We start from the raw sequence: 70,996 nt of genomic DNA on the forward strand, positions 1-70,996 counted from the left end.
AAGCTCCCTCAAGCAGGACCATTTATTTGTGCAATTAAACCTGGGGTTCATGGATTCAGACTATTTCAGGCACTCTACCTAGGTCCTCTAGGAAGAAGAGCATTTGTGAAGGGTGACAGGGGTGTGAACCCTGCCATGAGCACGGAGTTTGGTAAATCTGAGTTTCTGACATTGTTCCATCCTGGGTAAGGTTAGGATGGTAACAGTACAGAACATTAGCTCTCAGCAGACTCCACACCTCAAGCTAACCCCTGTGTGTTGTGGCCAATCAGATCTTAAGGAATTGGAGAAACCGATGGACCTCTTTCTCATCAGTTCCTGGGTATACCAGGGGTGGACGTTCCCCCGCATTTCTTGTGATTGCCTTTCATGTAAGTGTGACAATCCAGGCATAAGCGATAGCCACTTCATTGCCATGTGTTTTGCCATTCATTTGTCCATTTGTGTATGTGTATGTGTGTATCTGCCTCATCTGTGTGTGCAGCACACAGACAGCACACAAGAGGTCAGAGACTGAACTCAGATCGTTACGCTTGGCAGCAAGCACTTACCACTTACCCATCTCCACCAGCAGACTGTTCTTCTCTCTGCATTAGAGTAACAAAAACTTGGTTCCTTGTCCAAAATATCAATGAAACAAAAACCTAGACACCGAGGGAAGTCCGAAAGAGAAATGGGCAGGTAGCTTTCTAAGGCCTTCACTAATCCCTGGGTCCTTGGTCTTCTTCTGACAGGCCACACCCTTTCTTATCAAGCAAGTGGTAGATAATAGTCCACTCCCGTGGTATCTTTGTGTTTCCCATGTGATCCCTGACACCATCATGAGCATACCTGAGCTCGTTACTTAGGCTGGGTCCTAGGAAATGAGCATCATAGCCTCAAGCCCGCAGCCACTTAACAAGGTCAGGAGATAGTGTCCCTGCAGAAAAGGTGGCTTTTCCAGAAGAAGCACCATGATAGCTTGAATTGCTAAGGTTGTTTGCCTTGCAAGCATGAGACCTGAGTTCTAGCCTCAGAACCCAGGGGAAAGAGGCAGGCATGAATAGAACAGGCAAGTGTTCACTTGTAACCCCAGCACTGGGGAAATGGAGATAGGCTCTGTGGGGCTCACTGACCAGCCAGACTAGTCACTTGGTGAGTCCTAAGCCCAGTGAGAGACGTTGTCTCAAAAAGACAAGGTGGCAGGCCATGGGGAGGGGGCAGGTAGAGGTCTGAGGTCTAACCTAGCATTCAAGAGGCCCTAATTTAGTCCCTGAAACCAGGAAGAAACAAAATAGAACAACATCAACCAAAAACACCCCCATAAAAAGACACTGAACAAAATAAAGTTTTATTTGAATTTTTCTATAAATCATTCTGATAGGTTCTATCAGTAACCTGGAAACCTAGGCCATTCCCTAAAGGGCACAGTAACTGTAGTCAGCCAAGGAAATCCGTCTCATGGCTCTTTACCGCTGACTGTAACAAAGGACTATTAATATTTGTGCATACTACAACCACTCCACCTCCCGGGAGTATCAGAATATTTACCCCATTACCCAAGAAGTCAGGACAGACAGTAGGTGTGCAGTAACTAAGGAACACCCACAGAGCTGAGTTCTGTGGACCAGCCAGAACCATCTTCCCCTGCCCCCAGGGGCCCTGCTCACAGAGCTGCCACCCCTTCAAGCCCTCCCATGCTTAGCCACAACCAAGCTACAGAATACGCTTTCCAGACTTCACGGTTTGTGTCACTCACCAGTGTCCAGAGGACTTAAGGCACATCGAGAGAGAACTCGCTCAAGAGCACCAAGTGTCGTCATTGGACCACAGTGGCTTTTGTTGCCCCAATCACAAGAGAAAGGGCAGGCAGGGTCTTCAAGAGCCCCGATGGGACCAGAGCCTTCGTAAGACACCTGAGTTTTCACCGGCTGCCATGAACAACCGCACGTTTGAAGCAATATGACCTCCTAGGAGGTCATATTCCCCGGGGAAAGAAGCTCCTTCCAGATCACAGCTTAGAGAAGCGAACCCAAACGATTTCACAAGTAAAGGAGAGGACATTCACTCCGTCTCTTGGGGATTAGAGGTGCTGGTGTGTAGCTCAGAGGTAGAGCGCTTGCCTAGTGTGCAGGAGGCCCTGAGTGCAATCCCTAAGGTGCGAAACGTAAATATAAGAATTGTCCAGTCTGTTCTATCACAAAATAAACCAAGTGAACCAAATATGAAATAGACACAGGAGGTGGATAGGGCGACTTGGATTAGTAGGATCGGGACAGTTATGTGGCAGAGGCACAAACATCTCTGGTTTGAATTTCAAGCACACTGAATGATAATTTTTTTAAAAAAGCACATTCTGTTATCCTCATCCCTGGGGAGGCAAGAATATTTTCCCACAGTGTGTGTGTGTGTGTGTGTGTGTGTGTGTGTGTGTGTGTGTGTGTGTACCCACGCGCACATGCAAAACTAAATGTTCACATTATACCCAAATGTTCTGTTACTCTCCCCAAATAGAAAAAGTACAAAAAAATAAAATATTCTGTGTTTAGTATCTAGACACATCTGGAGAAAACATGACAGTTCTGGAGCTAAGACCTCTGGTTACCCCGTGCTGGTTTAGTTCCAATTATGACTTAATTCTGGAAACCAGAAGTAGGACAAAGGCCTCCCCTTCCAGAGGCAGCGCTCGAGGCCCCAGGAGAAAGAAAGAGGGGCTTCAGCTGCAAATAGGGCAGTACATGGGTCGTGTGTTCAGATGAAACAAGCCAGCTTTGAAGCTCCTTTCCCTGAGGGTGACCAGGGGTCCTGTGCGGCTTTGTCTGGGCAACACAGAGGTGCACCTCTTAGTTGGTGGCAGCCCGCTGCTCTTCGTACTCTCTAAAGGCACTCATGATCTCCGTGATGACACTGGGGTCCTCCAGGGTAGTGGTGTCCCCTAGATCCTGCCCCCTGCTGGTGATGATCTTCCTCAGCAGCCTTCTCATCACCTTCCCTGATCTGGTTTTGGGGAGACGCTTCACCACCTGGCAAAGATGAAGAGCGTTAGGATCCGGAGAGCACCCTCTGACTTGTGTCTGCACTGAGAGTCCTGTGGAGGCAGACACTCCCCACAGAGGACTACAAAGCAACTCTGCCCGATATAGGAACCAAGCAAGGTGGTAATCCCCCTGCAAACTGACCCTGAAGCTGAAATCAACCCAAAGGGCAGGATCTAACCTGTGACCAAGCTTTGTTGACCGATGGGCCTGTTTTGTCTATCACAATACTTAAGTGGTTTCCTTCTCAGTCCAAGCCGGGGACTTAGTTGGGTAAAAGGAGAAAATTTTGTTGTACAGTCTGATACTTTAAGAGCTATGTTTGGAAGGGGTGTGTGTGGGGGAGGGCGGTCATGGGGAGATGACAATACTTGCTGGATATTGAAGCCCTCTCTGGAGATAGTTAATGTTACAAGCTCAGCTGGTAGGCCAGCACTGTGAGCAATATGAAGGGGTGAAGGACCCTTCCTGCCTCAGAGGATTCCAAACCCAGAAATCATTGTGGAGAGGTATCAGCAAAGAAGAAAATAATCTGAAGAGACTCAAGAGTGGCCCATGCCTTCCCACAGAAAATGACTCCTTGCAGGAAATGGGTAACATGTTCAAAAACCACATGAGCCTGGAGAACTCCGTGTCTCTCAAATCTTTAAAGTCTGTAGTTTGGCTGAGGCACAGCTTAGTAGTAGAGTTCAAACTCAGCATTCAGAAGCCTGGGCTCAACTCTGTTATGATCTGAATCTTAGATACTCTCCCAAGACTATGATAAGGGAATGGTCACCAGTCTGCGGTGCTGTTGGGAGACAGTGGAACTTTTAGGAGGTTGGGTCTGATCAAAGCAAGAAAGGTCATTCGGGGCTGGCCCTTGAAGGACACATTAGGATCCCTGGTCCTCCCTCCTCCTGGGCTACCGTGATTTAAGCAGCTTTGTTTGCTACATGCTTGCCACCAAGATAAACAGTGTTGCTAACGGGCCAAAAATACAGCCCAGCTCACCAACCAAAAACTGTAACCATGAACCAAAATAAAGCCTTCCCATCATTTAAGTTAACGTCTCAAGCACTTTGCCTCCAAGATAGAAAGCAAACACATACCTAACATCACAAAAAGAAAATATAAAATTTCTATTCTCCTTACCATTCAGTCTTATACCAGCAGTCATCCTTCAAGGGTCTAGCCTTGCCTAGGACTGTGTCCTACACAGGGGTCTGCTGCAAACTTCAAATGCACAGACCTTCCCTGTCTCAGGAAAACCCAAACCACTAAGGACAGTTTTGATGTTGGCATAAAAGGAACCCCTTACTTGTAAAAGTTCAACATTGCTTGACATTCGTGGACAGCAGAGACTTAAAAGATAGTGACGCTCTCCCCCTGAGGTGGAGTTGACTCACCAGGATCTGGTCAGGCACAGCATACTTGGCGATCTTGGTGGCCACTGCCAACTTGAGCTCATTTACCACCACGTTTGCATCACGGACGTCATCTTTCAGCACAATGAAGGCAAATGCAGCTGAAAGGAGAACAAAGACTGGGGAGTGCTAGGTCCTGAGTCTGTCTTGAATCCCCTACCTCCAGCTGCTGTAAACCCAGAGGGTTTCTAAATCCTGAGATGGTTACATAGTAGCCACTGGTTTCAGCTACTGCAACCCTGAAAGAGCATGTCCTACACAGGAAACGAAAGCAAAGCCAACAGCCATTCTGCCAGTGTCCCGCATGGGTGGTCATGCGTGGTTGAGAGCATGACACAGCTGCAGTGCTGATGGCTGTGTGTGACCTGGGACATGTGACTTAACGTTCTGTTCCCTCAGCTGTGAAAGAATGCATGACATGGGCTGCCTGGAAATAGACACAAGATTGTGTATCAGCATACTAGTGAATACATGGCTTTTTTTTTTCCTTAAAAATGCTGTCCCCTGAAGCTGGGGAGATAGCTTAATCAGTAAAGAAGGGGCCACATAAGGACAATAACCTGAATTCAGATCCCTTGCACTTGGGTTAAAAAGCAGGCATGCGTGGTGATACATGCCTGTAATCCTAGCACTGGGGAGGTAGGAATAGGAGGGCTCCTGGAGCTGGCTGGCTGGACAGCCTAGCCAATCAGTGAGCTTCAGGTTCAGTGAGAGCCCATGTCATAAAAATTCAGTGGAGGATAACTGAGCAAGACATTTGATTTTGACCTCTGGTTTTCACACGGATAGGCACTATACAATCATTCTCTCTCTCTCTCTCTCTCTCTCTCTCTCTCTCTCTCTCTCTCTCTCTCTCTCCCTCTCTCTCTCTGTCTCTCTGTCTCTGTCACTCTCCTCTGTCTCTCTCTGTCTCTCTGTCTCTGTCTCTGTCTCTCTCTGTCTCTGTCTCCCACATTACATGGCCATATGTCAACTGCTGGTTAAGTGTGCTGGGGGCAATGTGTTCAACAGTATCAAACTTCAACCTTGAAAGCTCCACCATGGAAGAAAGTTCTGCCAGGCTGCAAGGTGAGTGCATAGATCAGTGCAAACGCTAGGTGACATTTTCCAGTATCCTGGCAAGGTCCAGAAAGGACCACAGCCCCTGCTACCACACAAAAAATCTAATCATACTGTTTGTCTGTTCCTGTCTTCCAAACTTAGCCTTCTCCTGAGCTTCTGGAATCCACCACACTGTGTAGCATCCTCACGGACCATGTTCACTGTCTGTCTCTCCTTTCTGTTCCCTGAACGTCCCATCCAGTGACTCCATGATGGCTTCACCTACTTTACAATCCTTGGCCTGTCTCCAGCACCTAAAACCATGCCCTGAGTATGGGAGGTGCTTGTTAAATGTGTTGACAAATGATTTCCTGCCCGAGGTACAATCTGTATGTAGTGAACTAAGCTGCTACTAGACAGGCTTCCCCATGGTCACCTGACAAACTCCATTCATCCCTCAAAGGCAAGCTTGGTTAGCACATGCTCTTCGACAATTTCTCTTACTCTGTCCGTACGTTATAATATTTGGTCTACAGAACGGTTCACCACCCCGTCAGGTTGTGAGATCTTCAGAGGAAAGAACTACATTGTTTCACCTTGGCAGCTGACGTGACTGTGAAGACAAACCTGGATTACTGATTCCAGAGGCAGGGATGAAGGGCGGTGGAGGAGCAAGTTAAGAGCCCGAGAAGTGCAAGGTCCAAATGGTCACAAACCAGCAGGACTAAAAGCTAGCCAAAGCCCACAGTATTCAGGTCCTAGTCAAACTAGACCCACCAGGGCTCAGAGGAAGTGGGGACAAACTCCAAAAGCGACAGTAACCAAGAACTGTGACTGGGTTATTCACGAGTCACAGATCTGCTAGAAGCCAGTAGCATCTCGCTGTATGTAAATTTCCCTCCCAGTCCTGCAGGCACTGAAGGGTTGGGAATATCTGATGCTGAGAGCTTCCTCTGGAGTACCAAGAGGCCAGGGGACCCAGAGAGAATGCCAAGCGTCAGGCACCACAGTGGGAACCCACATGGCGGCTGAACAGCTGAGGCAGAGCACAACCTAACATACAGCCTACACCCTCTAAAGCTACCCCGCTGCAGGGCAGATCTTCGACCTTGCTCCTATTTATCTAGGGTTCATCTAAGGACTGATAACCCCCAAGGACAAGTCAGAAGGTGCCCGACGTCACAGGCCTTGTTCAGCAATTCCTTGCCCTCTCGGGTTTAGGACTGAAGTGTTGGCACTGTCTTGAAACTTAGGCACACTGAACCTTCACAGTTTCCAGATTCTAAGAGCACACCAGAGCACTGCAGATACTTAGATCACGGAGATACCAAATGCAGGGACCCAAAAAGGGAGTCCAGGTCCCTACCCAAATGAGGGATCTTCACATTTACCCATAAGGAACTGTTCCTACTGCTACCCACCTCCTGTCCTGATGATATCTAGACATTACTTCTGATGGAGGGTGTCCCAAACAGCTCTCCCACATGCCTTTGTCCCAAGAGCAAAGCCACTGCCACATCAACACATTGGATCTATGGTAACGACGGATGTTGTTTTAAAAGCACTTAATTGATGTTTAAATTTTGCAACAAGTCAGTTCAAAGATAGTATCTGATGGGGCTGGAGAGATGGCTTGTCAGTTAAGAACACTGGCTACTCTTCCAGAGGACAGAGGTCTTATTCCCAGTACTTACATGGCAGCTAATTACCATCCATAAATTCAGTCCCAGGAGATCCAGTGCCCCCATCTGTGCACATGTGGTGCACAGATATACATGCAGGCAAAACATCCACAGACATTAAATAAAAATATGAAAAGGAAAGAAAAGGCAGTCTCTAAGGGGTGTGGTGGAGCTCAGTAGCAGACCGCATGCTTAGCATGTTTGAGGACTTGCTTTCTAGCTGGTATATGAAAAAGGTTAAATTTTTGATGAAGTACGAGAATAGCAGCACATACGTGTGGACAAGAGTCAGGCGACACTTGGAGCAAGCTGTAACACAGAATGTCCCTAAGAGGAGAGAGAAGGCTCAATCCCAGGCAACTTCACAGGGCATACAGAAATACATTTTTGTGCAGAAATGACCTCACACATGTTTAGAATATGGCCATGTCACACCAGGCCACAGGGTCTGCCACTGCAACACTCAAGTGTCCTTTCTAGACACAGCCACTTGGGAATCAGCCAGCTCCAGGGGAAAAATTTTTTTTGAAAGATATCATTGATTTAAGAGCATTCTGATAATTTACCCTGCTGTCCCTTACCATGTCAATATGCTGTGGAATGTCAAGTTTCCCCAGCAACTCAGGGCAACACACAACCTGCTCCAGAGCATATATCCCAGTACACAGGCTTAGCAGCTACAGAGCTGGCCTGCGTGCTGAAACAAAGCGGGTGGGTGGGCAAGAGGATGTGTGTGTGTGTGTGTGTGTGTGTGTGTGAGAGAGAGAGAGAGAGAGAGAGAGAGAGAGAGAGAGAGAGAGAACCCCAGTCAGAGACCCTGAAACAGAGACTTCCCAGGCTCAGCCAGTAGCCGAATATATCATGACTTCCTATGACTGAATAGCCTTAAAGGTCAACGAATCTGGGCATTTCATAGCTTAGACTTAATATTTACCTAGATCGGTGCTCTCACCTGGAAGGCAATAGAATACCCCATAAGGCCCCATCGCTGTATCCTGATGTCTTTCTATTGGGGCACCCTGTTGGGCATGAACCTCCACTATAAAGAAAAGAGGAGACACTCACCTTCTCCTTTGATGTCATGAGGGTACCCAATGACAGCAGTTTCTGGGACAGCGGGATGGTCAGCCTGTGCAGAACAGAGGACAAAAGGACCTGAGATGACTTGGGGTGTACGTTCGCATCCTGACTCTGAGATCAACAGAGGCATTGTTTGAGTACCGGGCAAAGTAAAAGCAGGCTGGGCTTACCATTGCGTCCTCAATCTCTGCAGTCCCCAGGCGATGACCACTGATGTTGATGACATCATCCATGCGCCCTGTGATCTGGTAATAGCCACCCTCTGTCCGGTGAGCTCCATCTCCAGTGAAGTAGTAGCCTACACCATAGCGGGGCATCAGGGCCAGGGACTCTGAGCCAGGCCCCTTCGCAGGCTGAGTTCCTGACCTGTTATCTCCCTCCAGCAACTAACGCATAAACACCTCGCTAGGGGGTCCCAGGCTGTGTTCTAGTGAGAGGGCAAGTGACACTGAGACTACGTCCTAGGAATGATGTCGAGACTGTCCGGAAAGCAGAAAACAGACAGTAGCACAGCGGGGATGCTCATAAAGATGGAAGGCAGCTGAAACCTTGAGACCGGACTTTGCTACTTCCAGTACAGCAGAGATGTTGGCAGTCACACAAACTTCCAACCCATGACCCAAAAGAAACGTGAGAAGAATGGGATCATTAACCGTGAGAACACCCAGCCTCTGTGACAGCTTCCCGAGCAGGTCTCACCACTCGTTTTTCCCCGGTATCTACCACAATGCCCACCCCAGGCCGGAGCCAAGGATATACTCATGTTCATCCAGGTCCCTACAAAGGCTCGGCATGCCAGCCCGATCTCCCAGCCAAGATAAGGAAGGCCTGGGAAGTAAAGGGAGGGTGCAGAGCCACTCACTTTCACAGAGCCATGACATCATACTCAGCTGCCATGAATTTAGCCAGGTCCCCTATCTACAGAAACAATGATTCCAGGAATCCACGGAGAATCTCCCCGAGCTGCTCACCTGGGTATGTTCTGAAGTAGGCATCTACGAACCTCTGGTGGTCACCATAGATGGTCCTTGCCATGCCTGGCCAAGCTTGGGAAATACACAGGGCCCCAGAGACATCACCACCCTCCACAACATTGCCCTACAGATGGAGGGAGACATTCATGAGAGACCTGGCCAGCTCTGGGAGGAAGGCAACGAGTTGACTATCAGCTTGACCTGAGGCAAAAATATGAAGCACTGAATAGAATTGTCCAGAGGTTTCCTCCTGACAAAGTCTGAAGAGGGCCATGACTTGCAGCAGTCATTAGCAGTGTTATTTAAGAAAGGGCTGCAGGGCATGTGTGAGGACCTGGCCTTTACTCCAAGGACTAGACCCTGCATCTTAGCAAGGGACAGAAATCAGGGGAGTGGAAGGCTTGCCAGATGCAGAGCAAGGCATTATGTGCAGGGGACAACCTTTGCAAGACCCCTCATACCTTCTCATCCAAGAGTACAGGGACAATGCCAAAAAACGGCCTCATGGCCATGCCTGGGAGGATCTCTGCCCCATCTTCTGAGGGCCGCGGTGCAATGCAGATGCCTCCAGTTTCTGCAGGAAGAATGAAGAGACACCAATTGACCTGGGAGCTCGGGACAGATATATTCAACAATGTGCCCATCTAGTCTTGGCCTGTTGTCTCCTCCACTGTGGACACAAGCAGAGCCCTGAGTTCTGCATTTGGCAGATGGGTATGGGTCCTACCCTCTGTCCAATAGGCCCTCCCTGGGTTGGGCCTATGTTTGAAGTAGGGAAAGGTGAAAAGCCTCCTACTTGCACAGGAAGATGGAAGAAATAGACTTCCGGCAGCTGAGACCAATGAATAGTGAAGCTGGTGTGGTCATTTCTCTGGCACTGAACCAATCAGCATGTGTGGCAGTGTTTCACGAGGCACACTGTGTCTTCCAGCACGGACCAGAGATGTTACTTGAACCTGTGTCATGCTGGCCACTTGCAACATAAGGCTGTCAACAGTGGTGGCCTCTTTCCCTGAACATCCCAAGGAGTCAGATATATTTTTTAAAATAAGGACAAACCAAAACAAAAATGCCACAGGGGGGTAAAAAAACTTCCTTCTCCTGCAAACGGACATGTCCTCCTCAGAAGTGTCTGTGTCCAGAAAGGGGTGGTGTTGAGGTGGAAAACTATTGAGCGTGTATGAGGCTCTGGGCTGAGTCCCAGCACTGCACCAAAATTAAAAGGGAAGCAAACAAGCAAGGAAAGGGCTTCTGCCTGTAAATGAGAATGAGCCCTGGGGACTTGTCAGGCCACTGGCCCTAGTTTGTCACCTCATTTCCTCCTCACTCTGGAGCTCACACAGAGGCTGTAAGACACACATGAAACTGAGGCTCAGGAGGGTGTTATTCGTCCCCCTACAGCAGCCAGGCTGTACTCTGGAACCTTCTATGCAACTGCATTTCGAAGGGACATGGGCCTCGTGAGCATCACCACAGTCCCTTTGGAGAGCACAAACCCTGGTGCTAGGGATGCACAAGCCCCTCCAGTCCCAGGTTAGTCCTCAGGCCTGTGACAACTCCCCATCAGGGACACTCACCCGTCTGCCACCAAGTGTCCACCAGTGTACATCTACCATCACCCACCACTTTGTGGAGCCACTCCCAGGCCTCATGGTTGATGGGCTCTCCCACTGAAACCACAAAGAAGCAAAAGGGAAATGAACAGGCTTCAAAGAAACAAAAAGGAATAAACTATTAGGGAGGAACAGTTCAGCGATCTTCCCAAAGGCTACACCAGAGGACCTGGAAAAGGTCTGTGTTCCCATGTCCCAGTCAAAGTAATGCACATTATGATGACTGCATGCAGTCCGACAGCTCAAAAGAAAAAAAGAAAAGGTCAAAACCATGGGGAAACAGGAGACGACCACCCATAGTGCAGGACGGAAATCTGGCACCAGGTTTCTGAGGAGCAAGTGTGGTGCCTTTGCTGTAGTATTCAAGAGAGCAAGCATTTCATACAACTATTTCGGACAGTTGTCAGGGGCAGAACCTGTTAAAGCTAAATGACTGTGAGTAGACCTGACAGAGAATGGACACAGTCATTTGCACATGTACACAGATGAGCCCATGCCAGGTTGCTCATCACTGCCAGAAAGAGACTGCCTTTAAGGGCAGAATGGGTACACTGTGGCATATCTATGCAGTGGAATACTATACAGCTATGAAAATAAGCAAGCCACTGCTACCCACAACAACAGATTTTATGGCCCCACCTACATGAAGCTCAGAACATAACGACCCACACTGAGAGAACTCCCACAGTGAGTGAGACAGGGCTGGCTGGAGAGAGTCTTCTATATCCTACTCTGCTTTCTACTCCATATTCTTCCATAGTTGATATAGGCAATGGTCACCTGTGTTGTGTATGAAAGAAAGCCTTTATCAACATGGCTCCTTGGCATCTGTATGCTTCACTGGCTCTTAAGCCTCTGAAAGAGGTGCTCTGCCCTAGCATTCTGTGGCCTGACTTCACGGTGTCTGTCAGGAAAGCCCCCAGAGCTGGCACACAGCCCTTGCTCATCAGTTTCGAGCAAATACTGTTGAAACAGTGGAGTGCCCCCGCCCCGCCCTGTTTAGTATAACTATGCAGTTTAGCACTGCCTAACAGAACCCCAGGGCCATGCTAAGCTGCACAGCACTGCGCTCACCTGACCCCAGTGTGCGCAGGGAGGAGCGGTCATACTTTTTCACCCAGGCATCCCCGTACTTCAGCAGCAGTCGGACAGCTGTCGGGGCACCATAGAACTGGTTGATCTTTAGTCTCTGTACTGTCTCCCAGTAACGACCTACAAAGAGTCACAGTCAGTCAGATAGCCCGGCAAGCATGATCTATTTTACACATGCAAGCCAAGCTCAGAGTTTTGAGGGCTGGGTCTGTGCATGTGATCATAGAAAGGAAGCCTATGCCATCCTTGAAGAAAGGGGTCCCAGAGAACTCCCTAATTACAAGGTGTCATGCAGAAGCTTCTACACCCAACCTTGGATGACAGCATCACGTGAGGTGTTCCACGTGAGCTAGCCAGGGATCAGCTTCAGATATTATAGCTGCAAGTTTTAAAAAGTGACATGGAACCTTGATCAGGAGTTATTAAATGGTCCCTAAAGTAATGACTCATCTTCCCTTGGTAACAACATAGCTACTGGTATATGTGCATCCATGTGCCCAGAAAGCACACACCTAATACTGAGAAACTCCACAGTTCACACTATTCCATGAAGCTCTTCTTAAGCTATCACTGTATTGAGCTTCCTTGAGTCGGGCTGAGGGGGCTAAGAGGGAGCAAAGAAAAAGTTCACACCCCAGCCCTGTGGCATGTTAGGGCAAGACCAGCAATGATTTGACTGCGCTAAAGTAAATCTTTGGGGAAACTGTATTATGTGAGAGAAACACAGAAAGACAGCAGAGGATAAGGTATGTCCTCAAAGTGGTGCAGTTTAACAAGGGTAGCTACAAGCCATGTATGGTCTTGAAGCTTGGGCGGTGGGACAGAGGATGGTAGGAAAATGGCTGGCTGGGCTAGGCTTTGAGAAAGGGCGCATGTAGACAAAAGGAATGGCCCTAGATATGAGATAGAGGATGCTGAAGTAGTGGATCTCGGCAGGCAGCTACCAATATAGGGACAGGAAACATGAAATGGGCAGTTTTGAGATAAGATTCCTCCTGATCAAACGCCCTCTGATGTTTCTGCACATGAAAGTAAGTTCCAGTTCATCTAGCAGGGCTCAAAGCTTAGCATCTCCAGTGTCCACCTGGCATCTGGCCAATGGGACACAAGAACTGTCCCCTTGACAGATACAAGTCTCCAGGCTTCTGTAATGCTTTCATCCAACCTTGAGATCCCTCCCCTACTACCTAGAGCTGGCCTCACCAGAGTTCTTGGTCCTCACCAGCATCAGGGTAAACTGGGGTGCTCTCAAAAAGGACCGTGGTAGCTCCATTGCAGAGGGGTCCATACACCACATAGCTGTGTCCTGTGATCCAACCGATGTCAGCCACACAACCAAAGACATCACCTGGATGGTAGTCAAACACGAGCTACGGATACAGGAGAGGACGCTCAAGAACTTGTCTTCCCCAAGTCCCCCTTTTCCTACCCACCAGTAAGACACAGTCATTTGCACGGCAGTCTGTAACTGTGACAGCCACCACAGCTGTCAGGGGGAAGGTGAAGGACGGCTGCAGAGGTTTCTCACATAGTCCAGCAGAAGACAGAGCCACAAACACAGACAGTGACCATGTGGCCATTACAAGTATCAAACTGTATATGGTACATGAGCCCAGGGAATGATAGCAAGGCAAATAATGCTGAGCTACAGAATAAAGTTTGCTCTGGAGTTCATCTGTGAGCTAAAGACAGCCCATGTTCTGACAGGTATGCACTGGTGGTGCCATTTTATCTCATTATACAATTAAGGTGTGGCAACTTGAAGTAGGTATGTGCCTTGGCAGTAGAGCTCAGTCTTCTCATACACAAAACCCCAAGTTTAGTCCGTAGCATCAAGAAAAGAAAAAAGAAGTCTGGCATTTTTCTGAACTACCTTATACCACTGTTTTTTTAACATTCTAAAACTTTAAACATTCTAAAAATCAAATGCAAACACCATTTGAGCACCATCAGCTGCTATAAGCCTGCAAGGGACACCTGCTTCCCCTTGCTGAAGGGACAACTTGGGATCCTGTTGGCCATTAGAAGAAAACAAAGATTAGGGGCCCAGTGACAAATGACTAACTGACAGAAGACAAAGTCTAAGGAAAAGAAAGGGATAAAAGGGAACCCACAAGGTAAAGAACACATCCAGATATTGTGATGAGCAAAAATACTATGTCTAGGGTTATGCTTTGGGGTGAACCTTGAAAGGAACGTGGGACAGTGATATATCACATTATGGAAAAATAGGGCTATAGAAAGGGCTTCTGCAAGACGAATAAACATTCCACTTCTTCATCAAAGTGGTATCATTCTATAGTAATTTATTGAAACGCAGATTGGAATTTGGTAGGATTTGTGTATTTTTTAAAAAAGAGTTTTGGGGTTGGGGATTTAGCTCAGTGGTAGAGCGCTTGCCTAGCAACCACAAGGCCCTGGGTTCGGTCCCCAGCTCCAGAAAAAAAAGAAAAAAAAGAGTTTTGCTGGTATGGTGGCACACAGCTTTAGATACTTATACTTGGAAAGCAGAGGCAGACAAGGTGCTATGTGTTTGAGGTCAGTCTGCTCTACATAGCAAGTTCCAGGCAGCCAAGACTACATAGGAAGACCCTGCCTCAAAAAAAAACTATTTTAATCTTTGGTTAGGAAGTCCCCCAGTTTCTACTACTTTTACACACACACACACACACACACACACACACACACACACACGAATTGCCTCAGTCATGGTGTCTCTTTACAATTACAGAACAGTGACTAAGATAGAAATTGGGACCAGGGACTTGGATACTACTATGACAGGCCTGACCATGCTGTTTGTTGGAGGAATATTGAAGACTTTGGGGCTTTGGACTAGAAAAAGCAGACTTTAATGAGACATTCTAGTAGGAGCATGGAAGACATTGCTGAAGGTTGCTTGAACTGCAGGGGCCCAGCTCAAGAAGTTTCAGAAGGGAAGAATATTAGTAAGTGGCCTAGTGACCATTCACCAATATTTTGGTGAAAAGTGGCTGCCTTCAATCCTTGTCTCCCCAAGGCTAAGTTGAAGAGTTGCTCTGGCAGAGGAGATTTCAAGACTGACTTTATTGTGTGGTTATTAACCACCCTCGTGTAGATGTATTATGAAAAGGAGCTAAACAAAGGGAAATAAGAAATGCATGGTTTGAGGAGATAAAGCACCAGGAACGGTCATGTCCAAGCCAAGTCCTGTACTCGAGGAGATACAAAGCTGAAAGAAAAGCCTGACGCTAAATGCAAAAGAGTGGTAACCTCAGGGCAAGAGCCCACGCAGATAAGCTTCCCACTTGTATAAAGGAATTAAGCAGCAAAGGGAACCATCTTTGGAAACTACAGAAAGCAGATACAAATGTAATTAAAAGAAGAGGACAAGTTCCAGCTTCAGTGAGCAGCAGAATTTGTCAGCTTCAGCCACTCACACAATGCTGGCTTTAGAGTCAAGGATACAAGAAAGGAGTTGGGGAATCTCCCCCCAGCTAAGGAAAGCTTCTGAGGCCAGGGATATGTCGGCGTTTCCCTGAATGGAGTCCCATTATATGAAGCTGTGAAAGTGAGGCCCAGATTGTGTTAGAGCACCCAGGTGTTGGAATCACCAGACATGGAATACTGCCAAGGAGAGCTGCTAACAAGGAGTGGAACCAGCCCAAGAGAGAGAAGTGTGTTGCAGTCCTCAATGCTGAAAGGAGATGGAGATCTGGAAAGCACTTTGACATCAGACATAGAGATGCAGAATTTGGAATTTGCCCTGCTGGGGTACTGCTTTCCTCCAGCATTTCCTCACTATAACCCCTTTACCCCCTTTCAGAATGCTAATTACATTCTATGTTATTGTACGTTGGAACTATGTCATCTACTTTTTTATTTTGATTATGATTAAGAGAATGAGTTTCAGAGACTTTGGACTTTAAAACAGAGTTAAGACTGTGATAGATTATGGAGACTTTTGAAGTTGAACTGAATACATTTCCTATTATGATATGACTGCAAGCCTACAGGGACCAGGGAGTGGAATGTGGTAATTTGAATGAGAATGCTTAGTAACCACTGGGGCTAGCCTTGAGGTTTCAAAAGTCCATGGCAGGCCCTGCACCCCTCCCCCACCCTCTGCCTCTCCCTCTCTGCCCCCTCCCCGCCTACAGGTCTGGATGAAGAATTCTCAGTTACTTCTCAGCACAATATCTGCCTATGTGCCACCATGATGATTGTGGACTGTTCTCTGAAAATGTAAGCAAGCACCCAATTAAATGTTTTCTTTTATAAGAGTTGCCTTGGTTATGGTGTCTCTTCACAGCAATTAAACAGTGAGTGAGACACCAGCCAAGATTTTTCTGGGACTCAAGGCTCTCTCTGGAAGCCTGGCTGGAACTCTGGCCTCATGATAGAAGAGACCAAGCCAAGGAAAGTTGCCATTAGCCAGAACAATGTCTAAGCCCTGCTCACTGAGACCTGGGTTTCCAGATCTGTGGTCACTAGTCATAGCCAAGTTCAGCTTTAGGAATGGAGCATCCAGCCCACCAATGGAACCTAGAAACTCAGCCCTACCTAGGAAGTGTCAGCCACTCTCTGGGATAACCAGGGACCCATGTTAAATCATAGTCTTCTACCCATCAACACTTTCTTTCTATATTGGAAGCATGATCTGTCATTTAATGTGCCTAAAGGGTAGCCCACTGCAATTTCCACTCACTAATTCAAATTTCTTTATAAAAAGTGTTTAATTTTACTTTTGCTTTTGAAATGAGTAGCACTAATTGTTTTGAAGACTCACAAATATTTTTTCTTTTCTTTTCGGGGTCAGTGGGAAGTTGGTGATATATGCCTATAATCCCAGCTTTAAAGAAGCTGAAGCAGGAGATCAGTCTGGGTTAAGACAGAATAAGATTTTACACACAGATAGACAGAGAGAGAGAGAGAGAGAGAGACAGATAGAGAGATATATAGAGAGATAGATGGACATATATATTCAGGGGGATAGATGACTCTAGACACAAGACTAATGCTCAAATGAACTCCCAGAGATGGTGGGCAGCATGCCACAGCATGGTTTTATTGCTGTGAAGAAACAACACAACAACTGTTATAAAGGAAACCATTTAACTGGGGCTGGCTTACAGTCCAGAATTCAGGACTTTAGACCATCACCATCATAGCAGGAAGCACGGTGGCATGCAGGCAGACACGGCACTAGAAAGGTAGCTGAGATTCTACATCTGGATCAGCAGGCAGCAGGAACGTAACTGGATTGAGCTTTGGAGACCTCAAACCGTGCCCCCTTAAAGTGACACACTTCCTCCAGCAAAGCCATTCTTACTCCGACAAGGCCACACCTCCTAATAGCACCACTCCCTTCGAAGTAAGTATTCAAGTATTCAAACACATCATTCCCATTCAAAACACCACAGGCTGTCTCACCCCTAACAAAGAAGTTATCTGTATCTGACACCCACTAACAAGGGGAAAAGCAATTTTTCCCAGTGGAATGTAACTGGGAATATCAACCTTACTCCACAGCAGGCCCTGTGCCCGTGTATAGTTGACAGGTATAGTATGGAATCAGTGTTTTTTGTGGATTTTTCATTTTTTGCCTTATTGTTCTTACACTTGTTTGTTTTGGATTTTGTGTTTGTGATCTCTCTCTCTCTCTCTCTCTCTCTCTCTCTCTCTCTGTGTGTGTGTGTGTGTGTGTGTGTGTGTGTGTGTGTCGGTTTTATTTTCAGTTTTTGTTAAAGAGAGAGAACATGAAAAGAGAGTTGGTTGGTTAGGGAGGTAGGTAAGATCTGAGAGGAGCGTTGGGGAAGGGGAAAGCATAATCGAACTGTATTGTATGAAAAACATTAAATAAAATAAAAAAAACTCAACCAAACAGAAAAGTAAAAATCAGAAAGGATGAACTATGACCTTCTGAGTGGAAGAAAATAAATACTTACTATGTCATAGTGAATGTATTCATCTTTATACCAAGACAGGGTTTGGCTTGTGCAATGTGACTTTTACCGGGGTGATTGCCATCATCGAAGACTCACTGCCTCCGTCTGCTAACCCAGGCCTAGTCCTGGAGGCTCCCAGCCTCCGTACAATCTAGGCCTCGAATGTTTTCAGCCTGTGAGACTTGCTGCTGAGTAAGCTCACCCTTTCTAGTTCTTTCTGAGCTCTGGCTGGCTGGTCAACTCGTCTGCTCTGGCTCCAACTCCTCTCCAAGCTGACTGATTCAACCTGGCTTCTCTCAGCCTCTCCTACATTGCTCTGCTTGGCCTCAGACTAATACAATACGTTCTCCTCCTCACTCTCTGGTTTGTTCTGTCTTCATGTGCATCCAGCTTGTCCTCTCTTCTCTGCACCCCTGTCTCTGTATAACTGTCCTGGTAAAACTGCCTGACTCTCCTCTCTTTCTCTGCACTGCTCTCTCTTCAGTAGCCTCTTTTGCCTCTCTCTTCTTGTGAGAGTTGTGCATATCCTATTCTGTCAAATCTTTCTCTGATTTGTCACTTTTCATTGTTTGGGACTGAAGGTGTACACTAAGGTCATATCTCTGTTCCAGCTAGAGGTGCTAAGGGCTGAGGCACATCACAGCTTGAAACAGGTTTTTCCAGGAAACAACACAATCTCGGGGTTCACGGTGTGCTCAAATATCCTGCAACGGGCTTGGATTTGTTTGTTTTCCTGCAGTTCTGGAGATGGAAGCCAGCACCTTGTACATAGTAGGCATGCATTCTACCACCCCAGCCCTGGTAAGTTTCTGCTGTTTATATCCTTTCTTTTTGTAATGCAGTTGTAAGACATATGTGTCAGGAACCCACGAAGTCAGAAATGAAAGGGAGCCATCCAGGGCTCCATCCCCACACCTCCCGAAGGAGTTGGAAGAGAGCAGAGGGGCTGCTGGGCCACCGCAGGCTCAGATGCACTCCAACTCTTCTTTCTGTCTCACACACCTGCTCTCTCCTGCGCCATAACTGAGAGCAGCCTGCTCCTGAGCATGCTACAAGCAAACATCTGCACCACTAGCCTGAGGCTGCAGAAATCCCAGTCATCACCGTGGTTCCTCCTTGCCCTACCCAGAATCTGCCAGAGGCGTAGCAAGAGGCGTCCTTTACCCTTTCCCGCTGGGTTCCTACCTTGTGCGTCGTGGCAGCATACAGCAGATAGCCTGCCTGCGTATGAACGAGTCCCTTGGGCGTCCCAGTGCTCCCAGACGTGTAGAGCATGAAAAGCATGTCTTCACTGTTCATGCTTTCAGGGGGACACACAGGGGCCTCATTGGCCATCTCCTAGAAGGGACAGAAACGCATCACCAGGTCAAGGCACTAAGGCCCTGGACACTACCACTTCCCTAGCTGAAGTCAGGATTTTTAAAGTTACATTCTCTGTTAATTTCAAATGCAGAGACACAAAAAGATGGAGTGTGGCTGGTGGGGCAGCCTGATGTCTGGGCTCTTACTAGCATATGCGGAACTCTGGGCTCCACTTCCTGGGTGAGGCAAAGAAGGTAGGCATTTGGTGAGTATGGGGGCAGCAGGGAGTGAGGAGAGGCGGGGGTTGACGGGGAGTGGGAGCAGACCCTTTAAGAAACCCCGCCTGAGAGCCTAACAATTCTGACCCAGGCGATCTACTAATAATCTCTCCTCACACTGGACACCAGGTGAGGTAAACCCACCTGCTCAAGGGGGATGTCCAGATTCCCCATGGGAACCTTGGTGTCCGTCCTGTGAGCCACCAGGACATGCTGCACTGTGGGGCAGTTCTTCACAGCTTCGTCCACTATTTTCTTCAGCTCCACCACACGCCCTCCCCGGAGTCCTTGGTTGAAGGTGATAACAACCTTGCACTTGGCTAAGGGAAACAACACGGACATATCTGATCAGTGTTAGGCCTTTGCAGCCTGGCCTGACTTGGAGCTGTATATTCTAGGCCTAAGAATGTGGCAGAGGAAGTCCAATCAAGTAAAAGAAGCAACAGGAAAAAAAAAGCAAGGGTCTGCTTGCTGTGGAAGCCTGGGTGTCACATATAAATGCCCCATCTTTCCTCAACTCTGAAGACTGGAGGTGGTGTGGGGTGGGGGATTAAGATTACCTTGAGACTAAACTGTCCTGCCACAAGTTAACAACATAAAGACAGTTTCCCAGTCAGGCTCTTCCCCTCATCTGCCCCAGAAGCTTTTCCCACGTGAGGGATGGACATATTGTCTATTGTAACCACCTTGGCAGAGAAACACGAAGAGATAAAGACCAAGTTTCAAGGTTTTCACACCACCATCCCTTCCAATGACTGTAGGCCAAGGCCCTTCACTGTCCAGAGAATAGAACCTCTGTCTCCAAGAGGGTGCCAGGAGTTGTGGTCCAGCCTTGCTTTCGTGGGAGCACTCCCCCCGCCTCCATGGGAGCACTCACCTGTCAACATCCATTCTCTTCAAGGACCGAGGCAGGCTTTGCTCAGAATTCTCCCTGGAAATCCAAACTTCTACAGCCAAGCTAGCTGAGGCCCAAGGCAGAATGTAAGAGATACTACGGTACTGAGGGACTATGCTTCACACTACCTCAATGGGATAAACCAGCAGGATCCCATTTGTGATTAATTTCAGTCTGTCCGTGTGTAAGAGTCTAGAGTAAGTCGTCTAGTGATACTGCCTGGAAGGGCTTCCTCCAACCCTGAGTGTCATGCTTTGAATTTCAAGGGTCTCCCACGTGTTCCCAAGCTAGAGGTTCAGAAAACTTCAGGAGGTACAACCTGAAGCTATTGTGTGTTACCTGGAGCATGAGGTTGAAGGTTACATTCTACACACACACACACACACACACACAGAGAGAGAGAGAGAGAGAGAGAGAGAGAGAGAGAGAGAGAGAGAGAGAATCTCTTTCTTGCTTTCTGTCTGCTATGAGGTGAGCGGCCTCTGCTTAGTGGTCGCATTACTGTGATATTCCCCCTCCCTGTGGGCACAGAATCAATAGAGCCAAACAAAATGGACTGAACCCTCTGAAACCCTAACCCAAAACAAAATCTTCCTCACTTAATATGTTTTATGAGGTAAGCGGCTACAATGGCACAAAAAGAACTAATACACCAGGGCCTTAAATCTCTGTATCAAGGGCCTATCGCACATCCAGGATCTGGGTGCTGGGAAGTTACCCCAGTTGTCTTCACCCAGCAGTGCTCAAGAGACAGCATACAAATAAGCAATGCACATGGCTACTCTCAGGTCTGCCCCATGGGTCATGCATGGCTGAAACGCTGGAGTTGGCTTTGGACTCCTCTTCCCAGCTCCATGGCCTGCTGTCAATGGTGCTTCCCAGAATCACCTCCCAGATGACTGAAGACACAGGCTCTTCTTCGTGGACAATCAGGAAGAATGGCTGCAGGAGAAGCGCTCCTGACCCTCATAACCAGTACCTCTGCACTCCCACACTGTTTATTCAGAGGTCCTCTGATGCTGGGAGCATCCCCAGTACCCAGCTACCAAACAGCCGTATACTACAGCCACTCAGGGTCAGCTATGACTCCTCATCTCAGGGAATCTTAGCAGACATTAGTCACCATGGCCAAGAGCAGGAGAGGAAGGGGTAACCTGCTTAATGCTGCAGCATCAATGCCTGTGGGAAACTAGCTTTCCTAAGTTGTGTGATTTGGGGTAAATCACTTAATTCTCTGTGTCTGTTTCCTAGCCTAAAGGAAATAGTGGTCAAGTGTTTTGGTATACTCCTTTGATACCAGAGCTTGGGAGGGGAAGGCAGGCTGATCTCTGAAAGTTGAAGCCAGGCTGGTCTAGATAATGAGTCACAGGACAGTCAGAGCTACATAGTAAGTAAGACCCTAACTAAAAAACAAAGTGAGGGGTGGGGGACAAAAGTCACCTTTTCATAAAGAAAAGACCACGACCAGACTGGCACTGGCAAGTGAAGACTTGATATTTATAGAACACCTTGATCCTTAGACAATGGAGTCCTATTCACCTAGCACCGATTCTCAAAGCCTCTCAAAAATGGAAGGAAGGCATACTTCTAAGTTCATTTTATGAGGCCAACACTGTTTTCCTGCCAATGCCAGACAAAAACACTGAAAGAAACTGTAGAAGAATAAATATCCCTCCCGAACAATGGTGCAGAACTCCCCAATGCCATGCTAGTCTCCAATCTGTACCCCACGGCAAGCAGGGCTTTCCCACAGGGAAGCAAGGCTAGTTCAGCAAGCAGAACCCGACAGTACCACACACCACACTGACAGAATAAAGGAAAAGGCCTATGCTTCAACAAATGAAGAAAAAGCATTTGACAAACTCAACATCATCTACTCTAGAAACATAAAACAACAAAAGAGGAATCCAACGACGCATCCTCAACCTGACAAAACCTGACATCACAGCTGACTGAGAAAACCTAAAGTGGGTCCCTCTGAGATCGGGACCAAGAGAGCACCCCAGTTCACCCCACTACTAGGCAACATGGTCACAGGACTTCCAATCAGAGTCAGTCAAGAGTAGAAAGAAGCCTTCCCCCGGCTGGCAGTGCGGAGGCTGCACGATGCTTGGAGTTACTGTAAAAGACATTAACCAGCAGGGTTTCGTCAGAGCTCTGGCAGCCTTCCTCATAAAGTCCGGGAAGCTGAAATTCCCTGCATGGGTGGACACAGTCAAGCTGACCACACAAAGAACTTGCCCTCTATGATGAGAGCTGGTTCTACACACGAGCAGCTTCCACAACATAGCACCTGTACCTCCGTGGTGGGGCGGGGTTTGGTTCCATGACCAAGATCTACAGGAGACAGCAGAGAAATGGTGTCAGGCCCTGTCACTTTAGCAGAGGCTCCAAGAGTGTTGCTGGTCAGGTCCCCCATGCTCCTGGAGGGGCTGAAAATAGTGGAAAAGGACCAAGATGGGGGCCACAAGCTAACACCACAGGGACAGAGAGATCTGGATAAGATTGCTGGACAGGCGGCAGCTGCCAACAAGGAGCGTTAGAACAGAATGATGGATTAATAAATTGCCTCATTCATTTAAAAAAAAAAAAGTAGAAAGGAAGAAGTAACATTATCTCTACCCACAAAAGGCATGGTTCCGTAGGTAGAAAATCCTATAAACCCATTTTAAAACTGTGAAGGTTAATAAGTAATCAATAAATTTACAGGATATGAGAAAAATGGAAATTTCAGTTGCATTTGATGGGCAAAATGGTGTTCACCAAAAGACCAAGGTTAGTAAATTTCAAGGCCAGTGAGAAGACCATCTCACAAACCCAAGGGTGGAGATGTGTTAGCCTTAGCGAATTCTAACACACACACACACACACACACACACACACACACACACACACACACACACACACACAGAGAGAGAGAGAGACAGAGAGACAGAGAGACAGAGAGACAGAGAGACAGAGAGACAGAGACAGACAGAGACAGACAGACAGAGACAGAGACAGAGACACAGAGAGAAAGACAGAGAGACATAGACAGAGAGAGACAGACAGAGAGACAGAGAGAGACACACACACACAGAGATTCATTGTACTTTTCTTGAAATGACCAACCGCAAAAATACTAAGAAAAAAAAAAAACAGGACAGATATACAAACTCAGTGGTTTCTAGAACCTGTGACCTTCCTTGAGGAGCCTGCCCAGGGTCTGTATATGGGAAACAGAAGGCTCAAGCTATGTAAACAGTGGGCCACCACCCACCCATCCATCCATCCATCCATCCACCCACTCACCCAGCCAGCTCTCTGACAACACTAAAACCAAGGACACACTGTTGCTTTTCTTCCTAGGATACTCAGACCCGCCTACAGTCTGAAAGTCTGTTTTTAAAGCAGGGTATCTCTATGCAGCCCTGGCTGACCTGGAACTCTCTATATAGACCATACTGTCCTCAAACTCACCGGGACCCACCTGCCTTTGCCTCCAGAGTGCTGGGATTAAAGGAGTGTACCACTATGCCCTGTAGGTCAGAAATTCTTGCCAGTGAACCACATGACCCTCAACTCCTGCAGCCTTGTGGAGGCAGGTATTCTCCACCCCTGAGTGCTGTTCCTTGCCAAAGCTGTTGAATCTCAGTACCTTTCAAGCCTCCTACACCACTGTGCCCTTTCACCAGCAGTGTGGCTCTGCCAGGCCTTCTAGGCCTCACACAGACGCATATTCAGATCTAGGCCTGTTCATTCACCATGAGCCTGCCCCGGTGGCACCTGTCATTTGTCTGTGCAACTTCTTTTTACTATTACTACTACTACTACTACTACTACTACTACTACTACTACTACTAGTAGTAGTAGTAGTAGTAATATATTAATTAATTAATTAATTTTATAGAATAGTTTATATATTTACATGTCAAATGTTATCCCCTTTCCTGGTTCCCCCCTCTCCTATCCCTCTCCCCCTTCCTTTATGAGGATGCTCACTCTCCCACCCAATCACTCCCACCTCAACACCCTGCCTTCCCCCACACTGGGGAAACGAGCCTTCACAGGACCAAAGGCTTCTCCTCCACTGAGTAGTGCTATTAGTGTTGGCTGAGAGCCCGAGGTGTGGGTCTCCTAAGCTCCTCCCATGCCCACCCACGCTCACCATCATTGATCCTCCCGGCCAAGGACTCTGCACTAAAGCCAGCAAAAACCACTGTGTGGATAGCTCCAATCCTGGCACAGGCCAGCATCGCTGCCACAGCCAGTGGGGACACAGGCATGTAGATGGCCACACGGTCCCCTCGGTGCACGCCATGCCTCTTCAGCGTGTTGGCCAGGCGGCATGTGGTCTCCAGAAGCTCCCTACAGCATAGAAAAGAGAAGGCCATTAGAGACAGGGGAGAGACCCAGTACAGCACAATGGAGGGTGGGACAAGTCACAGACTGCAGGCACTGTCTCCCGCCCCAGGGCAGAAGGGAAGGATTTGCAGTTTGGCAAGACAGAAATGGTTTCAACATAAGTACATCATGCACCATGTTGCTAAGGACGCCTCACGGCCATTTCAGTTTCCGAGAGGTCACGGTCCTAAGACTTCCAAAAATGTTGGCTTCCAAAAACAAACAAACAAAAAAGGCAGCTTTTTAAAGAAAGTCTTCTGGCAGGAGAAAAGGAGGCTCCTTCTATATCGACAGAAGTCAGGGGCAACAAGAAAACCTTCCTCCTCGTTAGGGACTTAGACCTCAGTGGGACAAGGGCCAACTTGGTGAAGCCATAGTGACTGTAAAGAGAAAACACCAGAAAGATGACTATCCTGCCTGTAACCCCCTGGGAAGAGGTCTGTGTTAGGCACTGTCAGTGCACAGATGACAGATCGGACACACACACACACACACACACACACACACACAGGCACACACACACACACACACACACACAGGCACAGGCACAGGCACACACACTCACACACACACACACAGGCACAGGCACAAGCACACACACACACACACACACACAGGCACACACACACAGGCACAGGCACACAGGCACAGGCACACACGCACACACTCACACACACACATTCACACCTGCATCTACATGGTATGCTGGGTTGGCTTGGAGTTCACTCAGGATCCTTAGCCCTTTATTAATCATAGCCCACGACACTAAACTCCAAGAATACTAGGAGTATAGGCTAGGAAAGTTACCATATTATGGAGGCAGAAAAGAAGAAAAGCAAAGGTGGGACAGAAGTAAGTTTATGGTGCCCATCAAGGCTGTTTGAATGCCTTATCTCATTAAACATGGACACGTCTTTTCTATACATTTTCGTATTAATTAATTATTTAACTAACTCGAAAAGGCCCCTTTTTTCTGGGTTGAGGGAGGCTGCCACTGGTCACATTCCTGGCCTCTGAGCTGTGCTAAGATGCTCTAAATAAGGCAGAGCCAGGCCCAAGGAGGGACCCTGTTTCAAGGCCCTCAAAGCCCCTGAAAAGCATAGTTGCCTATCCACAGGGCTTCAAAAGAGGCTAAGTTCAACAAAGAGGCCTCTGGGAAACCAGACCAGAATGAAAATACAGGGCCCCTCCCCATTCCCCCACACCCCCACCCCCATCTCAGGCAGAGCCTGAACCCTTTGTTTCTTCCGAAGCCATCTGCAAAGGAACGCAAATGAGACTCTCGTGCACATCCACTCTGCGATTGGCCCAGCTGCTGGCCACTCCTGCCCAGCTCAGTCCAGTGCCCCTTCCATCCTTTCTCCCTGAAACTGTAAAGAGGACAAAGGTGGCATTCAGTGGTACTCAGTCTACCCTTCCCCTCAGTTAACAATGAAAGAACACTTCCCACACCCAAGCCACAGACTCCAGGGCCCAGAAACACCCCTCCCACTGAGGGGCCGCCCACAGCTGAAAAAGCAGCTGTGATCAGTAGTGCATGAGTAAGTAGGGCCCTCCCTTCAGCTCTGTTTTCACAGCCCTGGAGCTTATGCCCTGGGCAGTGCAGAGAGAGATGGAGCGCCTGTGCCTGCTGACCAGTCAGGTGTTGAAACCCAGCCCTTACCCTGCAGCCCTGGGGCAGCAGTTTAGAGAAAGAAGGACTATTTTTATAGCAAAGCCTTTCTATAGCAGACACAACCCTACTACAAGTTCTGTAATCAACTGACACTTGCCTAAGGTCACACAATGTAAAGTGTACCCCCACCCCACCCACAACCTGAGAGTCTAAGACGAGTTCCGAAAAAGAAAGAGGGAAGAGAGGAAGAAGCTGTTATCTATTTATTCATTTTTCTTTCAATCAAAGTTGTTGTTGTTGGTGGTGGTGGTGGTTGATGCTTTGAGATAGGACTCCATAGCCCAGGCTAACCTGAAACTCTCCAAATAGCCTAGGCTAGACTGAAACTCACCACCTCCTGTCTCACCTCATATGTGTTAGTATTACAGGTGTGCACAGCCATGTCCAGCTCAAGGCTGTTTTTCTTTTTTATGACTGTTATCAAAAGCTTCTTTCCCTCCTAGTCATTCCAGGATGCTAGCCCAAGGGAGGAGGATATTGCTTGGTGTGTACTGTATTTAGGAAACAACAAACTGAGGATGAGTGATCTGTCCATTCCCCACACTGACTTGGGCTCACTATGTTCATGAAACAAACACTGAAAATCTCATCCTCTGTAGCACCTGTCCCAGTAGAACTCGAGGTCTGCTTAGACACAGCTTTGAGTCCCATTCACTGCGTTAAGCTCAGCATCTATAATAAGGCTAGGCCATAAAAGATACTCAGCAAATATTGATCAAATGGATGAGCGGAGCAGGTGAACATAAAATGAGAGTCACACAGGCCCGGGGTAAGGGAGCCACGCTCCCTGCAGCTCACTAGGCCCATGTCTCTTTCTCCCGTCCAATCGGAGGGCCAACTCCATGTCCTAAGCAATCACAGAAGGCCTTGGCTACAATCTCTAGGATTTAGTATTCCCTTCGGTGCACTCGAGAGAAGAAAGGATTTTAGTAAGACAGCAAATGCAACAAGATGAATCTTTCTCTCCCAACAAGGCACACCAGGTCCTGCATCCCATCTTGAAGAAACAGCCCAGGGGCACAGTTGCTAAGCCTGATTCCTTGGTGATGAAATTCACTCACTCTGCTGCTGATAACCCTCAGAGAACGGAAGCCACAGAAATGGGCTGGGCAGGTTCCTAAACCAAGTGTACCATCATGAGATGTCACGACCAGGACCTTTAGCAAAGAGCGTTGATGAAAATATTGAGTCATCTGGGCATGGTGGCAAATGCCTTTAATCCCAGCACTTGGGAGGCAGAGGCAGGTGGATCTTTGTGAGTTCAAGGCTCTCCTGGTTTACTCCAGGACAGTCAGGGCTGTTACACAGAGAAATCCAGGCTTGAAAACAAAAGAGGGGGGAGGGGGAGGAAGAGGAGGAAGAGGAGGAGGGAGAGGAGAAAAGAAGAGAAGAAAGAAAAAGAAAAAATATTGAGAGTCATATATCAACATGGAAAACTCCCAAAGCTGCTATTTGCCAGTGAAAGGTCGGGAAACAGATACACTTTTTTTGAGGTGTGTTGCACTGTGGTGAAGGAACTGACCTCACCCTTTATCCCTCAGAGGATATCTCCCTGGATACCCAGTAGTGTCTGAGCAAAGATGGGATCTATTGTGGAACAATGTCCTTTGGGCATAGTAACCATTACCCTGCTAACTGGAGCAGCTCTCAAGAGTGGCCCTGCTGCTCTCTCATAGAAGGGGGCAAAATCAGACCCTCACCAGGGACTCCAGCCCCTCCCTCCTGCACCACCCCACTTTCCCAGCTGTTTGCAATTCTGCCCTAGCTGCTTGCAATCTTGGAGGTGCTAGAAGTGTACAGAGTTTCAAAAGTAGTCACACAGGCTGAAATGGCCCTTTTCAGTGATGCGACAGTTTGGGACGGAGGGGGATCAACTCTGCTCCTGTAACAAACCCCTCTCCCTGGCTTCTGTAAGTAACTCTGATAAGCCTAATATTTCACCACGCTAGCCTGGAATAGAACTGTTGCTTTGCCCCACCTGCCATGAGTAAATATATCCACCCAAGAAAAGCTAACGTAACAAGATCCTACACGACTCCCCATACTTGGGAATAAATGACCTTATAAAAGAGTCCACCGTTAAGGGACTGAGCCCCAACTATGACTGATGTCCCAAGCATCTTTAAAGGTGTCCCATCGATGGCAACTATCGTCATTTCAGAAAATGGGCTAAGAGGTGGGAAAAGAGTGGATACAGCTTGGCCAGTGAACTTCTGAGTGTCCGAAGTGTGCTACATTGAAACTACAGCAGGATTTTCGCTAACACCAGTAGAGCTTGCCTCAATGTCTGGAGTTTGGTAGTGATCACTGCCACATACATATACTCTGCCTTCCTGCAGTGTCCATTTACAGAGCTATGAGGTTAGCAAACCTGTCTGGGGCACCCACTTGTGGCCAGATCCACTTGTGGCCAGGTGTGGTGGTGCACACCTTTAAACCTAATGCTCAAGAGGCAGACATGCAAATCTCTGATCAGCCTGTTCTACAGACAGCCAGGGTTCCACAGACCCTGTCTTGGAAAGGCCCCCCCTCCCGGAAAAAGAATTCCATTTGCTGGCCTAGGTACCTCCATCATCAATCTGAAGAGGACCTGGGAGAAGCTGCTGCTCACAGCTCGCCCTATTGCTGCCATTGAGAACCTGCTGACGTCAGCGTCATCTCCTCCAGGAACACTGGCCAGTGAGCTGTGCTGAAGTTCGCTGCTGCCACAGGAGCCACTCCCATTGCTGGCCGCTTCACACCTGGGACCTCACTAACAGATCCAAGCAGCCTTCAGGGAGTCACGGCTTCTAGCGGTGACCGATCCCCGGGCTGACTACCAGCCCCTCACAGAGGCCTCTTAGGTCAACCTGCCCACCATTGCCCACCATTGCGCTGTGTAACACAGATTCTCCCCTGTGCTATGTGGACATTGCCATTCCGTGCAACAAGGGAGCTCACTCAGTGGGTCTGACATGGTGGATGCTGGTCCAGGAAGTACTGCGCATGCGAGGAACCATTTCCCAGGAGCACCCAGGGGAGGTTATGCCTGATCTTTACTTCTACAGAGACCCAGAGGAGATTGAGGAGGAGCGGGCTGCTTCTGAGAAGGCTGTGACCAAGGAGGAATTCCAGGGCTAATGGACCACACACCAGATCCTGAGTTCACTGCTGCTCACCCTGAGGTGGCCGACTGGTCTGAGGGTGTGCAGGTCCCCTCTGTGCCCTTCCAGCAGTTCCCCACGGGAGACTGGAGTGCATAGCAGCCACTGAGGACTGTCAGCAGCTCCCACAGCGCAGGCCACTGAGTGGACTGGAGCCACCATTAAGTGGTCCTGAGCTGTCTGCAGATGCCTGAGCGAAGGGAAAAAAGATGGAAGGAAAATAAAGTTCCTAAAAGCTGAAAAAGAACACACCAAAAGTGTGAATACAGACCGTTCCATAACTGCCTTTTTTCTCTACACTGGGTATTGCACCCTGGAGACCTCACACAAGCAAGACAATCCCTCTATCACTGACCTGCACACACAGTTAGCTTTATTTATTAGGACAGACTTTTTTAGAGATAAATTTTTACACTGCTCTGTGGCTGGAAGCCAGAGCCTTACACATGCTAGGCAAGCACTCTACCACTGGCATGCACTAGTGATCCTCTGATGACTCCTTAGCAGAGGCAGGCGCTCATGTGTCTCTTTCCCAGAAGGGAGAACATAAAATTCCAGTTTGTCCTATGTTCGTTGCAGGATCTGATCTTTGGCTCTGGGCAAATGCGGCCCAAGGGTTTGTGGAGGCCCTGAGCAGCCCACTTGTTCTGGTCTCTAGCCAGTACAACAGCAGAAGCAGATCTAAGAAGAGTGCATGCTCAACCACAAGACAGCTGCCACCCTTTGGGGTCCAGACATTCACAGGGGCCCCAGGTTGAGAGAAACCTAGGAGAAGGCAGGCCCACTTGTACAACCATGCCTCCCACCTGCCATGTGCTTCCCACTGTGAGCACAAGAAGCCTGTCCCTAGGCCAGCATGACTGGCGTCAGGCCCATCACCTCATAACGCCTCAGTCTAAAAGGGCTGGTTCCCTCTCAGATTCTCATTTCCTTCCTGCATAATAAGAACAATAACTCACAACCGTAGTGTGACCTGTACCCCAGATTGTTCCAAAGCCTTCGGATAGAAGAACTTTTGTAATAGCTTTCTGTTGCTAAAACAAAAATACCTGAGATAATCACCTTAGTAAAAGAAAATGTTTGTTTTGGGTTTACACTTATTGTTTCAGGACTATTGCTCTGGGCCTGCAGCGGAGGCTCAGTACATCACAGTGACAGTATATGATGAAGTCTCTTATGTCAGGGTGACAGAGAGAGAGAGGGAGAGGGAGAGAGAAAGAGAGAGAGAGAGAGAGAGAGAGAGAGAGAGAGAGAGAGAGAACACACTAAAATCCCAATATCCCCTCAAGAACACGCCCATACTGGCCTAAAGGCCTCCCAGTAGACTTTACTTCTTGAAGGGTCTGCTACCTTTTAGCACCACAGGCTGCACACAATCAGCAGATGAGTCTCTCAGGGTAGCAGGGGTAGGGGGTGGGGTGGGGAACAACATTTAAGACTTCCACTGCCAAACAATCTGTGGCCTCTGAACTCTCTCTCTCCATAAAAGGAAACTGAGTCACATGAAAGCTAAGCTGTTGTTTTTTCTCAGAACCATTCAACCAAATAAATCGGGGCAGGATGTGAGCCCAAGCATGAGCTCTAAAAGCCTGGCGCTTACCCAGCTCCCCTCATGAACCCGGGTGTCACAATAACTTCTTTTCTTCCTGATATAAAGTGTCCCCCAAATCATGATTTCCCCCACCTGCATATTAATGTTATTACCATTCCCTTTGAGCTTTTAAATGTCTGTTTGTTTTAAAGAGGACTAGGCTGAGTGGAGCCAGCCTATGCTCGGCGTGTGTGAGCATTGAGTTCCATCCCCCAGTGCAGAAGAAAGGGAGGGAGGGAAGGAGGGAGGGAGGGAGGGAGGGAGGGAGGGAGCTGACTTGTTCTAAGGGAGAGTTAGGGACTAAAGAGAAAGCTCAGCAGTTAAAGGCACATACTGGTTCTGCACAGAACGCAAGTCCAGGTCCCTGTACCCGCACAGGGCCGTCACACTTGTGACTTCAGTTCCACAGGGAATCCAAAGCCTCTACAGTCTCTGGGCAGGCACCTCGACTCACAAGTACATGCATGCAGAGACACACACAATGCTCGTTTAAAAATAGTCTTTCTGAAGCTAGGGAGGTTAGGGAAAGAATGGATTAAAGTCTACCACCTTGGAAGCTAGATTTCTTTGTATGGAGAAGAGGGACTAGGGGAGAAGCACCACACTCAGCTCCTTCTGCCTCTGGGATTCCTAGGATTGCCCCCGCCATCTCCAGGTCACATCCCACATCCCTGACCAAAGCCAGCAGGCTGTGGGCCAAAAATATACCCCTGCAGGACAGAAGTATCCAGTCAGACCTGAAAAAGACTGCTCCTCTCGCTAGGGACTGATTTCCTCTCGCTAACCTGTTTATGAAAAATAGTTCACTTCCTTTCTGGCACAAAGCGCGGCTCGCACATCCCAGAGGAGGCAAGTGCTAAAGCAGTCAGCACGGAGGTTCCGGAAGGCTGGAAGCCCAGTGATCTGGTAGGATCCCAGTGTGAAAGCCAGCACAAACAGCTGGGCCTGGCCGAACACTTCGCCCTGGCCTGCAGACTTGTTTACTGCTCCAAAACCACACAGGGAGTCCTTTTCTTAGTGGTTTCCTAGTGAAACGTGAATGGGGAATGTAGCTACTAACTTTCTAAAAACATTCACTTTTCCCAGTGATAAAAGAAAAAGTGACAAACAAAAACAAAACAAACAAACCCACAGGGTGTCTCCGGTTGCATGTTTGGACAGCTCCCATGCCACCTGGCGAGGATCTAGCAATCACTCTGCACAAGTCCTTCTGGCAAGACAGAGAAGCTGAGGACCCACAGAAAGTTCCAGACTAGGCACAAGCTGGGAGTCATTCTCTTCTGAGGCTTCCCTGTGGGGCCACAGAGCACTGCAGTTTGACACTCAGAGAATGGTCTCTGGGAAATATTGGTTCCAGCAGACATGGTCACCAGAACGACACTCCAGGAGTCAAATCTAGGTTGCGTGCTTTCCCTGCTTCTTGGAGCAGCTTGGGGAGACATTTCACTAGGAGAAGGAGAGACAGCTCAGCTCCTACAACCCGGTCATGCTGGCAAGTGTTCAAAAGCAGCTTTTCTGGGAAAGCAGTCCCATAGCACGCACTAGGGATTGCAGTGTAAACCTTGCATCCGTGGCTGATTTCAAACCCCCCGGTAAGGCTCCCTAAACAGGTATTGAAAACTGAGTGTGGAGTCAATGACACGGACACCTCAGCAAACTTGCTTTGCTGCCACTGGCAACCCCTCAAAACAGCCTGTGTCCTCCAACCTCCCTGAGAACGTCTTTAAAAATAACTTTAACTAAGCTTTATCCCTTCATTTTAAAAAAAATCATCAGTCCTGACATAATTTCTATTTAATATCTGGGAGATAGGGAGGAGCAACTGCAAGACTCTTCTTCCAGTTCTGTCCTGTCCCTGGCCTCCTCACCCTCGATTTCAGATGACAGTGAGTTCTGTGGAATCTAAGAGGTCTGGCCCCACTGCGCTTTGAAATACAGGTTCAAAGGCAGAGAGCACACTGACACAGTTCCCTCGGATAGCCTTGCCACTTTGGTCAAGTAGCTCATGCTGGCTGAGAGGCTAGTGCTAGCCCATGAATGCTGGAACTTTCACCAGGTCTTGGTGCCCTTTCTGCAGGTTCAAGGCAATTTGCCCAAAGCATTTCCATGTGTGCCAGAAGCTCCAACAACCTCACAGGAAGCCACAGAAGGGTCCACCTCCTAACCAAAGACTCAGATCTCCTCTCCAGGCTTTACACCGTCTCCCAGCCCTCTGGTGCCACGAACCCTGCTCCTACCCAACTATCTTCCGGGACCTAGGTAATGAGAAAGGCAGTACCTGTCAGTGGGCAGGGCACTGCACACACACGGATGCTAACTGACATGTGGTCGTAGGTTAATTACTTTTTTCACTGCTGAGATGAAATATCCAAGAAGAGGCAGCTCAGAGATAGCAGCATTTCTGTGTTTGTTTCACAGTCCTAACAGGAAAAGCATGAGAGGCAGGAGCCAGAGGAAGGTAGAGGTGCACTGCATCTGCAGTGAGGAAGCAGAGAGACAGAAATGTGGTATGCAGCTCCTATTCTCTTGATAGTCAGTCTGGACCCCCAGTCTATGCAACGTGTCTCCTACAGTTGGAGGGGGGCAGGTCTTCCCACGTCTGTTAACGTAATCCACAAACTCCCTTACAGACAAATCCAATTCTGGGTCCTGTCAAGTTGACAACCAACACTAAGCATGGCACAGGCAAGGGCGTCTCTGGGCTGTGGAGCTGCCCCTGTGAAAGGCAACAGGACAGCAGACAGAATTCTTTTTCTATACCTCTGCAGAGGCCAAGCTGAGTGCAAACCTAATAATGGCTTTTCCAGCTGTATGAAATTCCCAGCGCCAGAGGCTCTCTGGGGAGTCAGAACTTTGACCTTGAATAGTGACCTGAGGTCATCCACATCAGCTTCTGCTCAGACACAGCGGGGGTGGAGAGACCACAGGGTACAACCAACAGGAAGAGGGCTACAGACTGGACACAAAAGAGATAAGAGACTTCAGGAGGACAGAGGACTGGGTGGCAGAACTCTCACAGTCTGTCCTCACCATCCCAAGGCTGTACTCTACAGCATGGCATGCTGTGCCCACACCCCCCAACCCCCACCCCACCCCACTCCCTCACCCCACCCCTACCACATAAGAAAAGGGCAAGGGTGAGGGAGTGAAAATGTCCTGGAGAGGAGCATAGGCTGCAGCAGAGGGGAGGGGGGAGGAGACCAGTTTCACATTTCTAGGTAGCAAGAAGTCTGTCTGATCCACTAGTCTGCTGACCTAAAGGGGACCCTGCTGCTGCGGGCCACAGGAAGCCACAGCTGCATACAGCAAAACTGAGGTGCCTACCCTATAGTCTAGAGGCTGCAGAAGTAGGAAGAAAAACAAAACAGGAACAAGGAAGCTCTCCACTTCAGGTTTCTCAAGCAGGGGCCGAGGCTATGCCCCTCCCCTTAGAAAATGAATCTCTTCTCCCTCAGTTGAAGCTTTTCCTGCAAGCTGTCTGCCCCCACGTGCTCTTGCTTAGCAGAAGAGAGGTCACAAAGAGGAGAGGCGGCTGAAGGGAGGTGTTTGTTTCTGTGTGCTCCTCAGGTTGAAGCTTGGCCAGGTTTGCACAGATAGAAACCCCAAAAAAAGTTCCACCAAAGAGGTTTCCTGAGACATAAATAAACTTTCTTAGCAGCCCAGAGATCCTTCCATCTGAAGTGTAAACTTCCCAGACCCTTAGTGCACCCACAAGAATGACAAACACTATGTAAGAAAAGTCAAAACCTTGTCCAGCCTCAAGATGATGACTCTGTGTTTCCTGTGAGAAGCCAAGGTCCGAAGGCAAGGTTTAAAGTAAGTGCATTTGAGACTGGAGAGATGGCTCAGAGGTTAGGGCTGCGAAGTGTGCGCTTGCTGAGGAACAAGTTCCCTTCCCAGAACTCACCCGGCAACTCGGCAACTCGGGACTAACTGCACCTCCAGTCCCAGGGCATCCAGTGCCCTCTTGTGACACTCATGAGCTCACGCATACATAGTGCAGATACACTCTGTCTCTCTCTGTGTGTGTGTCTCTCTCTCTGTCTCTTTCTCTCTCACACACACACACACACACACACACACACACACACACCAGCAGCACACTCAGCGCTCATCTCACTTGGGAGAAGGACTCCACTTTGCAGATGAGAAAACTCCAGTCAGAGGGGTGATGCATGTTTGATCACACATAGCTGAGGAGAAGGGAGACCATGGAGCAGGCCCACTGAAGACCTTGGCACAAGATTACCTGTTCAGACCCCTCCAAAGACTGTCTTCCTCTGCTTCTCAACCCAAGCCTTCCCAGAACCTCCCCAACGGATGTCCAAAGGGTGACTTCCTGTTTCCTGTCATTTCAACCCAAAGAGAACAGCCCCTTCTTCTCACATGGAAGACACTCAGGGTCCAGGACAGAAGTAGGTTCCTAGGGAAGGGGCTCCAGCTCAGTGTTCCCCCACCTCCATGCTGACTTTAGTATGTGGTATAGGCCATCCCTGACAAATGTATAAGGGGAGCCCCACCCCACCCCCACAGCCTAGACCCCATTCTTCACTTCCCTGTGGTTGTAGAGGGAACAGCAACATGGCTGCTCTGGCAAGAAATTACACCAAAGACCTTCTAGGTCTGTGTGGTTCTGCTGGAATGACACATCTTTAATCCCAAACAATGAAGGTAAGTTTGTTACCTTTGTAGAAGGAAGTTAGTTTGTAGAAAGAAGCAGCTGTGTTTAAAAGTGATATCTAATTGAGAAGTAGACAAAGTGATGAATCAGGGAAAGATTTGACAGAGTGAAGAAGGACCAATAAAATGAAAGAGGGGTACCGGGGGCCAACGAATATAAGCAAAGCATAATGCTATGCATATAAGGAAATGACATAATGAAACGCAATTATGGGTTTCTACATTATTATTTTGTACACTGAAAAGGAAAAGCCGATCGTAGGGCCTGTCATGTGGGCTCTGGCTCAAAGTCAGACCTCCGCAGTGAGCCCAGGAGAAGAACTGCTATCAATTCAGACCTGGTGCCTTTCTCCTGAGGTCATGCTTGGACACTGCAGAGCCTCAGTCAGTTGCCTGACTTATGCCCTCCCCAGCCTAGAAGTCTGGGCTGAAACCCTCAAGCGTGGCAGGGAGGACCCTACCAGCCAGACAGGCAGAACCAAAACCTCATCAGTCTGACCACAGATGCACTGTGTTTCTCCACATGCACCAGGAGTCCCTGCAGTGTCCACCTGAGGTCTGTCATGTGAAAGGCACCCAGGGGGTGAGAAGGGGAGTGGCCTTGGTGCCATCTGCCCACCTGCCCTCAAGAAGAAACTGATTATCCATGCCCAACCTGGTGGCTTCCCTCAACCACTGTCCGCAAGTATAAGAGAGGCTCAGCCTACCACTTCCCTATGGTCACACAGCCTACTTGCTTGGAGTAGACATAGGGCATCCGATCTGAACTCCAACCCCAGGTGCCTCTGGCAGAGTGTCCCAGGGAACTGGATCCACGGGTCTCATTACTCACAGCTCTGAGTTTATGGCCGTATGCGAAAGGCCAGGCAAAGTGGGTCATATAGGCCAAGGTGCAGAATACATGGCCCTGAAGGACACAGGTATGTCTACCCACAGGCAAAGGCTAAGTCAGTCAGGGCATGTTTTCTCAAAGGACAACGCCAACACAGAAAGCAAATCTGTACCTACCCACGCGGTGGGGAATGACTTAGAAGGCGTGTGAGTGGGAGTATGTGCGTGTGTGCGTTTGCCTGCACACAGGTCACACTGTGGTGAGTCTCTTGAGTTCCCAGGATAGGGGTGTTATTCGGGGCTGAACCTCAAATTACTAGGTAAAGGTGTTGTTAGTTCACCAAACCAGATTATTCAGAAATATTACTCAGAAATACACTTGTTGAGAGAGATTAGTAGACCCGGTGGTGAGAGGCACTGGCCCCTGAGGAAGGGAGCACATTAATGTCCCTCCATGACTAGGTAAATCCCAGACCAGATGCTGACATGGTTCCTCCCAACGGGTTTCATCCCAGGATCCATTAAGCCCCAGAAACAACTGCTGACATGGCCCTTAGCACTTGATGTGGGTTCACGACCCTGAACTTGCTGATGCTGAGCTGTGACTCCACCCACACAAGGCATTTCCTCATAAACATCATCATCTTTCTGAGTCTGTCTCCTTATCTGTAAGATTTGATTAAAGACTCGATCAGAAAAAAAAATTGATCAGCAGTACTTGGGAAGCTAGACAGAAGAACTGATAACTGATAAGGAACAAAACAGTATGTCAAAATACATGAGCCTTTGCACTGGAATCAGCAAGTGGGTTCACTGCAGGTAAATTTCCTATCAAAATAGAAAACGAGCACATACTATCTATCCCCTGGTTGATCACACACATGTTGGAGAGCTTGTACAAGTTTGAAGTGTGACTGTAACCTATCCCCCAGAGACTCGTGTGTTTGAACAACAGTACCAGTTGTTTCCTAGCAACGGGTACTGTTTAGAAACATTAGAAGGGAGAGCCTCACTGGAGGAAGTGGGTCCCTCAGGAGCAGGTCCTAGAGGTCTGTCCCAGCTTCCTTCAGGAACTCTTTCTGCCTCCTGGTGACCGCACAAGGTGACCAACGGTCTCACACACTCCAGCCGCCACAGAACAGCCCGCCAGATTCTTTCACCCGTATGACCCGTACCGTATGGTACGCCCTCAAACTGTGAGCCGAAAGGAAGCCCCTCCTCCCCTCATTTGCTACTAATCAGATATTTGTCAGTGATGATTTTTAAAAAAATAGCTAATACAGTATTGATATTACCACAACTTACTTGGAAATGCTCCGGAAAATAGTATGGATACACAGACGATATCACATCACAAGACAAATACCGTAAAAATTGATGGTAAGTAAAAGGCTGTGCTGTTTCAAGTTCTCCATAGCAAAATGTTGAAAATAATAATAATTAACATTTTTAAGATTTATTTATTTATTCTATATAAGTACACTGTAGCTGTCTTCAGACGCACCAGAAGAGGGCATTGGATCCCATTACAGATGGTTGTGAGCCACCATGTGGTTGCTGGGAATTGAACTCAGGACCTCTGGAAGAGCAGTCAGTGCTCTTAACCGCTGAGCTATCTCTCCCACCCCAGTAATTAACATTATTATTCCTATCTAATCAAATCATAGTCTTCAAATTAATTCTGTCATGGTGGTTTGAACAATTGCCTTGGTCAGCTGTTGATCATGACTGTCGCTAGCTATTGTCGGTATCTTTGCAGTTCAGTGCGTATGCTCAGCTCAGTCACCTTGGGCCAACCCTGGAAAGGCATTTTCACTTTGCAGACAACCCCTCTATACAGAGAGGGAACGGTGCCAGACCATCAGCCAGGAGGATATTCTGAACCAACGAGGACCATAGGAAAGAAACGGGGTAAAGGTCACTGGTGCCAGTCTGCTCCCAGTGCAGAGATTCTCTCTATAGTCACCTGAAACTTCCAGGTCCTCTTTACAGGCAGATATCCAGGCCAATGTAAGCTTCCCGGAACCAGAAAAACACACTCATCATTGCCTGTAACGACTACAACCCCTCAGGTCTGTCTGGCTTTCTTTGCAGCACTGAGTACTACAGTTAGGGCCCACTACTTCACCGCATGGTCATATCCGCCCTTGTATTTTCTCTGTGTATGGTTTTGGGGTGAGTTGCTTGTGCATGTTTGTTGAGACAGGCTTTCTAGGTAACACATAGTGGCATTGCACTTGCCATCTCCCAGTCTTCGTCTACAGGTGTGCACCACCATGCCTGGCCACAACAAGTTTCTTTAAATGCTCAGGGATATAGTGCAGCTCAGTGGCAGAGCACTTGCCTGGGATAATCAAATGTCCTGAATTTGATCCCTAATGGGAGGGGGAGGAGGAAGAGGAGGAGGAGGAAGGAAGAGGAGGAGGAAGAAGGAAGAAGAAGAAGAGGAGGAAGAGGAGGAAGAGGAGGAAGAAGAGGAAGAAGAAGAAGGAAGAAGAAGAGGAAGAAGAGGAAGAAGAAGGAAGAAGAGGAAGAAGAGGAAGAAGAAGAGGAAGAAGGAAGAAGAGGAAGAAGAAGAACAACAACAACAACAACAAGAGTCTAGAGCTTAACCTTTGAGTCTAGAGGACTTGTGACTGTCCCACAGGGGAAAGAAATCCCTTTATTTCAGAGGTACTATGCAATCTATCTGTCTACTGATATGCATGTAGCAAATCAAACACTTAAAATGCCCAGGGAAGGGCTAATTAATGACCTCCATACACTTGGTTCAGTTACAGAGTGTGTGTAACACTTTGCTCAGCAGCAGACACAGCCATCCAGTTCTAAGCCATCAGAGACCGACCAAAGCACAGTAAATTAGTTCTGCACGTTTGTAGAGGGGCAGCTTAGTAGACACATCCTTTGTGGTCAGAAATGTGGCTGTGTGGCTGGGAGCTACTCCACTTCCATCTACCTCAGGTCTCTCTTGACTTTAATGAGTTGGCTGCAGTCCTGAGCATTCTATGTGGTTAACCTTTAAACCTTCAACCATATATACAGCCATACAGCCTGGACTACCAAATAACGCTGTGTCCGGCCACAGGGCATCCCTAGTGGCCTCTTACCAACACCTGGGGTTCTAAGCTCATCTGGGGTGCGGAGGGAGGGAAACACCAGTTCTTCGGGCAGATTCGGAGCAGGACCCCAGCTGTCTAGTTAATGCCTCTGCCCTGCCACATGTGGCATTTGTCTTTCAATGAATGACAGTGTGCAAGCAGCTGCCCCCTTTTAAAAGGGTGTATACTGATGTGCACATGGAGGTCGACCTGAAATCTTTACAAAGCAGCTGACCTAGCCAATTCCCACAAGCAGCATTCCTCAAGTTCCCTTGTACGGAAGCCATGTGGGCATCCCCTCATCCAGGTTCCAGCAGTAAGATGCCGTTGGTTTGGGGCCACATGGGGGCTGAAGCCAGATGGCAAAGTATGCTACAGCCCTCTAGCCTGGAAGGCTCTGCGGTATGCCACAGGGCTGGTAGGGCGGGTAGATGCAGCACTAGTGGCCCAGTAACACCACCAGTTACTGCAAAGGATTAAAGATATCGCCTCAGGACTGGAGAATTGGTTCAGTGGTTAAGAGTGGGTACTGTTCTTGCCAAAGAGTCCAAGTCCTAACGTTCACATCAGGTGAACCACAATCACCTACCTCTACCTCTGGCTCTAGGGCATCCAATACCCTCTTCTGGACTCTGTGGGGACCTGCACTCTCATACACACACCTACACACTCATGCACACGCCTACACACGTATGCACATGATTAAAAAAATAATTAAAATATCCATTTTTTAAGTCACCTTGCTTGCTACAGCCTAAGAATGGGATACCAGGATTGAGTTTGGGCTGGAACAAAACTAGAATTCCAGAAGCACATGGGAGATGAGTGTCCAGTTGTCCCTGAGTTGCCTAAGTATCCACAAGTAATTGCTATGCTCAGAGCCCTGGCCTGAAACTGTTTCCATGAACACTCCTATGCCCCATCCATTCCCAGGTCCCGACTACCGCACTTTCTCCCTGCTACCAGGGCACGGTATTCCCACTCATCAGTTGGATCTCAGGTCAGACATTCTCAGTGAGACCTTCCCTAACTCTTCGACCGGAAGTGACCTTCTGCCATGCTTTCGAGATTGGCTGTTATTGCATCATTCTCTCATCAGCAGTAACTGATGTGAAGGTGTGAAACAAGCACTTCTAGACAACTGGTTGGATATGGGAAGCCTGAAGCTACCTGGAGGAGGATAATCATGCGTGGAGGGCCTGAGAAGACACGGAACACATGATTCAAGCACATGGCGGGCCAGAGAAGCCGTCATAAAGGTAAGTTGTGTCTTTGGCCAAAAGGGTTTTTTAAATAATAATAATTATTATTAATAGTTATTATTATTATTATTATTATTACAGAGGTCTTCTATCTGCTAGGCAAACACGCTCATTGAGCTAAGCTCATGAGACATTGGAAAGGCAATCTCCTCCCCGCTGTACCACAGCATCTGTTGTAACATAACCCAGAGGTGGCAGCTTCAGGTAACCAGTTATCCAAGGACCCATCAAAGTCTATGGCCATATCTCCCCGAATGTTCCCTACTTCATCTAAAACCGTGGTGCTTCATCACAAACTTGGTACTTCATGTCCAGATAGTGCATAGGTTCCATTTATGAAATCAAAGAATAATATCAGTCTTGCAAAAAACTTTAAAAAATCCGTGTGAATGATCACCCCACCTACCACCTCATCACAGGATATATAGAAAAAGGCCAAGTAGCTGGCATCCATGACAGGGTAGTTCTTTGCTTCCTGTTTAGGCCATTACAGGATAGCAATGGAGGGCAGGATACTATGAGGGAACCTGGAGCTAAACTGAGTCAAATTAAGATCGGCTCCTATGTGGCCTTGGGCGGACCACGTAATCTCTGTGCATTTCACATCAGTGACCGGAGACACTGGTAGTAAGTGCTCCAAGGACGCCATGCACACTCAGGCTCTGGCAGCTCTTAGCTCCTGTGGATGAGTTGGCCTTGTCTTATCTGAGTACCTCCAGCTCAGGGGTTTTTGTTGAACTGGATAAAACTAGAATTCTGTATGCTCTGATACCTGCCACAACCTGTCTTGCCAGAATCTCCTTCTCCTGAGATAACAGAACACCCCCAAAGCTGAAACGTCTCCCAAAGCTTAGATAATCCCGTGTCCTGAGCCAGACACAGCAGCAGAATTTGGCCAATGCCTCTCCAGTCTGTTAACACCATTGCAGGGATCTTCAGACATCAGGCATCACCAAGCAAACACAGAACCAGAGTCCTTCCAGATTGGAAAGTGTGTTAATGGTCTCAAAGGGGTCAGACATCAGGCATCACCAAGCAAACACAGAACCAGAGTCCTTCCAGACTGGAAAGTATGTTAATGGTCACAAAGAGGCCATGTTCCTTCCCCAAACCCAAATTGCAGAAACGTCCAGGTCATGTTTTGGGTGCTGAGAATCCCAGGTGACGCACAGTACCTGTAAGTGATCCTCACTTCCGTCCCAGGTTCATCTCTCTCCCAAATCAAAGCTATGGTGTCGGGAGACTTCTGCACATGCTGGTCCAGGCAGTTGACTATGCAAAGAAAAGTTAACAGATGTTATTCCAGATGCTAGATAAGAGGGTGGAAAAGGACTCGATCTGCTTTGGTTTGCTATTCCTGCAGAGCAGGGTCTCCTCCCTGTCAGGGAAGAGTGACTACCACAACTGCAGAGAACAGAGACAACCACTACAAACACGATCTGTCTACAAGGTGACCTTCCACACAGACTCTGAGGTAGTCACATCATTCCAGTGGTCTCCACACTGGATATGTATGACATCACCACCCAAGAGTCTATGTTAGAAGTACTAAGCTGCACATGCCTTTCAAGAAAGTTCTCTCCCCGTTACCCAAGCTCAGCTCACATGACTTGCTGGGAAAAGCGCAAGGTCAGTAGGCTTGTTTGCCATAAACCTGAGGATTAGTGGGCTCAGTTCTGCTGACATCCTGTTCACTGATCATCTGATTTTAAAGGTGAGATTAACTCAGGCCAGTTCATGCAATGCCAGCTTCTACCCAAGCATATTCCCCCCAGTAGCCTCCAGATAATTTAGAGGAACCATGGCGGATGTCGCATAACATTTGTTCAACAGAACACTGGGGCTAAAGTTACCCAGACAAGACAACCCCCCTCACAGAAGCTAAGAGCAACTTGGCATAAAAACAGTAACAATCAGAGCCTAGATGTGAACAGCACTCTTGGGGACCCACGACCACCATTTCCCATCCCCTGGTGGTAAGTGCAGAGATTAATCAGCTGAAGGTCACACAGTAACAGATTTGACTCAGACTAGCTCCAGATCCCTCACACGGCCCTCCACTCTCCCTGAAAGGGTCCAAACAGGCAGCCAAGAACTGCTTTGTTCAGCAGGTGGAAGAAAGCTGAGCCCAATCGATGGCAAAGGGGGGAGGAGATATAAAGAGGTGTGGTCCACAGACAGAAGAAACTTAGAACTGTGCGGACCGGGGAAGCAAGCAGGCAGCCGAGAATAGGCAGACCCTACAGAGAATAGAAAAACAGGGTTGTTGGTGAAGAAAGTAGCAAGCTAGCGTCACAAATGTCAGCTGAATGTGCTGCCAGGCTATCTAGCTTACTGGTGTAGCGATTGTGTGTGTGTGTGTGTGTGTGTGTGTGTGTGTGTGTGTGTGTGTGTGTGCATGTTGTGTGTGCATGTGTGTGTGTACATGAATGCCCAAACAGCAAGAATTTTCATTCTAAAATACAGCTTGTCAGCTGTCAGCAAAGAGGTCAGCCCTTGGCACAGGGCCATGTCCCCAGCAACCTGGTCATGGAGGTGACTCTGAACTGGTCATGACAAGTTATCACCAGAGAATCACTGCTATGGAAAGCTGTGAAAGAAAAACCAGGACGGGACTGGTTAAGAGCAGGAAGTATGGGCTATTCTGGACACCTGGGAACTAGTGATAAATTCAAGTCCTTCGGTCACCTATATAAGCCAAGAAGCCACAGGAGATGTGTGCCTGTACTCACCCCCAGGAAATGCCTGCTCTAACCCACCCTGACTTTTGTCACCCTGAAGAACGGACTGGGTCAGGTGCAACAGGAAGCAGCATTACAGAAATCCTGGTGTCATGGTAGACCCACCCAAACTCAAGTCGTGAAGCTACAAGAGGGGCTGAAACCCCACAGAATATCACCTGCTCCCATGATAGCCAGCGTACCGGGCATCCTTCTTCCCCGGAGAATGACTGACTCTAAACAGAGACCCTCAGCAGCACACGGCCCAGCAAGGTATCCTGCCTGCTTTATACCAAGAAGGAAGGCAGGCTGAGACAGGAGAAGACAAAGGCCAGGCACAGGGAAAGCATCATGGTATAGCTTGGTGGTCCCATGCGTCCACCTCTTCCTGGGGCCGAGAGATGGCACAAATCTAAGCAGCCCAGAATAGATTCTCAAATCTAATGTTCCCCAGAGGCTTCCCACACAGGGGAGATGCTGGATAATTGGCTACCAAGGCCCTTCTCCCTGCTGGATAACCCAGGCACAAAGAACTACCTCTGTTCCAGGGTCTTTGCATTGGTTTTCCCTGCCTGACACTGCCACCCCTCCTGTCCATGCTACATATCTCAGCCTTTATCTCTCTCATCGTACATGTTCTTGTCTATGAAGCCCATGCTTCTCACCCTCGAGTGGTATCGTAATCCCCAAAGAACGTGTTAGCACATAGAAACCTAGGCCCCGTGAAGTGCGCCAGCCCCTGGCAGAGACTATGCATTTGAGGCAAACAGTCCTGCTGCAGCCTGCCTTGGAACCACACAGCGGCAGACTCCTGTGTGTTTAACACTGTGCACCCACTGTATGTGAAGCTTCGGGACTTTGTGGGGATTCCATTTCTTTCTCTTCCTGGTGGGGGTGGGGGTAATAAAGGTATTTGATAGCCCTGTGTGACACCTGGCTCTACCTCATTGGCTGGCAGCCTGCAACTGCCTAAAAAACTCCACAGGTCTGGCTCCTGGCCAGCCACCCACTAAGGACAGACAATGCCCTTGTCGTTTACTTTAAGTCTTAGCTTTTTAATCCACAGGGAAATATAAGAATCCCTGACTCCAGGCGAGTTTAAGAATTAGCTGCCCCCCAGTGTGTCATAAGATTGGGACAGAAGATGTCACAGTGTTCCCAAGTAACATGGCAACAGAATAATCCCATTCCTCAGAGCCATCACCCTATGGGTCCTGGCAGAACCAAGGACCTACAATTCCATGTTTTTAGCAAATACTTCTATTCCTCCTGCTGCTTCAGCTACAGGGAAAGGCAGGGAAGGTTAGGGAGAGGAAGGAAGACTCAGAGGATACTCTGTCTGCACATACAAAGTCTCGACATGTAAAAGAAAAAGTAACTCAACCCAAACAATGGGAAGTGAGACTAGAACACTCCACCTCCAAGCATTTTCAGGAAGAGTTGGGCAGGACCCAGCACAACTGAAGGCAGAACTCAAGCCCCACCTCCTACTTTAAGCCTTCCAAGTCCCCAGCACACAGTGAGCCTCTGTTCTCCCAACCTCTCGGTTGGCCTACCCCATGTAACACTTCCTTCTTCTGCCCAGGATTCCCCATTCTGGGGCACAGTGCTCCCTCCCCACCCTCTGGGTCCCAAGGGTCATAAGGTTCCTTTCTCGTGGGGACTGGTGGAGGGCCACAGATCTTCATCTGCCCCATGGAAACCTTGAGCACATCACCCCAGTACAGATGTTTGCTGTGTTAAATAAAACTTACACGAGACCACTGTTTTGATCTAAGCTCTAGCACAGGCTAGACTAAAAGTCAAAGAGGAATTGTTCATGCTAGAGCTCCTATCACCAAGCTGAAACATAGCTGTTTACCAGACCTTTGGAGAAATCAAGATCAGAGGCACAGAAGTTGAAACCAAGCCTTCACGTGCCTTGTGGTGAAGTTCCCCCTCCTATATGCGTATACAGAAAGGGAAAGACACAGGCTTCGTGAGCTAGCTGTCAGTTGTTTTCATATTGACCAGTCTCCCTGCCACTACCTTTCAAGGAACGTGGCTGAAACAGCCAATCAGTTTTCTGATCTCTATTGTGATTTCCCAGCCCTTCTCTGGCTGTAAAAGCTTTCAATATGTGATATACTTTATGACACTAAATGTTGTCCAACTGACCATGTCAAAGCACATCATGGTATTTCTTCCAATGGTGGATGGATTTGTAATCTCTTTGTGTCACTCAGGTGCTACTCAGTGGGCATTTCCCACTGTTCTTGTGGTTGGCCCTTTTGTGTCTCCATCTACACAACAGGACACGAACCATTCCATGTTTGCATCATTTAGAGTGGGAAATGGCCCTTAAAAACAGGGTGCCTGCCCAGCCATGGGTTCTTCTCAGTGACTGTAGCACACACACAGTAGCCCAGCCCAGATCCTAACACAGTCTTAGGAGCAGCTACAGTAATGCTTATTAGTGGATCAGAGATTTTTAATGCTATTAACAACAAACACACACACACACACACACACACAATTATAGAAGTTGTTACTTCTATTACAGAGACGACACACGATAATGTAGGAATTTTCAAACTCCCCACCCCCCAACCCCACAGCACTAGGAATGGAATGCAGAGTTTCCTACACGCTAAGTAAGTGCATAACTACTAAGCCACACCCCTGATCCAAAGGCTCTGATTGGTTGCTTAGATACACACACCCCCATACCCAGCTCAAACGTAAGTGAATCCAGCACACAAAGCTTCAAGCGTCATGAAAAGAAACTGGGGTTAATAAGCACATGAGGGCTCACAATGGCTTTCTTTAAATAGCAAATTTCCCTGGCACATCGCGAGAACTTTCGCTGTATTTGCCAACTTTCCAGAAGCAGCTGTTATTTAAAGCAAGTCATGCTTCTGACGACTGAGAAGAATCCAGAGTCTTCCTGAAGTTCTGCCTCGTGAAACTGGAGCTGCGTTTTCATTTGGAGTTCCTTAAAAGGCTCCGACAAGCTTTATCTACTGTCATCTCAGCTCCAGTCTTGCTCTGAGTCATGGCCATCGAGGAAAGAGCATCGGCAGCATGACTTCTGTTTGTGCAATGCTCCCCGGGCATCTAGAGAGCCTTGGGTGGCACTCAGTGGCAGAGCACCAGCCTAGCCCGTGTGAGACCCTGTGCTCCATTCCCAAAAGAGAAAAAACAAAAACAGACAAACAAAACAGCCGGAAGTCTCTCAGTGTTCGATGGATAGTTAAAGTTAAACTAGTTTCTTTAAGCCAAGCCTGGTGGTAATAGGTCTTTAATCCCAGTATTGGGAGGCAGAGGCAGATGGATCTCTTTGCATTCCAGAACAGCGTGGTCTTCATAGTAGGTCTGAGACTTACTTCTGAGTAAGCTCACACTTTCTAGCTCTTTCTGAGCTCTGGCTGGCTGGCTCAACTCTAGCTCGAACTCTTCTCCAAGATGACCGACTCAATCTGGCTTCTCTCAGTTTCTAACTGAACTGCTTTGTTTGGCCTCATACTAACTTTAGCAAGATGTTTAAATCTTCTAGCTCCTTCTCATTCTCTGGCTTGTTACGTCTTTGCCTAGGTCTAGGGTGTTATCTCTCTGCACCCTGTCACTGTACAACAGTCCTGGAAAAACTGCCTCCCTCCCTCGTCACCCCTTCCCTCTCTGCACTGCTGTCTTAAGTAGCTCCCCTTTCTTCTCTCTTCTCATGAGAGCTGAACATATCCTATTCTGTCCAATCTTTCTCTATTCCAGCCAGAGGGACTAAAGCTGTGTGGTAAGGCCTGAGCCACACCAGGACTAGAAAAGGGTGTTCTTGTTGTTGTTAATGTTGTCGTTGTTGTTGTTGTTTTGTTGTTTTGTTGCTGCTGCTGCTGCTGTTGTTTTTAGTAAATAACACAATCTCAGAATTCTCAGTGTGACCAAACATCCTGCAGCAGGGTCTGTTTCAGATGGACACAATACCCAGCAGCACGCCTGAAGGACAAATCAAGGTCACTCGTTCCCCAAATGCTTCATTAATAATTAACAGCCAAGGGTGGTTAGGGCTGCACTGTGCTAAGAACAGTGTCAAGAGCTTTAATCTCACCTTATCCTAACAAGAGCCCTAACTGGGTGTTCTGACTGACAACAACAGTAACTAAGTACCCTCCCCACCCCAAACAGGCTGCTCAGAAGGAGCCTTAATTTCTACATGAGTCTCTTGACCACAGAACCTTCCGGGAACCTAGCCATTATACTGTGAGACGCTCTGTGTGGTTTTCGGGACAAATTTCACTTATCACAACTGTAGGATCCATTCTCAGGAACCTGGACGAAATAACAAAAGCTAGCTATTTTTACAAAGAAAAACAATTATTTAGCTCATCTATCTGGATGTTCAAAGGCTTACATGTTAATGTTGCATAGGTAATGTTTCTTACCAAGAGTGTCCTAAGAAGATACAGAGCATCATATGACACAAGACATCCATTATCTCTCCTGACCACTCCCTCTTATAAAACGCCAAGATTAGAACCTTTTACCTCAGCCCTTACAACCTCTCCCAATCCTAGTCACCTCCGTCATAATAACTGACAAGGGGACTTTACTGAGGAGCTCAGGGGATGAACCAAATTCTAAGGATAGCACCACTCAGGCCCCAGCCAAGGAAGTGAGAAACAAGAAGATGACTCCCACTTGAGACACCAGGAAAGGGGAGAGAGCGGACCCCATGGGCCCTGTCCAGAGTCCTGACCTAAGACCTCAGAGGGCAATAAAATGGTCATTATCCTGCTGCACTGCTAAATTAGAGTGTGGAACAACGGAACTACAACAGTGTTCCAGGACACAATATAAGGAAACACGGCAAGCACAAGGCAGTAAGAATTAAGAGCTCGGTGTAGTTCAAAAGGCCCAGTTGAAACCACAAACCTGCTGTACCAAGCACCTGCAGGGCTTGTCAGTCACAGCTGGGAGATGCCCAGCCACCCGGTTTCTAAACCGAAGAGTCTAGAGTGGGCCCCCGAATTTGCATTTCTAAAAGCTTCGTGGTCCAGCAGCATTGGTCTGGACCTTTGAGAAGCATTCATCTAGAGATCACTGAAAGGATAACAGTGTCACTCAGTCATCATCACACGTGACAAACAGATCGGTCCCAAACAGTTCAACCACTTCACAACTTTCTAAGTGGCTCCCGGGGCAGCTGCAGTCTTCCGTTTTCACACTGTAACCTCTGGGGGTTGTAGAAAGGGGCGAAGGGCAGAGATGACACTGACAGGCAGAAAGCCAGGCCTTTGGAGAAGTTGCTTTCTCGAATGTCAGTTTGATGAAGTTCAGCCTCAGGCTCTCACGGCTCCAAAGGTAGAAGAACAGAGGCCAAAGAATTCGTAGAAGACCACACCCAGGCCTCACCATAAGGTTGATAGCACTCCTTATCAGCTACAAGCTTGGTTGTCCCAGCGGCCTTGACCTCTTAAGCGTGGAGAGGTTTCCAAAGAAGCCACACACGGTCCGCCCCCCTTCCTTCTGCAAACTGCTTTACTCACTTGAAAAGCACATTCTGCAAACGCAAGAACTTCTTAACCCAAGTTCAAGAATTTGCTGACTCAAGTCTAAAAGCAACACTTATCTAGTAAGAGTCTCATTTAGACGGCACTTGCCAAGTAATAAACAGTATGGGGGGGGATGACTGGTACAAAGTTTATTTAAAGTTTTGTGCTAAAAAAAAAGACACTGTAATTTTTGAATATAGTAAATCGGAATTGCTGCAGTTTATTGATTAGTCGGGATAGGTTTGGTTTCTCCCAGCCCTGTGGCACAGCCAGCATAAGAAGGGAACACTGCCTCCCCATTTTACAAATGGGGAGGCTGAGATATGCCAACGTTGAATAAGGGATAGGGAAACTGCAGACACCAGATTCCACGTCTAACTTTGGTCCCTAAGCAAAACATCACCTCTTGCCTCATCTTGAGGGCCTTCGGCTCCTTTCTTAGGCATCTCTGACCCACCCAACCCTCACTCCCACCCCACTGGAAGGCAGAAGGTCCCAGCTCCCTTCTGTGCACCCTAGACTCAGCCTCCCAGTTCTCCCCCGATGGACTCCAGTGCCTCGGTGAGTAATGTATGTCCCTGCCTCCAACCTTAGCAGAATTCGGGCTCATCAGAAAACCGACAGCTAGAGTGATTGATGTGTCTCATTTGGAGATCTGCGAGGAGGCTAGGACATAGTCCACGCTGGCCTTGAGTTCAGCTCCTCTTGACTCAGACTCCAGAGAGCTGGGGTTACCTGCCCTCGCCACTGTAGACTTTTGTTTTTGGGGTGCAGTTCTTAGACCCAGAACTTCCTGCCCACACGCCCCTACGGGAGGAGATAACCAGTTCCCTCCCAGGGGCTGGTGCTTTCTTCTTCCTGCACCCACCAAGGCTCTGTTTACACAGCAGCGTTTGTCCTCGGGGGAGCCTGAGCCCTAGCGCCGCAGCTGCTGGTAGCAACCTACCTGCTAATCTGCGGTCCCCTGAGCGGAAAAGCCTGTGCTCTCTCCACCTCGGCCTATCTGGTTCCTTAGCTTTGTGCCCACCATGCTGGGGATCCTCAAGACTAAAATCTGAAGGCAAAGCCCCCCCAGAATCTGCGTTAGGGTAGACCATTCTGAGGTCAAGCCGAGTATTCTCAGTTTCCCGCTAGAGACAGCGCTGCAGATTTGGGCGCGTAACTGCTGCTTGGCCAGTTGCACTCTCTGGACCCGGTGGGATACAGAACAAAGTGACGTGGCACAGGGATTAGAGTGGGTGGTGAAGCATTCTGGAGAAAAGGGCCAAGGCCTGGGGGCAGCTGCTACTGACTGGGGCCTCCGGAGTCTCCGCGAAACTGAGCTGGTCCCAGCAACGCACTCACCAGACACATTCAACTGGCCTCCCAGGAACCAGCCGATCTTGCCCGTCCTGAAGTCGCAGTCCCAGACAGTATGGTAAGGAGTGTCCCAAACTAGTGTGTCACGGGCCAGCGGTCCCCAGAAGGCGGCCGGCTCCTGGGCTGCCTGAGCGCTCAAAGCGGGGTACGAGCCTAGCTGCGCTGCTGCAGGAACACTGCCCAGGAGTCGGGTGGTGGTCCAGCGGGACAGGCTCAGCAACCACCACGATTGTCCCGAGCGCCCGTGCAGGCCACGCAGCAGTCGTCCCACACCGCTGCCGAGGCTGCGCGCCGCCATCTCGCCCGACGCCCCACGCGGGTGCAGGAGCCTGGGCGCCCCTAAGAGTCTCCACGGCCCCGCCCAGGCTCCGCCCCCGCGGCCACCACCCACTACTTCTCTCCGCGAAGCAGCTTCCTTGAGCCTGCCCCTTCCCACCTCTTCTCCCCGCCAGGACTGGGGCGCGGGGAGAGGGGTGGGGCTAGGTTTTGTTGTGCTCCCCGTCCCAGGCTAGCCCGCGCTCTCGGCTTCAGTTTCCTGGGTTTCTGCGATCGCTGTTCACAGACCAGATAACTTTCCCGCTTGCGACAAAAGCTGCAAGTACACGGGTGTCCTAGCCTCCGGATCTGGGATGCAGGCAGCGCTCTGAGATAGGATAAATGGATTGGGAACGCGGCTAAGTGGTCATAAGAGCGAAGCTCACAGATGCTGTGGATGAACCGCCTTGGTTCAGCATTCCATAGATTGAAGTCGAAGCTTTCCTCCTTAGAGATTCAAGGGCTTCTGAAAGTTAAGCCCTGTCCCAATGGTGCGGGCCTGTACAACCATGCCACGGACACATAACTCCCCCGTGGAGGGCTAAAGGGCTGTTGAACAAGCCCGGAGGCCTTCAAACAGGGAAGGAGGTGCTGCTGTGAAGGCCTGAGTCCCGTAACAATATTTTTGTTACCCAGCTGCTAACCTCTGCCGGGGCAGGGAAGCTATGGTTAAAGAATAAATCAATGTCCACAGCACATCTGGCCTGGTTGACCATGAGCTCCAGCGCCGTCAAGAAGTTGACGTTTTTTGTTATTAAATAATCAGGAGTAAAAGGAAACGTGTCTCTACCAAGTACTTAAGAAGTGAATACTTAATGAAAAATAAACACTAGAGGTCGGGGATTTTTGGAAAACTGGTTTGTGGAGTTCCTTGAGCTGGCAAAAGACTTTTTCCTGTTGGCTGTGGCAGTTGCAGATAGGTAGGGATACTGCGGGTGAGCTGCTGAGGAGGAAGGGCTAAAAAGGCGGTGCCAACAGCCAGCGCGGTCATATGCCCCGCCCTCAACCAAGCACCGTCATTAATTTAAAAATTAGGTAGGTTGGGCACAGTGGTGCACCTCTAGGGGCCTCTAGCTATTCAGGAGTCTGAGGCAAAAGTCACACCCTGGAGACAGACGATGAGTTTGAGAGTAGCCTGCACAGCATTGCTAGTCTCCACCTTAAGAAACCAAACCAAACCCAAAGCTTGGCTAGGGCCAGAAACAAAACAACATAAAACAAAAGGTTACATAGTGCTAGAATAAATAAGGAAGCAACCGAACTAATGAAAAGAGACTTACAGAAGAGCACATGGCTGCCTAGTGGAAGAGGAAGCCTAGCACCCAGCACCCCCAACTATGCCCTCTTTTCGTCGAACATATAAAGTTATAAGAGAAAGAGCAGGCTCGGCTAGCAGGTCTGAGAGATGCCCATCAACACTTCCTCCTCTGGCGTGTACTTGGAATTTCCTGCTCCATCAACACAAGGAGGCTGAGCTGAAGGTGTGGCGGCCGAGTTGGGGGTGTGGCTCAGAGGCAAAACGCCTGCCTGGCATGCACAGGCCCTGAGTTCTAGTGCCAGCACACATAACCCTCTAAAAGAGAACGAGGATCCGGCCTTCCTCCCCTCATGTCTGGGTTGACCTCCTAGCTTTATCCCAGAGGACCTGGAAGAAGTGGTGCTTGCACAGTCTTTGGCTAGGTGCCGAGGCTGCGTTGAGGGAACCCGAGCTGCTGCTGCTTTTTTGGTTGGTTGTTTCCCATGATGCCCTGGGGTGAGGGAGTTGGTCCTGCCTTCTGGGGACAATGAGCCCGCAGACAGAATGAGTTGCACCAGCCCATACCCAGGAACAGCCCTGGACGGAGCTGCATCCAACCCTGGATGCTCTATACCAGGTATGGGCGCCTTGCCCTCGGCACAGAAGATCTTCCTAGTGATTTGCAAGGTTGGAAGAAGTTTCAAATAGTGTTAACTTGATCGCTCAGCCGTAGCTAGCTGGCACAAGAACTGCTCCTAAAACGTGAGGCCCTCCCTTTACCAGTTCCTACATCTCATCCCCTGCATGGGTTGTGTTTTCTCTTCTTGCCTTCAAAGCGCTAGAGCGTCAGTTCTCTCAGACGTTTCCCTCCAGGTCCCTGGAGACAAGGGTTCGCATTCATCCTCCGACTTTCAAGCTGGAACCTGTAACCGGAACCTTTCCTCCAGTTTCGTATTCAAACACTAGGTTTAAGTTTTGGTTTTCTGAAGAAGCGCCAGCCTCAGACCTGAATGACCTTGAACTTCTAATCCTCCCCCCTCCCTGCACTTTTTGTGTATCATACAGAAATGTCACCATACTTTGTATATGGGGTGTTGGGAACCGAACCTATGGTTTTAAGCATTCTAGGCAAATACTCTACCAACTGAGTGCATCCCAGCGCCTACTCAAACGTCTACTCAACCTCTCAAGCTATCACATCCTGAAACCTCTTTCCCAAACACTGACCTTCCAGATTAGACAAAGAGAATATATTTTCTCACTGTTCAAGGGGCACATGTCCTTGTCATCCTAGACCCTTCTCTCACACATGGTACTAGCAACCTATCAGCAAGTACCCCAGGGATGATCTTCAGAATAATACCCCTCCCCTACCAGCCGCCACTCATCCCCCATCTGAACCACACTCGGCTTTTTAAAAAAATTATTCAACGGGCGTGTAATTGGGTCCATCCTTTTCTTCTATGGCCTAATCAGACAGTGCAGCTTCTTTAAAAACCAAGGTTAAGGGCTACAGCTGTCTGCAGCCATGGCTCAGTGGTACAGCTGCGTGCTCGAGGCCCTGGGTTCCATCCCCAGCATCAGGAAGAAAAAGAAAGAAAGAAAACTAGGGTAGAAAAAGAAAACAGAGATCAGATGAGGTCTGTCTGCACGCAGAACAAGCCAGTGTTTCCTCCGTCCCATTCTTCCCAAGTACCCTAACCCACAAGGCTCATCCTTCACAAGGGAAGAGCTGTCCATGGACTTTACATCGCACACATCTTCCAGACGACTGCAGAGCCCCATTACAGGCTTTGTGCTTCACAAACTGCGTCGATCACATCCCCAGAAGTCACATGTGTACAGTCAAGTACCGTCAGGAACAGAGGTGTACACTTATAGTCCGAGCTACTTGGGAATCTGAAGCAGGAGGATCCCTTGTTAGCTGTCAGACGATGCATCAAGACCTTGCCTCCAAAAGAAAAAGAGGAAGGGGAAGGGAGGGGTCCAGGAGGAAGAGGAGGGGTCTACTTGATCCAGGACCGCCTCCAGGATGTGTTTTCTCCAACCTCACTTTCTCAGTCAGCAGCCACACTGGCCTCCTGGCCTCCAAACACCAGGCACTCTCCTGCCTCAGGACTTCGCATGGACTACTTCTCTTGCTTGGATCACTTTGTCCTAGAGAGAGCCACGTAGACCTCCTCCCTCCATTTCCTTCAGGCCTTTTGGACTCCCTTTGTCCACAGCTCTTTTCTGTCACCCTCATGGACTCATCCCCTCAGCGCTCACACCAGTACCCAACGTCTGACCTCACTGTTCTCTGTAGCACATGTATATAAGCTTTTTGTATACTTCTCTCTCTTCTTGAAAGCTGGGAAGTCTTGGGATGGGGGAAAATGCCAATTTCTGTGTTTGGGATTGTGTCTCCAACACCTAGAACCTTCCTGGCACATAGTGCATGCGCAGTAGATGTTTGTGAAAACAAGTGAACGAGGCAGTACAGAGGAGTCTCTATGCGTGCCATGGGATGGGTGGGGAGTACACCTTCCGATCATCTATGCTGTCTAAGAAATGTATTTTCACCCCACCCCCTCTTATTTTCCACTAAGAATTAAACCCAAGGCCTTCTGCATGCTTACCATACAGCTCTGCCTTTGCCTCTGTTTCCAAATAAAGATCACCCAGTTCCTGTTTCCTCTTCAGATTGGATGTGCACATAAAGCAGAATCAGCCAGACTGGGCAGAATTGCACTCTCAACTGCCAAGCTAGGAGCCCATATAGGGCCCTTCCTGAGAGTGTCACAGCCTAAAGTTAAGGTTGTCCCTCTGAATTGGAAGGGTGAGCCTTACCCAGCCCTGTGTCCATGAGTCATTATCCTGGAGCTCTCAGTTCTGAGAACGTGGGTCATCCGGACCATGATGGCCACAGGTTTTCCCTTCTGCAGCCTGCATTTGAAGTCAGTAGGATCCTGGGCTGGAAGCCTCAGGGTACAGGCTGCAGGGTGCAGGCGGCAGGAAGGGAGCCTGGGGCTTGTCTTTCATCTCAGCACTGGTGCTAGCAGTTCATGAGCCTCCAAGCCCTGAAGCTCGATGCACTTGCTCTCACTCTGCCTGGGGGCAGCAAATGCCCAGGGCCAGGAACGAGGCAGGGGTCATTGGTAACCCTGGGCCTCCAGGGCTTATTGGGCAATGTCCAGGGGTGCACACCTCTACCACTCATTTGTCTTGGCTTTCATGGCTCCCATCTCTCATCATAAAGAGAGGTGAATAAAGAAAAAATATCGCAACCATTCAAAGACCTCAACTGGCTTTACTTTCAATCTGTGGTCTGCCATCCCATGAGGTATACTGGGTGTCCAGCAGACGAGGCAGAGACAGTGTGTTGTGTTGACAGAGAAGAACTGAAGAAAGCAGAGAGTGGTCAAAGGGCGGATTGTCATTTCAAAATCGCTTTTCTTATAAAGACAGGAATAGAGAACAATGGCTAAGCCACAGCGTCTCAGCCCGAGCCCCTCCAGCTCCCTGTTCTGGGAGGGTGGATGGAGAAGCTTCATCACCAGCTCCACTGAGAACGGCCCGGGGTGGGACACAGGGTTGCTCCATCCCTGTTCCTCTGAAGATGAGATCGGCAACCCAGTTTCATCTTTGTGATGTGGGCTTTAGCGTGAATAACTCCATCAAAGCTATTTGTGTCTGGGTTTGGGGCTGTGCACATATGCATCACATGTGTGAGTTATGCATATATGTACAAGTCTGTGTGTCCAGGCCCGGAGGGTAACTTTTATCATCTTCAGCAGCAGCAGCCACCTCCTTTGAGACACAGTCCTTCATTGGCCTGGAATTTATGGATTAGGGTAGACTGGCTGGCCAGCAAGCCCAGGGACTTTTCCCGTCTCTATCTCCCAAGCCCTGACATTACAAACACATGCAGTACACACCACTATACTTGGCATTTTTAGGGGTTCTAGAAACCAAACTAATGTCTTTGTGCTTGTGAAGCAAACACTCTATAGACTGAGCCATCCTTCGAGTTCCTCAGGTTTTTAGTTTGTCTACTGTGCCCAGTCAAAAAGAATGGCCTTCTATGACATTTATATAATATAAGAAACAATCTCGGGCTAAGGATATATAGCCCAGTAGTGGATCACCTGCCTGGCACAAAATGCCCTGGATTCCAGCATCATGAGAAACTAAATAGTAAACTAATTTGTTTGGAAGTGGATTTTTTTAGGACCCTCTTCCATTATTAAGGCCTAGCATGGAGTCACCAAATCCTTTCACTGTCGAGTCAGGGGCCTCTAAAGAACCTCGAAAACTCCTGCTTCCTGTACCTGTATCTCCTCTCATCTTATTCATCCACCACTCCCACATCCCACACTTCTTTCAGTTGTCACTTACAGGAGATCTATGGGGCCTCCTGTATCCACTGCCAGAGCTGAGGGGCATCCACCAGGCAAAGCCCTTGCACTCATAAGGTCATGATGCCTGTTCAGACCATAAGGATGCAAAGTAAAACTGAAGCAAGGAGTCCTGGACAGCATTGAAGAGGGTCAATGGAAGGAGAGAGTCAGAGGCCAGCCTTCTGGGTGCTGTGGATAACACTGTGGATGCATATGAGCTGTCAACACTCTGCAGGATTAGCCCAACAAAAACAGATACACACAAGGCAAGAGAGCTTGAGCATCAAGAGGAGAAGTAGGCAGGAGGTGAAAGTCAGGACCAACTTCAGGAGGTTGACAGAGTTCCCCTGGGGCCCTGAATTCCTCCACCTTCATGCACTTCTGCTCCAGGGTGCTCTGAGAGTATTGCATGAGGTGGATCAGCCCGTTAGCTCCAGTCATATGCTCACGAAAACTGGCTAACACCAAAGCATGCTAACATTGTTAGTGCTGGGGGGTGTAACCCTGGGCATTATATATGCTAAGCACATACACCTTCATTGAGCTACACTTGTGCATGGGAACCCATTAGCTCACTGTAGTCCCACATCAATCTTAAAACACCATGCCCCTTTTCTGAGGACCTGAATGTTTCCCCAAATCCTGTTCCTACTCTCACTCAAGACCTTCACAGTTTTGTCCTGGGGATGTCCTTATACAGAAGCCTGGATCCATCCATTTTTTCTCTAAGTTAAATGTTCCAACACCTACTGTACCCCATTCCACCACCTGTCCCCCAAGTGATCTTGAACCAACTATACCGTTCATCCTGTCAGGTAGACTCTTCTTAAAGATTTGTTTTTGCAGCAAGTACCAAGGTTCCTGGGCTCCTCTATGACAAGAGACCACAAAAGAAAAGGAATGGAATTTTGGCAGATCTGAGCTATCAGGTCAGTGTCCTGCCCCCAAGCCTAAAGGCCAACTACGACTGCCATCACCACATCTGGCTACAGTCTCAGCAATTACCCAACCTCAGCCAAGATGCAAGCAGGAAGATTTATGGGCAGGTGTGACTTGTAAACAGGCCACAGGCAAGGCTGAGGCAGAAAGTACCTGCTGGTTTTCTGGGCAGCTCCAGAAAGCAATTAAACATGGCCTAGCCCTGAGGACCTGAGGATGTGTGTTTGCTGATCAGGCTCTAAGCAGTGTCAACATTTACAGACCCCCAAGGAATTGTACAACTGACCGACACTGCCACCAGGTGGTAAAAGTCTACCCTGGCCTTCAAAGCTATTTCTGTCCTGAGTAGGCCTGCCCCGGGACAAATCAACTAGACATTCCTTAAAGGATGCCACCACTGAAAGAAGTCCAGGAAAACTGCTTCAATACTTCACACCCTGAGGACAGCCTCAAAATAATTCATGAATACAGGATGACCAGAAGAGGCAGTTTGATAGTTCTAACCTCAAGGATTCTGACTCTGGATAAACAGATGAGAGATCAGACTTTTGTTGTTGTTTTGTTTTGTTTTGTTTTGTTTTATATTGGATATTTTCTTTATTTACATTTCAAATGTTATCTCCTTTCCAGGTTCCCCCTCCAGAATCCTCCTATCCCATCCCTCCTTCCTCTGCTTCTGTGAGGGTGCTCTCCCACCCACCCACCCACTAACTCCCTCCTGCCTCCCTGCCCTGGCATTCCCTTACACTGGGGCACTGAGCCTTCACAGGAACAAGGGCCTCCCCTCCCACTGATGCCTGACAATGCCATCCTCTGCTACATATGCGGCTGGAGCCATAGGTCCCTCCATTTGCACTCTTTGGTTGGTGGTTTAGTCCCTGGGAGCTCTGGGGCATCTGGTTGATTGGTATTGTTGTTCTTCCTATGGGGCTGCAAACTCCTTCAGCTCCTTCAGTCCTTTCTCTAACTCCTCCAATGGGGACCCCATTCTCAGTCCAATGGTTGGCTACAAGCATCCACCTCTGTATTTGTCAGGCTCTGGCAGATCCTCTCAGGAGACAGCTCTGTCAGTCTCCTGTCAGCTTGCACTTCTTAGCATCTGCAATAGAGTCTGGGTTTGGTGACTGTATGTGGGATGGTTCCCCAGGTGTGGCAGTCTCTGGATGGTCTTTCCTTCAGGAGAGATCTGTTTTCTAATGTTCAAGGCACATAGTTAATATATATGATCAACTGAGCATATGAAATTTAATTAGTTAATAAGTAGATTTCATTTATGAATGAACAATTATATTTACTTTTAAAATATGATAAGTTAGGACACATGAACGCCAAGATTAAAAAGAAACTGAAGGAAAAGCCCCCAGCAGGTGGCAGGTAAGTACAGTGGAAAGAAAGGAAAAAAGTGTAGCTCCAGGTTCAGATAGATGGTGCTGGAGAGGTGGCTCAGTGGTTAAGAGCATTGCATGGCCTTCCAGAGGACCTGAGTTCAATTCCCAGCAACCACACGGTGACTCACAGTCATCTATAATGGGGCCTGATACCCTTTTCTGGGGTTCAGGTACATGCAGGTAGTACACTCACATACATAAATAAATAAGTATTTTTTTTCTTTTTAAAAGTTGTGTGCAGAAGTTGCAAGTGGCTTGAGAAGGACCCAGATAAGCAGCAGAACATTCAGGGAAACCTTCAGGCTTTTGGCTGAAAGTCGTGGAGAAGTGCACCAAAGGCCTTTTCTAGATGAAGGTGTGGTGTGACTACCTCGCACCTAGAGATGGTGGCAGAAACATGTTTGTAGGTGAAAGTGCATGCAGTGAAAGGATTGGAGCAAAGTTTGTAAACAGGAACAACAACCAACCAACAGCGAAGCAGGGCCATCTGTTCAGGAGGCTGAGATCGAAGGATCGTTTAAGTCTGGGAGTTGAAGCCCAGCTGGAGTTCACAGTGAGGCTCAAACAAGAAAACCTAAGAGTGGCCAGATATGGTGTCCCACACCTTTAATCCTAACATGTGAGGGGCAGAAACAGAAGCGGACAGATCTCTGTGAGTTTGAGGTCAGCCGGATCTACATATCAAGTTCCAGGCTAGCCAGAGACACACAGTAAGTTCCTGCCTCAAAACAGCAATAGTGGGGTTGGGGGTTTAGCTCAGTGGTAGAGCGCTTGCCTAGTAAGCACAAGGCCCTGGGTTTGATCCTCAGCTCCAGAAAAACAAAAAAAAACAAAAAAAACAGCAATAGCAACAACAACAACGAAAGAGTAGGTGTAATGGGGAAAGAACAAATAAGGATAATAAGGTAGAAAATATAAAATAGGATTAAGGGACATATTCTAACTCTATCCTTGTAATAACTATATACAATATAATATATAGTATAATAATATATACTATATAATATATAGTAATAACTATAATATATAGCAGAATCAAAAAGATACAAACTTTGGAAAAGAGGACACAGAGACAGAATGTGGGATGGACACACACACACACTCTCTCTCTCTCTTCATTTAGAGTTTCTAGAAAAGAGCAACAGAGAACACAGAGAGGTTGAAAGCTGCAAAATTTCTGCTATCAATGAAAGACTTCAAAAATCATGGACTCAAGCAGGTTAAATACACTGAAAACCATCACTTACAACAACCTAACTTTGTTGTTGCTATGGTAACAATAGATCCACTGCACAACACAATAACTCTGGATAACAAACACTATCTGGTTCTTGAAATGACCACTGGTAGATCTTCTCTTGTTACTGTGGTCAATGCCTGTAAAAAAAGAAAAAGGAAAGAAGGGTTTGTTTTTGGCTCAGTTTGAGGGCAAGGTCCATCACAGCAGGCAAAGCTGACAGCAGGGTGTGAAGCAGCAATCACATTTTGTCTGCAGTTGGGAGAGAGAGGTCAGTGCTAGCAAGAAACTCACTTTCTCCATTCCAACAAAGAGGAGAGAGTCTTTGTTGGAAGGGAATGAAAGAGAAATCCTGAAATGTCGATATAAAACCAAACAAAATCTTCGAAGGGTGAAGATGGAAACCAAGACATTTCAAAGCTTGTGTGGAAATCAGAGATCAGAGAGAAAACAAGGCTGGTGGTGTTGAGGGCGACTGGAAGGGCTGGGTAGAAAAGTACAGAAAAATTCTCTAATGCAAAAATATATGGCTTTACAATGGACACCGAGTCAGAGTAGATGCACATTTACTGGACCTGCCAGTAGGTGGCACCAGTGTGCCATTTGTGATAAACAGGGTTCTAAAGCCTTTTCCCCTACATGAAACTTGTTAGCTTGAAGACCAGTAAACCCCATAGAAACCTGAGGATATCTGTTTCTTCAGCCAAGGCTAAGGCACTTGAGAGGAGCTGCCCTCCAGACCAGATTGTTCTGCCTGTCAGAAGTGTGGTTTTGTGTTCTGTCAACAAAGTAACAAAGGTGGGAACTAAAGTAAGGAAACCGGAAGGCTCAGGATCTCCAGCCTGAATCTGTAGAACCTTCAGCGTTTCAGGAACCCAAAAAGGAAAGCCAAAGGTAATCTGAAAGCAGGATAAAACCTCGGAGTTCTCCAGTGATCTAACTTCAGCAGCGTTCAAGGGTTCTCCTAAAGGTGATCCCGTTAGCCCGTTAGCCAGCTTGTCACGATGACAAAAACAAAACAAAACAAAAAAAACCCTGAGTCCATCAACATATGGGAAGGGTTTAATTTGACCTAGGATTTCAAAGTTTTCACTGCAGAGTTGCTAGCCTCCTGGTGCTGGGCCTGAGTACAGTGCCACGGAGCTTGGCCAATTCATAGTGGTTGGGAAGAAAGGAAGGGCAGGAACCTAATACACCTTCAAGGACACAATTCCAGTGACCTAAGTCCTTCCACCGCACCCTGCCTCTCAAAGTCTCTGTCACTTCCCAATGTGCCACTGGCTGGCAGGAGCTTTTATGCATGGCCTTTGGGGGACATGCAAAACCCACCCTTAACTGATCACCCACCAGAACAGGATATGCAGCAGTCTCTTATAGAATCAGCCAGTAGTAAGAGCCTCAAAGAGCAGACATTTAAGTTGGAGAACAGGAAGAACATTTCACAATAGCTGGATGAGAATGGGGAAGGTGGCTGTCTGATGGGACACTGGGACAATTATTTATTGTCTATAGAGGGGAAAATGAAACTGGGCCTCAACCTTTTGGCTCAAAGGAAAACACTTTCAGGTAGATTAAAGGTATAAGGTTGAGAGACAAACCCATGAAGACTTTCGACACTTTGGCTTACATGAGACTTCAGTTACCCCAGGACTGGGACTCACTACAGTCACTTGATTTTGTTTAGAAATTAGTGGGCGTTTCGGCTTGATTGGTTAAGTTCTCCTCCTCCCTGTCCTTTTTTTTTTTTTTTTTTTTTTAGATTTATTTATTTTATGCATGTGTGTACACTGTCACTGTCTTCAGACACACCAGAAGAGGGCATCGGATCTCATTACAGATGGTTGTGAGCCACCATGTGGTTGATGGGAATTGAACTCAGGACCTCTGGAAGAGCAGTCAGTACTCTTAACCGCTGAGCCATCTCTCCAGCCCTCCCTGCTTTTTTTTATTTGTGGTCTGCCTTCTTTCTCTGTACCATTTTGTTCCCTATCCATAGATCGATCCACTCAACCATAAATCAGAATATAGGTAAGTGAACATGCATTTGTTCTCCCTTATCGTTTCCTAAATAACACACCCTGCAGCCATTCACCTGGCGTGTACACCATGTTAGATGTGGTGAGTCATCAGAAGGGATTGAGCCATGTGGGAGGATGTGTGCCAGGTCTACAAGGACACTGTGTCAGTTACTTTTTTGTTGCTGTGAGAAGCCACCCTTGAGCTCCCAATCCTTCTCCATCATCCTCCTGGCTGTCAGATATATCACTGTGCACCATCACACCTGGTTACAAGCTGAGTAATTTATGGACTGCTTTTCCTCTGTGGGTACCTATGTACATGTGTGAGTTTGTGTCTATGCACTCATACGTGTGTGGGCACACCTGTAAGGGGTATTCCCATGCATGTATGTATGTGTGTGTATGCACAGACCTAAAATTAATGTTGGACATCTTTCTCTATTGTTTCCCACTTATTTACTGAGGCAGAGCCTCTCACTGAAGTTACAGCTCACCAATTATGGCTACTCTAACAAGCCTGCTTGCCCTGGGGATCCCGTTTCAGCCTCCTGAGTGCCGGATGACAGGCAGACCCCCATGCCTACCTAGCATTTACATGGACTCTGGGGACCCAAACTCCAGACCTCGTACTTGCACAGCAAACACTTTATTCATTAAGCAATTTCACCAGTACCTGTTTAGTATTTTCAATATCAATACAAACTTATATTATAGTTTGAGAAGCTAATAAATGTATAAGTAATTTCCTTCATAACATTAAAATACCTTAGCATTACCAGGTTATATATAATATCAAAATACTTTTGTGTGCTTGGAGTAGACCTGCATGCAAAGCACATGTCTAAATTCTGTATTCTGTATCCTTTTGCGCTGTAAATATTGATAATTATGTGCAAATTTCACATTTCCATTTATGGAGCTAAATAGAGCCGGAAGGTGCGTTGTGTTAACTTTTGGGGGTTCTAGAATTACGATGATGTTAGTGTTAGAAATCTTCCTACTTTTGTTCTGTGTACAAGAGCAATTTCCATACCTTTAAAATGTTTTGTTTAACTTTTAAGAATTTGCAGTGGCTGAACCATCGACTCACAGCCGTATTTACAGACAGTGTTTTATGGATTCCTTGCTTAATGATCTTAATATTTCGTACTTTTGCTGATTTGGTGTTAGTAGCGTGCATTTCCTCAGAAAATGTACGGTTTGTAGATTTTTCCCTAATAAAAGCGGTATGGGTTTGAATTTTGTTGTTATTTTATTTTATTTATGTATGGGGGTATTCGTTCTGCATACACATCTGTGTAATTCACATTCCTAATTCCCACAAAAGCTGAAAGAGGACATTGTGTCGCCCACAACTGGAGTTCCAGCTTGCACGTGAGTGCTGAGTATGATCCCAGTCCCCTGCCAGAGCAGTGGAGCTCTTAACCACCAGCTTCCGGCCCTTTTTTATTTTTTTTTTTTTTGATGAGTTTTAAAACAAATTAATAAACATATTGGTCATCTTAGTTGCGAATAGTGATTTTATTTTTATTTGTTATTTTTTAAAACAAGATCTCATGGCCAGGCCTTTAATCTCGGCACTTAAGAAGCAGAGGCAAAGGGGTTGGGGATTTAGCTCAGTGGTAGAGCACTTGCCTTGCAAGTGCAAGGCCCTGGGTTCGGCCCCCAGCTCCGAAAAAAAAAGAAAAAGAAAAGAAGAAGCAGAGGCAAAGCAGAGGCCAGCCTGGTACGTTTTGAGTTCTAAGCCAGCCAGAGCTAAATAGTGAGACCCTATCTTGGGTTTTAAAAAAAAAAAACAAAAAGCCTCACTCTGTAGCAAAGGCTAATCTAGAACCTGAGATCCTCTGGCCCAGCCTCCAGATACCACAGCACTGGGCTCTAGTGTTTTTCTTACGTATTTAACCTAGCTTTAGCTGGGGGATCACAATGACACATAACTGTGGTCCAGCTACTGAGGAAGTTGAGGCAGAGGGAGCATAGCAAAAGTCCGTGTCAAGGAAAAAAGAAAACTATTGATACATATATACATGTAGGAATGTATACATACAAATACATGGTTTTCCTCTTCTCTCATGCCATTTTTCAATTATTAAGTTATTTATTTACTTTATCTCCTGATCGAAGCTTCTCCTCCCTCTCCCCCAGTTCCTCCCTTCCCCCTCCCCTCCCTACATTCATTCCTCCCCCAATACCCTTCTCCTCAGAAAAGGGGAAACCTCACATGGGTATCAGTCAGCCTCGGCATGTCAAGCTGCAGTGAGACTAGGTGCAGTTAGGGGAGAGGGATCGAAGGGAGGCACTGAGATCAGACACAGCCCCTGCTCCCACTATAGAAGTCCCACATGAAGACGCAGCGGCACAAGTGACATATGTCTCATGCCATTTCTGATATCTCCTTTTTCCTTATAACATTTCAGAGACTTTTGTCCATGGTTCACATGTCTATTCAGAGCCAGTTGTCGAATGTTATTTATTTCATTTTCAGTGTACTTTAAACATCTTTATTTCTCCTTGTATCTTTCCCCGCAAGGGCTTCCTTCCCTTAGTAACATTTCAGCATCATCTCACAGGGTTAATACTTCACTAATATAGAGGGTAGCGCTACGGAACTAGCATGGGATAAAAACAGACTAAAGGAAGAGACTGCCCATTTTCTTATCTAGAGAGACTGGGGGTGGAGGTGGGGGCAGCCCAACCTGATGGGTTCCTGAGATAATCTGCAGAGGAAGCGGCACAAAACAGACAACGCTTCTTCAGACTCTGAGCTCCAAAAGCTGGCTCAGCCAGGGCTCCTGCTCCAGAGCACTACATAGACCCTGTGCTGAGTCCTGCAGCCTGAAAGACATCGTGCTCTGCACGTTTCCAGACTTAAAAGGGACATGAAGGGAGAGTCTATTGAGGGGCCAGTAAGTAGCTTTGCGCCAGACACAACACACATTTATTTTTTAAATAATAAATAAATGAGAAAGGAAATACTGGAAAGAAAACATTCATGAATCCAACTCACTAAAGTGCTTTCAAACATAAACTCAAAAAAAAAAAAAAAAACCAATAAGTTGGGTCCGACCTTCAGACCGTCTGCAGACATTTAACAATTGCTTAAACACAACTCCGGGTGACTTCAGAGGAGGAGAGGCATATGGCTTTCTTTGCTGTTTATACATTGAATATTCAAGGCCTATCAAGTGACTGAGAACACAAAATTACCACCTATCACAAAGATGGGGATGTCCTAGACCCAGCTCAAGGAATGGTAGTATAGCATTCATTCATTCATTCATTCATTCATCTGTTTAGAGGCTTCTCCTAGGAAAGTAAAACAATTATTTTCACACCTGTAACCCAGCACTGGAGAGGCTGAAGCAGGAGATCATGAAAATGAGGCTAGCCTGGGCTGCACAGCAAGACTCTGTTTCAACAAACCAACTATTCTAACTTAGCGTGAGGAGGTCAGACCAGCCATTTAATGATTCAACCGCATCTTAATGCCATGTAGTAATAATCTCTCTCTCTCTCTCTCTCTCTCTCTCTCTCTCTCTCTCTCTCTCTCTCTCTCTCTCTCTCTCTCTCAACTGGGATGTCTTGAATGTCGGACCTCTTGTCTCCACCCTCCGAGTCCTGGGATTACAGGTGTGAGCTACTACATCTGGTTTCCACGGTGCTGGGTATTAAATCCAGGCCTCCATGTGTGCTATTAACTGAGCCTCATCATACCCTAGCCCTAAAATTATCATTGAACTTCAAATCTTCCACGTCCAAATTCTACAAAAGAAAAAGTGAGAGAAGACCAAGTTGACTAGCTTGAGAGGTTGCATGGAAATTCTCCACGCTAGAATTAAGTGGGACTTTCCCTAAGTCGTTATTTATTCAACGTTGTAGTGTTGCCTTTTTATCCAGATCGTTTCAGGAATGAAAATCAAACTGAAGGTCTTTGTCTTGGACCTGTCTCCTGAAAAGTACTCCTGAGAAATACACGTTTTTCCAACTTTTGGGGGCGCAATCTGTGAGTCTCATGAGGCTCCCACCTGTGGGGGCTGGAGCACCTGCGGCCCTGGGGCAAGGGAAGGTCCCTGAGTACTGGACCCTGAGGGCATTTTCTTAGTCTCCTGCCTGGAAGAGCTGGACAGGTCAATGGCCACATCTTCCAAGCTGCCCTCGGGGTTCAGGCTCGCTTCGCCTGGTCCCCTCTCAGGTCCATCCTCATCCTTATTAGCACCCTTTCTGAGATGGTCCAACTCCCAGAGTCCTGCCAACTTGTCTTCACTTTCAGGTTTCCTCATCCCTGTAGACTTTTTATGCATCCCTGGAAAACAAAAAGGAAAAACAACAATAATAAAATTTTTGTTTTGTTTTGTTTTGTTTTAAGACAGGGTTTTTCTATATTGTCCTGACTGTCCTGGATCTTGCTATGAACACCAGGCACAGTAATCTGCCTGCCTCTGCCTCGGCTTCCCGATTACTCAGACAGATCGAAGGCATGGGCACCACACCAGACTCAAAAATATTTTCAAATTCAGCAATTAAGTACATTCCTTCCTTGTCACCGTTCTTTCAGTCCGTCTAAAATTTTCTTTCTCAGTGCTCCTCTGGGGCCTAGAGGACAGCATCCAGGAAGCTAACTCCCCGCATTAGGGCTTGAAAAGTTCTGTCAGCTGTCACTCCTGCAACAAATATGCTTTGTGGGGTGATGCCGTGACTTGACGCTCGTTTAGAGGACAGAACGATTCCTGCTCAACACTTGCATGGATGCCAGCAAGCACCCTTATTTGTGTGATTTCAGAGAACCAGGCTTGGCTGTCTACCCACCCTGCTTCTCTCTAATCTCTATAGTCCTTAGGCAAGGTCCAGACTATATTAACCACGCTATCTCCGGTTCTCAGCCCAGCACCTGGCAGAAAAACTGTTTGTTGAACTTTCCCAGCCTAAAATCTCACTACGATCCACCTAACTAATTTACTCATAATAATGATCTTGTGACCCATGCTTGCAAACTCTGAACCCAAACAGCACAGAAAGGGGTAAGAGCGCAGAAAGCACTTGACCTCTTCGATAGAAGCACTCTCTAGGGCATGTTTGTTAAATCAGGACCAGGACTTGACCGACTGCTCCAGCACTGCAGACAGAATGGAATGAACTAGATTCTCCCTGCTCTGCATGGCCCTTTTAACCCACACTCCAAACCGTATAGCTCCCACACTTTCTAATAGTATTCACTGCTTTGATAACATGTATCAAACATGATGCAGAGTTACAAGTTATCTGTCCACTTACAAGTTTTGGATACATGTTTACCAATGTGAATGGCCTAAAGGGATTTCCCCACACATTACCTCCACAGTTTCGAGAGAAAATTAAGGCTCATAATTAAAGAAAAGAAGAGTCCAGACTGGGCCTAAACCTGAGACCTCTTTGCTCTGCATATCCGTGGTGAGAACACGCCTCACCTCTCTGGTCTTGCTCTCAGCCACCACTTACCCAGAAGCCAGGGTGCACAGGAGCCCTGCAGGCTGTCTGCAGAGTTGAGCACGGAGTCCGGCAGTGGAATGCAGTGACGCACCATGGCTCCGTAGAGCCCGTACTCAGCCATCACACTGCTGCCACCCCAGCGCTTCTCTCGCTTCCGCCACTTGGCCCTCCGGTTCTGGAACCAGACCTGGTTAGAGGCAGAGGGGAGACGGAGGGGCTCAAAGGAGTGTCTAGAGAAGCCCATGGGTTCCTAGACTCTGGGTCTACCAAGGGAGCATTCCCCACCCCTTGGCCACAGGCCAGCATGACAACAGCCCTCCAAACCCACAAGGACTCAGCATTGTGGACATAAGGTTGGAGCCACTTCCGTTTTCTAAGGAGTTAGGAAGCCAAAACAAAGAATGAAGGTACACTTTCCTGCAGTGCGTGAAGGGGTTGCCTACAGTGTTTCCTGAGTTTTCCAATTAGAAAGTTCACAACTCTTAGATTAATTGATTGCTGCTATTTCTCTTATAGAAAAGTTCCTTAATCTAAACAGTACGACAAGATATCCTGAAACTTAGAGCAGTGAATCACTGGCAACTTTTCCAACGAGTGTATCTACCAGTGCAAGAAAACTTTCCCGGTGGATACCCCTATGACACAGAGACAGCACGGTGCGACTCGGACTTATACGGTGATGACTGAAGATGAGCGACAAACAGTTTAAATAATATACCTTCATGCGGTCTCTAGTATAACATCCAACTGTGTGAGTTTTTTTAAAATAACATTTTCATTGTGACATCTTTATTAGTTTCGTGTGCACGAGTATAGAAGTCGGTGTGCCGCCGCACACATATGTCAGAGAACAATTTGCAAGAATTAGCGCTCTCCTACCACGTGGACACCAGAGATCCAACTTCGTGTTGGTCTAACTGTTGGTGGCAAGGCCATCTTGATGTCCCACAATTCTGTGAATCTGAGGGTTGGTTGAAGATGATAGCAGAAAAAGAGGCAGCCCTTTAGGTCACTCTCTGTTCTAAACTGAAGAGGACCACACTGAGCTGTTCTGAGGCCATGGGTTGTTCCCTGTGTGACTGGCAGCTTCTGGGCAGGGTCTCTGAGAAAGGAAGGACACCAGACACCTGTATCCGGTCTTCCGGGAGCTCTGTTTTCACAGCCAGCATCTCCCGAGCATACACATCAGGGTAGTGGGCCTCGCCAAACGCCTTCTCCAGTTCTTCTAGTTGATGGGCAGTGAAAACCGTCCTGGAGAGGGCCAGAAACACACATGAAATATGCCAGAGAGATAAAAACCCATTTACAAATGCACAAAAATCACACCTTTCAAATCGCACAGGTTTCCCTGTAGCCTCCTGAGAACTGCAGGTCAACTTTGAAAATGGACACCTGTGGCTGTTACTGCCCAGCAGTAGTAGACTGCTGAGCCTTCTGTACGCTCTCAGAAGCTGTTCTCACAGACAACAGGACTGTGTCCATCTGAGGAAACACAGGCAGAGGGACAGCCTGGACCCATACCTGTGTCTCCGCTTCTTCCTCTTGCCCAGGGTAAGGGACATCTTCGGGTCATTCTTTTCTTCAGACGGACTGTCCCCATCTGTTGGCACAAAAAGATGACTCTGAAATGTGAAATTTTTGCTCTATTTTTGGCATTTTAATGTGAAGGTTAATGCTGTGTTTACTGACAATGTACTTAGTAGCATGTAGGGGCTAGACCTAGGCCCACACATTTGTAGTAGGTACGCAGCTTGATCTTCATGTGGATCCCCTGACAACTGGACCAGGGACAGGGGGTTGTCTCTGACTCTGTTGCCTGACATTGGATCCCCTTCCCTTAACTGGACTGCCTGGTTTGGCCTCAGTGTGAGCGGGTGCTCTCAGTCCTGCAGAACCTGGATGTCTCGTGATAGACTCGTACCCAAGGTGGCTTTCCCTTCTCGGAGAAGGAGAGTGGGTAATGGGGGGGGTTGTAAAAATGAGACTGGGAGAGGGTCTGTAATCAGGATGTAAAGTAAATAAAAAATTAATTAGTGACGAAAAATGACTTTACAATTATATAAAAGCCCTGTTGGCCGGAAAAGGAAAATATACTTAGCGATATGCACGGCCAAAGACAGCAGCAATTCCCACATTCTAGACACTGTCTATGTGCTTTTTTTTTTCTTTTCTTTTCTTTTTTTCAGAGCTGGGGATCGAACCCAGGGCCTTGCGCTTGCTAGGCAAGCGCTCTACCACTGAGCTAAATCCCCAACCCTCTATGTGCTTTCAATTATTCTTCATAAATAAAAAGACAAGGGTAGCTGGTATTATTTCCCTGCCAGATCACACAGGTCAAGTTGCCGTGATGAAGTTGGGATCCAAATGTCATATTCTGTAAAGCCAATGCTACTAGGCTACTGTCTTTTCTAACCAGGGTTCCACAGATCACCCTGTTCCAGCTGCCTCCCTCCTCCGCTTAATGTCCACGTGGACATTTCAGACAGGCAGGGTTTGTGACATCAAATCTTTGTCAAAGTCTACCCTACCCTGATGCACACGTCTTAGAGACATAGCCCAGGAAGCTTGTGCATACATTCCCCTGAAAACGATACCATTCAACTGTGAGGCTATCATAGTCAACCAAAAGATCTCAGGGTAAGGAAAGCTAGAAGCTAAACTATTGTCAGACTCATTGATGAAATGTAAATTTAAAAAGTTCTATAAAAGAAAAAAAGTCAAAAATAGAAAGTAGAATTGCCCAACCATTTTTTTATTTGAGTAAAGACAAAAGTAACGAAATAATACCAATTTTGTTTCTATATCAATGATATCACTCTGAAACGGCCTATTTGGATTATAATATTCTAGGCTGTGCTTTGGAGTGTCCGGAGCCAATGGATACTTGGGGTGAAGAAGCAAATGAGAAATGGGCACGGAGACTTGCGGCAGATACAAAACATTCTGTGAGTCTGGAAGACTTAATATCCCCCAAAGTAAAATAGTTTTATATTGATTCATGGAAATGATAAGATTTGCATATGTTGAATTTACAATCTAGTATTTAAATTAATGTCAACCGTTTCCTTCTTTCTTTTAAAGTGACAGGATTTCTCACCAGTCACGTGATGCTGTTTCTGCAGGCAATGCCCTCGCGGAATAAAGTTTACTTGCATTTTGCCTTTATTTTTATTAATATACGGAGAAGAAAGAAGCACCCTATGAGGATAGCTTTTTGGGTTTTAACAGCACATCAGATTGAGGGTTTCGTCTCACCCTACAGAGAGGCAGTCGGTTCCCTGCTGAGAGCCCCAAGACCCTGGCCAGACCTCTGCCAGCTACAAGCTCCATCCACTCTTCTATCCAAGCCCGTGTTCTGCAGGACAGTTTCACTGGGTCTGTGGTTTTGTTTGTTTTTGTTGTTTTGGGTTTTTTTGCATAAGTCTGTATGAGCTCGCATCCCCAGA

At 47.7% G+C, this 70,996-nt stretch overlaps 2 protein-coding genes, 1 non-coding gene and 1 pseudogene across 3 annotated transcripts in view; 2 read left to right on the plus strand and 2 right to left on the minus strand.

The window, feature by feature from the left end:
* Positions 1 to 1,309: 1,309 nt before the first annotated feature.
* Positions 1,310 to 50,941, minus strand: Acss1 (acyl-CoA synthetase short chain family member 1). Its single transcript, XM_032904396.1, has 14 exons — positions 50,557 to 50,941; positions 42,143 to 42,239; positions 24,452 to 24,651; positions 19,554 to 19,729; positions 19,015 to 19,167; positions 13,125 to 13,272; positions 11,885 to 12,022; positions 10,775 to 10,867; positions 9,659 to 9,771; positions 9,195 to 9,321; positions 8,394 to 8,521; positions 8,209 to 8,272; positions 4,403 to 4,521; positions 1,310 to 3,002 (listed from the first exon to the last, which is right to left on the minus strand). The coding sequence occupies exons 1-14, from the start codon at positions 50,867 to 50,869 to the stop codon at positions 2,823 to 2,825; spliced, it is 2,049 nt and encodes a 682-aa protein (XP_032760287.1). The 5' UTR covers positions 50,870 to 50,941; the 3' UTR covers positions 1,310 to 2,822.
* LOC116899973 lies at positions 22,411 to 22,847 on the plus strand (annotated as a pseudogene).
* On the plus strand, positions 28,528 to 28,680 carry LOC116902523. The gene has a single exon (XR_004388132.1). It is a non-coding gene; the product is annotated as a small nucleolar RNA SNORA62/SNORA6 family (small nucleolar RNA).
* Positions 50,942 to 66,094: 15,153 nt separating the features above from the next.
* Vsx1 (visual system homeobox 1) overlaps positions 66,095 to 70,996 on the minus strand; it is a 5,902-nt gene continuing 1,000 nt past the window's right edge. Inside the window, exons 2-5 of the mRNA XM_032902390.1 lie at positions 69,072 to 69,150; positions 68,678 to 68,801; positions 67,560 to 67,737; positions 66,095 to 66,387 (exon numbers count right to left, since the gene is read on the minus strand). Of these exons, the coding sequence (XP_032758281.1) occupies positions 66,095 to 66,387; positions 67,560 to 67,737; positions 68,678 to 68,801; positions 69,072 to 69,150 (674 nt within the window). The remainder of the gene's footprint in view (positions 66,388 to 67,559; positions 67,738 to 68,677; positions 68,802 to 69,071; positions 69,151 to 70,996) is intronic.

Source organism: Rattus rattus, chromosome 5 (assembly GCF_011064425.1).
Source record: "Rattus rattus isolate New Zealand chromosome 5, Rrattus_CSIRO_v1, whole genome shotgun sequence".
Classification (NCBI taxonomy): domain Eukaryota; kingdom Metazoa; phylum Chordata; class Mammalia; order Rodentia; family Muridae; genus Rattus; species Rattus rattus.

What these genes read in the sequence shown, in the direction of transcription:
- Acss1 (XM_032904396.1), bottom strand. Translation starts at nt 50,869, where the DNA reads ATGGCGGCGCGCAGCCTCGGCAGCGGTGTGGGACGACTGCTGCGTGGC. An exon ending in ATGCTGCCACGACGCACAAG is followed by an intron (nt 13,273 to 19,014) that starts GTAGGAACCCAG and finishes CTGTATCCGTAG; the next exon opens with CTCGTGTTTGACTACCATCC. An exon ending in CTGTGCCTGACCAGATCCTG is followed by an intron (nt 3,003 to 4,402) that starts GTGAGTCAACTC and finishes CATCTTTGCCAG; the next exon opens with GTGGTGAAGCGTCTCCCCAA.